We start from the raw sequence: 71,071 nt of genomic DNA, 5'->3' as shown, positions 1-71,071 counted from the left end.
AGATAGATAGATAGATAGATAGATAGATAGATAGATAGATAGATAGAGGGCACAGGGTGAGTTGAAGATGAAGGAGTCATAACTGGAAAATAAAATTAAGGGGTGAGAGAAGATTATACCAGGAGAAGGAGAAAGGGAGAGGTAGAATGGGGTAAATTATCTCACAAAAAAATAGAAAAGAAAAGGCTCTTACAGTGGAGGGGAAACGGGGGAAGGTGAGAGGGAATGAGTGAATCTTATTCTCATAGGATTTGACTCAAAGAGGGAATAACATACACACTCAATTGGGTATGGAAATCTGTCTTACCCTACAGGAAAATAGAGGGTGAAGGGGACAAGAGAGTAGGGGGATGATAGAGAGGAGGGCAGACTGGGAAAGGGGGTAATCAGAAGCAAATACTTCTGAGGAGGGACAGGGTCAAAAGAAAGAATAGAATAAATGGGGGGGCAGGATAGGATTAAGGGAAATAGGGTTGGTTTTGCACAGCATGTCTAATATGGAAGTGTTTTGCATAACTGCACATGTATAACCTGTATTGAGTTGCTTGCCTTTTCAATGAGGGCGGGTGAGGAGGGAGGAAGGCAGAAAATTTGGAACCCAAAGTTTTTAAAAAACACATGTTTTAAAAAATGTTTTTACATGCAACTGGGAAATAAGAAATGCAGGAAACGGGGTACAGAAATCTATCCTGCCCTACAGGAAAATAGAAGGGGAAGGGCATAAGGGGGGGGAGAGATAGAAGGGAAGGCAGACTAGGGGAAGGGGTATTCAGAATGCATGCCATTTTGGGGTGGGGGAGGGGTGAGATGGGGAAGTAAAAAACTAAAATTAAATAAATTTATTAATAGAAAAAAGAGGAAACCATTTCATAAATTTCCATTGATTAGACCTGGAAGGAACACAGAGATTATCAAACCCAAACCCCTTACTTTTATTAATTGATGAGGAAAAATAGAATGTTCTTTTTAATGCAACATTTTGTATCCAGTTGATCAACATTCCTATTTCAGACAGGATGTCCACCAGTCATAAATACTCCCTTGAGTCAGATTAACCCTTACTATGGACTGTTCTCTGTCCAGCCCCAGACCAGAAACTACAGTCATTCCAGTCCATCTGTCCCTGGGACTGATCTAGGCTCTAAAGGGAAGGTGAAGGGTATTACCTCCTGATCTCCTTAAATTGTCCTTGTTTGAGTGGCGTATGTGAGGATGCTTACCTTTCCTTCTACATCTACCCCTCCTCCAACTTCCCTATTACTATTGAGGGCACCTTTCCCTTCTAATCAGTCACCAAATGTGTTGATTCTCTCTCCTCAACATCTCTTGCATCTTTCTCTCTCCCTCCTAGCACCACAACTACTATAATTCAGGCTCCCTCATCACCCTTCATCTGTGATTATTGCAATAACTTTATTTCAACATAATTATTTTCTTTTGTAATGCTATGTTTTTAATTTTCTGCATTTAAAATCATTATTCTGAGGTGTCCACTGGCTTCACTGGTCTGCCAAGGGGGTCCACAACAAAGGTGCTAGGGATTCCCTACCCCCATCCCCTTTTTACAGAAGAACTGAAAGCAGTCACAGTTGAAAACAAGAATGGTTTTCTCAGACCAGTCAACTAACTGAATAGCACTATATTGTACAGGTAAAGGAAAGGCCAGCTGCTGGAGAGATGGAAGGCAACCTCCAGGGTCAGAGGGAAAGAACAGAGGGAATGTAAGAAAGAGATCTCCATGCAGAAAATTACAGGGAAAGGACAATTAATTGCCCCTTTCTAAAAGGCACTGTGGTGTGATCATCTATTGCCTTCTTAGAACCCTGAAGGGGAAGGTTACTGAAGAAGATTGGGGGGTGGGGTAGAGGATGGAGCGGGCTTGAGTAGGAACAAGCCCCAGGCAGATTTCCTCTTCTTCCTCTTTCTCAAGTCTTCAAAATAACAAGAATAAATCTTTACACCCCCTCTGCCAGGGTGTACAACAATCCCAGCAGTATGCCCTACATTCCAGAGTTTTAAAACATTTTCATGATATTGATTAAAAACAAGGCATCCCATATTTCACATACCTTACACAGACTCCGGAGTTTCCAATTTTTATCACTTACTAGTTGCTATGTGCTATTATATCACTATAAAACTTAATCAAATTCCCTACCAAAACTAGGATCTGAACTTAAATTTTTAATAGAGGTTTATAATGGAAATGCTGACACAACCTTAATTATAGGAGAGCAAGCGACTGGCTATAATTCAATTGAGCTTTATCACTTATTGTCCCTTCTGGGGCCTGAGGGAAGAGAGGATACAAAGCCCAGCCCTACAAGTGTACTGTCCAGTTTCTACCTGCAGAGGATCAAGGGAGCTCCCACAGCCTTGCATGGAGTGCTTGCTCTTTTCCTGCTTTGTATTGATTGACAGCATTGTCCAAACATCTGAATCCCAGTCTGTCAGACCTTTAGACTCAAGTTGCTATTCCTAGGCAAAGCACACAGATTTGCTGAACCCCTTGGGCCATGCTGATTCCCAATGGACTGAGGGTACTGTTATAATCTCCACAGTGCATTTGTCACACCAAATACACTAATATTCATTGAACACTTACCACCTTCTAGTCCTTATAGAAACACAAATAAGTACAAAATCATCAGGGTTCCTACCCCCGGGGAGTTTATGATCTAGTTGGGAAGATGGGTCACTCAGCCTTTGAGTGGAGTTGGATGACTACTTAGCAGGAATGTTGTAGAGGCAATTTTTTTATCTGGCCTAGACTTGATATCTTCTGAGATTCCTTCTAGCTCTGAAAAATTCATGCTAAATTTTAAGAAGAACAACTATTGGAGAAACTAAGTTGGTGGTGGGAGAGATGGGAGAATGACTGTCCGAGTCAAGCCGTAGATGGCAGTAGGGATGGGTCAGATCTAAATCCCTTCTTATCCACAGAAAATGAAGAGAATTGCTAAGTAGCTTTTTGGTATTGATGTGCCCCCCAAAAAAGTGTCTTAAAAGTTACTGAAATAATATTTCTTCCACCTCCACTAAATCAGAGGAGGTATTTACATTTACATTTTGCTCACATCAATTAATCAATCAAATTCAGCAAGACTTTATTAAGTGCCTACTTTTGCCTCAGTTTCCTCATCTATAAAATGAACTGGAGAAGGAAATGGCAAACCTCTCCAGTGTCTTTGCCAAGAAAACCTCAAATGGGATCATGAAGAGTCAGATACAACTGAACAACAACAACAACAACAACAACAACAAAATATGCCAAGCACTGTGCTAGGCACCAAAGATCCAAAAGAAATAATCATTGCATCCAAGGAAGAAATACAAGTACACAGATAAGTAAATACTATGTAAGTACACACACACACATACACACATACACATACACAGAAACACCACAAAGGGAACACAAAATAATTTGAAGAGTGTTACTAAGTATTGCCAACTAGGGGATCTGAAAAGGACTGAGCTAGAAGATGGCACCTGAGCTGTGCCTTGAAAGAAGCAAGGGATTTAAAGAGTCAAAGATGAGGGGAGGTACATTCTAGGCCTTGGAGACAGCTTATGCAAAGGTAAGGAATCAAAAGACAGACCATAGGTAACAACAAGAATGCCAGTTTGACTAGAGAGTGGAGTGTGTAAGAGGGAGTAGTATGAAATCAGTAGAGAAACAGAGGCTAAACAACATTGTGCAATGATTAACCATGATAAACTTAGCTCTTCTCAGCAGTACAATGATCCAAGACAAGTACAAAAGACTTGTGATGGAAAATGATAACCATATCTAGAGAAAGATCTATGGAGTCTGAATGCACATCAAAGCATACTGTTTCCACTTTTTTTTGTTTTTTGTTTTTTCTTTCTCATGGTTTTTCCCTTTTGTTCTGATTCTTCTTTCACAATATGACTAATGTGGAAATATGTTTAATATGATTGTATGTGTATGGATGATATCAGATTGCATGCTGTATTGGGGAGTGGAGGAAAAAAGAAAGAAGAAAAATTTGGAACTCAAAATTTAAAAAAATGAATGTTGAAAACTATCTTGACATGTAATTGGAAAAAAAAACTATTAAGGAAATACTATTAAGGAAAAAAGAGAGGCTAGAGTCAGATCATAAAGACTTTAAATGTTAAAGGTTTGATCCTTGAGGTAATGGGGGATTAGCTTCTTGAGCAGAGGGGTTACGTGGTCCAAACCATGTTTTAGTAATATCTCTTTAGTGGCTGTGCAGAAGATAGACAAAAAATAGAAAAATGAGAAGCAGGGTGAAGGCAACTGAAGAGAATGGTTCTGTAGTTATGAACATGGGTCATGCTGAAAAGATGGTAGAACCCTTAAGAGAAATGGGAAAAATAGGAAGAGGGGGTGGATTTCAATTGTAAAATAAGTACTAATTCAATCGTATTGAGATGAAGATGTGTAGGGACATCCAAGGAATATGTCCAATGGAAAGATATATTACTATATAAGGTACTGCCTTTTTCTGATGTGGATATTTTATTTACTGAAAGGTGATAAAAGGGACATTTGTGTAAGGCACACTAACACAAGAAAACTGAGGAGAAACACAAAAAGTTCTGAGAGAACCTGAGAGAAAAGCAGCCCAGACCTTTTCTAAGGCAAAAGTACTGAGTGATAGATAGTGTGTTGTTTCTCAGAAGCTACCTTATAGGGACTTTGAAGTTTACTGCTGAGAAATCCTGAATTAAAGAACTGTTTGAAAACTGTGGGGAAACTGTATATTGACTATTTTTGTCATTTCTCATAGAAATGTAGATTTGGGGAATTTTAACCTAAGATAGAAGTAAGTCACTACACATGAACAAACTCTTATTTGAGCCAAGAGAGTCAAGTGAGAAGCCATATGAGAAGCTAGGGAATTAGAAGGGAGAATACAACGAGAGATTCTGTGTATAGAAGCTTAAACATCAAAATCCAGAGCACAGAAAAAAGAGGACCAAGGGAGCTAACAGGAGACTAGCCCACTGATTAGAGACAGACAGGTTCTGTGATTGGTGATGGAGCTGATCTGACTGTGTGAAAGCTCTGGAGCTGGGAGTTGATTGGGAAAGCAGAATCTTCTGCTGTTTGAAGATCTGACTAGCTCTACAAATGGGTACCTTATTGTCTATTTTCATCTATAATCTGAGAGAGGGGAAAATCCTCAGAGAATTGTCTACATTGCCCTTTACTTCCTTCTTTTTTATTTTCACATTAGTCATATTATAAATAAGAATTAGAACCAATGGGAGAAACCATGAGAAAGAAGAAACAAACAAACAAAAAAGAGAGAGAGCACATAGTATGCTTCCATCTGCATTCAGACTCCATAGTTCTTTTTCTGGATGTGGATAGCATTTTCTATCATGAGTCTTTTAGAGTTATCTTAGATCCTTCCATTGCTAAGAAGAGATAAGTCTATCAAAGTTAGTCATTGCACAATGTTGCTATTACTGTGTGCAATGTTCTCCTGGTTCTGCTCATTTCACTCAGCATCAGTTCATGTAAGTCTTTCCAGGTTTTTCTGAAATCCACCTGCTCATCATTTCTTATAGAACAATAGTATTCTATTACATTCATGTATCACAACTGGGTCAGCCATTCCACAATTGATAGACATCCCCTCAATTTCCAGTTCTTAGCCACCACAAAAAGAGCTGTTATAAATATTTTTGTACCTTTTACTTCCTTCTAAGGTTCAAGAGTGAGAAACCCAACACAGATTAGAGAAAAGACCTAATTAGCTTTTTAGATCCCAGGTTTAAGGGAAAGACTTTTGGGGAAAAAAACAGGACATGGATGAAATTATAGCAAAGAAAAGTGAGAAGGATTTGGTCAGTAAATACTGAAAAAATACAATGCTGCCTCTGCAATCAGTCAAGGGAAGTTCTTCAGATCTAAGGCTTGAGGCCACTATTTGCTAAAAGAGCTTAATAGTACTTCAGTGGCCCAAGAGTAGCACAGAAGTGATTTTGTCCATCAAGAGATCAGAGAGGCCCAGAAGAGTAGAAGTACCACCCAACAGATGACACAAAGTAGAAACCCTCCTCCCCCACCCTGCTTTTTTAATATGGTGTTTTCCTGTCTTGCCCAGTCTGGAAATGCAAAAGTCATTGACATCACTAGAGACTAGCATAGGATCTTTGACCTGCTGTTTCCAACTTATGCTGTTTCACTCCTCCTTAGCCACTCTGGGGGCCCCCTGCTCTCAGGGACTCACCACATTGGTTACTAGACTTAGTATGGATACCTTATCAGCTTGGCTCTACCACAGCTCAGAATTCCTGAGCTCAAGCTATCCACCAGTCTTACTCTCCCCAGAAGCAAGTATTATAAGGATACACTGCCACATACAACTCTGTAGCCTATGTCCTCAAGAGACTAAGGACCACAAGGTCTGCAGTCTGGAATTGTGAATTGTCTCAGGCACATGGGTTTCCCTACTCATGTGCCTCAATGCTAAGTTTCTGTAAGTCTGTGCCCTGTCTCCCACATATACACAGTGTACATTGGTGGGAGAGTGTGACCTAGGTTTATGGGTAAACTCCTATGTTATGATTACTAATGGTTTGCCTTTTATTATTTAATGTTTCATGATTTAAAAGTTAATGGTGTCATATCAGCAAATTTGTTTAAATGGGAACCATACTGTTAGGCCTCAGTAGTTACAGTAATGGGTAGCAAATAAATGTCTCCTCCCCCACCAGAGTTACCCCTAGAACCCTTAAGGTGACTTGTAGTCATGTGACCACCTCTATCTAGGGAAGCACCCTACCCTACTAATGTAGGTGCAGATGGGGTGAACAAGTCATCCCCAACCCAAGAAGAGAGAAGAATTAGAATATTTTTTACGCATGCTACAGCTATAACTCAGGTGAGGAATTAGGACTGTAGACGAAGATCTGAGAATCATCTGTATAGAAATGATAATTTAATCCAATGGGAATTGACAAAATCAGAGACCAAAACAGATAAAGAAAGTATTTTTGAGAGAAGAGAAAAGGATGTAAAACAGAGGCCTAAGGTGCACTCGTGCATAAGGGATGGGGCATGGAAGGTAGTACAGCAAAAAAAAAAGTTAAAAGGATTAGTCAGTTAGATATGAGGCAAGCCAGGAGAGAGCAGATTCCCAAAAATCCAGATAGGAAAAAAATTCAGGAGGAAGGAATGGTCAACAGTTTTAAAACTATAGAAAGGTAAAGAAGGAAGGGCCTAAGAAAATGCCAATGGATATTGAGTACCTACTATGTGCAAAGTTTGTTTTAGGTTTTGAGATAAGTATAAAGATTGGGAGAGGTGGTAGAAATGGTACACAGCGTGGTTTAGTGGATAAAGGGTAGGCTTTGAGTCAGGAAGATCTGGATTCCAGTTCTGTCTCTGATATATCCTGGATATGTGACAACAGGCAAATCACCTAACCTTTCAATAGCCTAGGCAAATCTCTAAGATCATAAGTTCAACTTATTCCAGAAGAAGAAGAACTAGAAGAAGAAGATGATGATGATGGGCCCTAACCTGTGCTTTAATTTGAGTGGGAAATTCCCAGTGTGGAAGTCCCCTCCACCCATGCAGATAAGCCACTCATTTAAAAGAACCACAAAATTTTAGAGTGGGGAGGGAGCTCAGTGATCACTCTTACCATCAAAAGAATATTGTCATCAAGATTAGCAATAGTAATCATCATTGTCATCATCATTATTATCATCTAGATCTGACAAATGATGATGATGATGACAACCACAGTATTTTTAGGGAGTACAGGTTGAACTATATGACCCCCGAGTTCCCTTCCAACTCTAAAGTTTTGTGATTCATTTAATAATCAATGAGTTGCTAATCTTCATTGGTGAAGGGAATTTCCATACTGTCATTTCCTCACTCAGTTTAAATGACAATATAAATTAATACCAACACCACCACCACCATCAATCATCATCATTATCATCATCATCATCATCATAGGAGGTGCCCAAAAGAAATGAAATCTGATAAGAATTCAAAGGAGGGAAAAATCATATCTAATTGAGGAAAGCAGAAAACACTTCATGGAGGAGATGGCATATGAGCTTAACTTTAAAAGATGATTGAATTTTGACAAATGAAAAAGAGGGTCATGGGAATGGAATAAGGGCAACAATGGGAAGAGGGGAAAGGGAGCATTCAAGGTAGAGGGGAATGTCAAGAACAAGGGTAATCATACAGTAAAAGACAGTCCTTTGAGAGAATGCCAAGCAGAAGGACTCACATTGGAGATAATTGAAAAAAGTTGCTAAGAATAGTTCTTTACAAGACTCCTTGGCAGTTTGGTTTGGTTTGGTTCTGTTTTTCATTTCTGTAGGAAGAGATGACATTAAAATATTTGGCAGGGGTGGGGGTGGTTTACTGTCCATTTTGATCTCTTGCTATTGATAAGAACAGCTGATACCAAAGCAAAGAGCCACAGGACATCTCCTCTTGGGACAAGGAGATTTGTGTCTTGCTAAAGGCTACTGACAGTAATAAATGGCATTAATTATCATTTTTGAGCAGTCTTTTACTGTACCTAGCACTCAGATACCTAAATGCCATTGGATTAGCCTCTTACTTCATGCCCAAGAATCCTGACCTTGCCAACAGAAGAATATTCAGGAAGGGAAACATCCTCACATAATGGAAATATGACTTGAGCAGAAGAAGCTATAAATTATGACAAATAACACACAGAGAGAAACACACATACACACACACATATCCTCAGTTTTGCCAATGAATGTTGTAACTCTATCAGTAATTAAAGGTAAAAATATACTTATACCAGTTTAGCAGTTAAAAACCATGTTAATTGAAAAATCTACCTTCGCAATTGCAAATGGAGAGATTACCTGAAATAGTAGCAACAGACTCATTTCCTAATAAGATGAACAATATAGTTGATGACTGAAGCATCTGTATACAGTTACATACACCATTTCTGTGCTGCAGGTTGCCAATTTATTTCAGCAGCGAAAAGCCTGATTTATTGTTTGTAGCATTACCATCTGTTGTAGTTATTACAGAAATTATATATAAACCAGTTAGTAAACACTTTGCCCCATTGTCTGTTGTTTTGATAATCACCCATAATAACATCTAGCATCAATATGGTCTTTAAACCCGATTTGGGAGTTAATGGAATAAGAGGAGGCAGTCAGTATATGCACCGGGGTAATGTCATTAGGAATGTTTGTGAAGAACAAATTAAATCAGCTGTAAATTGTGCTCTCAAGTCAGCCAGAAAACCAGTCTTGTTCAGGAAAAGGGATTTATATTTTAACCTCGTGCAGAAAATGCACTTAAGCAGATTAAAATAAAATAGGGACTTCGTCAATGGATGTAAATGGTAATTGCTGCAGCTCTAATGGCTTCCTGTTGGCTGTGTCATGCAGTGGGCACAGCTATTTTAAAAGTTAACCAGTGCTTGAGGTCATACTTTTACAGATTCAGTCATTAAACTAGGCTAGACATGTCACTAAATGGCTGATTATTAAAATGATGAGCCTGCTCAGAGGTGATCCTTGTCATATTTTGGACATGGTGATTTTCAGGTACAGTTGTCATAAAATAAAGATGAAATGAATTCAAGTATAAGTCAATGGCAGCACCAGTTTGGGGTCTTGCCTGTTTTAGATAGTGGATTAAAACCCTGGGCCCCATCCTCAAACAGGCTGGGCTAAATCTCATCTCTTGTGATTCTTAACAAGCTTAGAGTGACCCTTCCTCTCTTATCATGAGCCATGAATGTGAGGTTGTGAGTGTGTTTGTGTGTGTAAGCACTTAGCATAGTGCCTGGAAGATAGTAGGTGCTTAATAAATGATTAGAATGTTTTTTATATATGTTAATAAGTGCTTATTGATCGACTGAAAGAAGTACCATAAGAAGAAATGGGGCTTGAGAACTTATAGATATACTCTATAGATACCTCTAAGTTAAGCTGTAAAAAATATAGTGCTTACCCATTCACATTGTACAGATGAGGAAACTGAGGCTGAGAGAGGTCAAGTGAATTAAACAAAGTACCAAATCTAATTGGAAGAGGTGAAAGAAGGGGGGGTTTGAACCCAGGTCTCTCCTGACTCCAAGTTCAGCCCTGTATTTCCCCTCCAATCATAAAGACTATAACCAAGTAGGGGAGATGATATGTATACAAATTACTATTATGTAAGGGAGTTCTACGGCCTTCCTGCTGACTGTGTCTAGCAATGGGTACAATTTTTCATAAGAGAGGAAGTATGGGTGGCTGTGTTACTTCACCCCTGAGTGACCCAGGTACCTCACTAATACAGACTACAGATACAGGCAATTTGTCTATCTGTATTGCTAAAGGTATCTCCACACTGGGAATAGCAGTGAAATAGCAAGTTCAGACTACACATATATATATATGTGTGTGTGTGTATATATATATATATATACACACACACACACACACACACACATACATATATATATAATGTGTGTGTGTGTACACAGACATGCATGGATGTATATGTACATATGTGTATGCATACACATGCATGTGTGTATGTATACATATTTTCCATTTATATCATATGTGCATACATATATGTATATATACATTCATAGAGACATAAAAGGGTCATCTAGCTAGTTGGCATGGAAGAAGCAACACACACTAGTGGTATGACTCAATGTCATATGTTCACTGAGAAAATTGCCCAGAGAGATAATAATTCTTGGATATAGGTGGATAGGAAGAGAAGAAAACTCTCTAGCCATCAGCATTCTTTGTGGCTCCCATCTGAAATAACTTCCTGTTTACATGTAAAGCTGTAGCCAGAGTTACTACACCCACACCAAATGGAATTGCACAGGGAAGGAAAGAATGAGCATGTGAGGCATGTCTTTCTACATAAAAGGGTATTGGGAGGAAGAAAATGATGTCCTTCACAATCTGACTTCAGTTCACTTTTTAGGCTTACCGGAACATTACTCTCCTTAACACATTACATTCTGTCCAAACTGACCTATTAGCTGTTCCACAAACACAATATTGTGCCTCCCATCTCCTTGCCTTTGAAAAAGCTGTATTCAATGACTGGAATTCACACCTTCCTCACATCCACCTCTTAAATTCCTTCACTTCCTCCAAGGTTCAGGTCAACTGCCACCTCATAGGATTGTAGCTTTTAGCTAGAAGGGACTTTAGAGGTCATCCAGTCCAATTCTCATTTTACAGAAGAGAAAACTGAAGCTCATAGAACATGGTCATTAGCTCATCCTATGACCATTACATCACACTACCTCTCCTCCATGACATCTATCTTGATCTCCCCAGCTATTTATCACTCCTCCTTAGAAATTACTTTGTATGTATTTTTGTATTTGCTTATCCACATTGGGCTTCCTTTCAATATAATGTAAGTCCCCTGAGGTCAGCAACTCTTTTGGTTTGCCTTTGCATCCCTAATACCTAATATAGTGCATAGCATATAGTAGGTACTTAATAGATGCTTGATGAATGAAATAAATGAAAGAGCTAAGCATTTCCCACCCCAGTCAGCATTAAATCAACTCTCAGCCTATTATTTACTTCCAAGAAGTAGGTTGTTTACAATTAGATTATAAGCTGTTTGAAGGCAGGTACTGTGTCTTGTCCATCTTTGTGTCTCCAATAGCCCATGGCATAGTGTCTTATACACTGTAGATTCAACAAAGAATTGCTAAACAAATGGCCCAACATATAAAATATCCAAACTCCATGTGAAAATGCTCTGTTCTCCATGGTCACCCAATAAAGGCCCATGGATTGCTATGAAATATAAACACTTAATAAAGATCAATAATGATGCTTCAGACCCTATACTTTACCCAAAAGGATGAGGTCCATTTTCTGCCTTTTCTCCACAGGGGGCAAGTTCATTGTTGATGTTTGTATGCGTAGGTGTGTAAGAACTCTATGGAGTCTTTCTCTATCATTTAAATATATCTTCATAGTCTGAAAGGTTTAACACAGTCTTCGGTACATTTCTGTGTTTGGATCATCTGTGTATTCTTCAGATTGGAAAGATATTCTTTCAATGTAGTAAATTAAGTGAAAAAAATCACTTTTACTTTTGCTGCTTAATGAGTTAGCAAAATAGTCTTTTGCTGAATGGGAATCAAGCTCAAGCTAGAAATGGACCTTAGACATCATTAGTCCAAGCCCTCACTTCACACATAAGGCACCCAAGGACCCACAATGGTGAAGTGGAATGTCAAGGTCACACAGATAAGAAAAAATGGATCCTCAATTTGAAGGCAGGACTTTTGATTCTAGACCCACCACTCTTAACACTACACTGTACAATCCCTTGCCTCTTGTTAGTTCTGGAAGACACTTCCTCTTTCTTTAACTTCTTCACCTTCCACTTCTGCAGGAAGAGAAGTACAGAGGTCTACCACTGATTCATTCATTCAACAAATATTGGTTGAGGGCCTACTATGTATGAGTGGCTGTACTCAACCTTCCTTGACAAGAGTGAAAAAACATTAAAAGGAAAAATTATTTTTAAAAAATCCAGGGACATTCAGTAACATGTCACTCCCAAATATCAAAAAATATATAGTAAAAAAAGACATGGATCTCAATTTGCAATAAGTCTTTTTTTTCCCTTTGGAAGTAGCATTAGGCATGGGGGATGACTACCGAGAAAAATGCACACCCAAGTGACTATACTAAAGGAGAGAATGTTTAGACTTCGGGCCTAAAAAAATTCTTAGGTGTTTGATATTTTTCACAAACTAATATAATTATTTTAATTAAGAGTCTTTAAAATATTAATGGGGGGCGTCTAGAGCAGAGTTAATTATAGCCATTCAACTCACCCAGATGTACTTAAGGATCTGTCAGCATCCCCATTAGGAAATGCTGTTTTTCAGGGGGTTATAACTCAACCATATAAATTGGCCACAGGCTGAGGTTTGACATCCAAGTTTGCAGTTTGGGAATTCATTTTTAATTGATTTGAATATTTTTTGAGGTATAGACATGGGGGAAAATGGATTTGGCAATTTCAGATTTGTGCAGGCCTGAGTACACAGGCCTTTTTTGCAGAGAACTGGTCATCAGTAATCTGTAATAAACTATTCCTTTCTGCCATCTCTGACCCTCTCTAGAAATGTGGTGGGGGAATTTTTTTCAATATAAGGATTTTATACCAAAGGGTTCCAAGTCCCTTACTTATCTCTAATATCTGTTTCTAAGTTTCCCATAAAATAAGTATGATTAATCTCTTAAAGGATGAGGGTTTTTTTCTATTCATGTTAACATGTTTTAAAATACTCCCTTCTCATTATGGGTGGCTTGCGTACCCCTGGCAGATAGCAGCTTTGCTCTCCCTTGCCTGAAACCTGATCATTAAACCAACTTCACTATTATGAGATATCTCGCTTCAAAATGCATTTTATTCCCTAAGAATATGCCATATTAGTGAGAAAATTACTCCAAATGGGAACGAAACTGACAACTGTTGCTTGCAGACTAATGGTCTACTGTATATATTGTACCCAAAAAGCATGTCATCACCTGCCTGTTTAGTATATCACCAGTCTGAGGATTCTGGTTGACTGAAATGGTATATTAAGGTTGCAGTAAAGATTGGGGGAGGGAGGGTTGAGACAGAGGATTTGGATTTTTTTCTTTTTTGTTCTCTTTCTTTTTTGCTTAAAACCAACATACTGAGGAGCACTGTAACTCAAAATCTATGTAAGCCCAATACAGCTACTTTGTAAAGAGAGCTGTCAGCAGGTAGAAATACATCCTATTCTTGCCTCTATATAGAATTCTTCTGTAGCCATTTAATGTAAAATCACATTATGTAAGTAGGGATACATTTTCTCACCTACTGGGTAGTTGTTCAACTCAACCTACTTAGGGATTTGGGGGCCACCACAGATACACACAGACAACACAAGATGTCGTCTCAATGACTTCCTTTCAAAAGAGAAAAAAAATTTATCACTGTATTATCCAGAGAGAGCAGTCAGTGGGAAGGGGGGAAGGAGAGGGGGGAGAGGAATGGACCCTAAGAAGTCCACAAGATCAAAATATGAATGCTATAATGAGGACAAATTACGTTTGTTTCATTTCCAATCCTTGTTACTATCTTCCTCATGATAATAGATTCAGATTTTGTGCCATTTTCTGTTCTTATTAAGGGGAAAGTGGTATCAATTTTAATGCCTCATCTGTAAAGTAAAAAGCACACCCGCTAATAGAATGCATTTTCCATCCACTGACCAAACATTGGGAAAGTCTTTCAGCTGACTGGCAGCGCATTGGAATAAAGGGCCCTCCTCTCCCTGCCTGTATCCTAATGGAGGCTTTGGAAAGGTTGGTGCCCAAACAATACCAACCACTAGAACTTTATTCCTTTTTTAACTTCTTCAGATCTACTAATTCAGACATAATTTCCTACCATTTTTTATTATAGCATAATTCATTTACTTAGGTATTTTTTTTTAATAAAGTCATTTGGATTAGTATCTCTCTAGCTCCGGACACACAGCAAAGAGCATAGATATTTGGCTCCACGATGCATATTAACCTAAAGGATACAGGCTCACAAGCCTTTGTAATCTGAAACAGCTACACATTAAATTAAAAAGACAGCTAAGTAAGCAGGGCATAAAGGTTACTGAGTACATGATTAAGCCCCCTCAGATTGGAAGCAGAGGGAAGAAGACAGCTGAACCAGCTACAAAACCCAAGCCTTTACATAGCTCCAAAAAATCCCAGATCATCCTTTGCTTCCACGAACACAGCATTTCTCCTGCTGTCTTCACCCTCAGAGAACTCCTGCTGCCAGCACCAGGCATCCTAACAACCCAACTCAGAAATCAGATCCTGGAAATGTCATCTCAGTTCCTTCCCCTCCAGCCATGGAAGAGAAATATTTTTCTCCTTTCTATTTTTTGAGCCTAGATTTCCAGATAACATCTTAAGGGAGCCCATATGAATCTGCATGGCCAACGGCAAGATGGAGGAGCAGTCCAAATAATCGCTGTAGGACTCTTGGAATACTACCAATCTGCTGTTTACTTAAGTGTCAATTAGCTAATATTTATGAAGCACCTGTTTGCTGTGCACCCAGCCCTCTTCTAGGCGCTGCAAGAGATAACAAGATGGATAAGATGAGGTTCTTGCCTTTAAGGAATTTTCAAACTAGTTGTAGAGACAAGCACACGAAAAGATAATTACCGATAGAAGGCAGTACAGTATTTCAGGCATCTCTGACATGTTCTAGCTAAGAGGGACCTTAAAGACAAAATTCAAAATAATTCAAATTCAAACATTCACTTTACATATGAGGCAAGTGGGGTGCTCAAAGAGCCTCTGGGAGCAAATACAAAGTCAGTGGGCCATTTAAAGGCCTTCCATGAAGGAATTCGGACCTACAGATCCAGATTTAGTTCCCATTATTCTACTTCACGCACTCTGTATTCCAGCCAAAACAGATGACCAGCAATTCTCTGACTATCTTGTCTCCTGCCTTCGTTCATCTGTACAAGTTGGTCCCCCCCATCTGCAATGCACCTTCTCTTTAATGATGTCTCTAATAATCCAATAATCTAATTATAAGCTACTTCTTTCTGAAGCTTTCCCTGATTTTTCCCAGCCTCCATTGACTCTATCCCTCCTCAAATTACTTTGTATTTGCTTAGTATCACAGAAGGAGACCCCAAAGGGACCTTAGAAGCCATGTAGTTCAACCCTTGCATTTTACAGATGAGGAAATTCTGGCCCAGAGATGTCAAGTGATTTTCTCAAGGTCACACAGCAAATGGCAGAGCCCGGATTTCAACCGAAGTTCACAGACTTCAAATTATACATTCTTTGCATTGTACACACTAATCTGTGCACATGTTATAAACACCACCCCTCCCAGCAAAAGATAGTTCTTTGTCTTTAGTACAGTACCTTTCACTTAGCAAATGGTTATTGAATTGAATTGAGTGCCCTCTGAAAGACACTCATCCGATTCATGACAGAAAAAGGACTAGAGTTCAGGTCTTCCTAACTCTCCCTCCTGTGCAGAGTCAGGCATAAGGTACTAGACTTGGGGTCTAGAAGATCTAGGTTCAAATCTTGTCTAAGGCACTCACTGATCACCTGATCCTGAGCAAATCACTCCTCTTCACTGGGACTCAGTTTCTTCATCTGTAAAATGAAGGTGCTGGACTTAATGGGTCCCTCCCACTGTCAATCTGTCACTCTATGACTTTCTATCATGATTCGCCAGCTATCATGTAATGGGGAGCTGTTGAGTGGGCATTAGCAAGTTTGGCTGATTCCGTCCCTACTGTGTACAAGAGGAATGACAGTGTGTAATTATGGAAGGACCTCACAGAGATGTGAAGCATGTGTAGGCATTTTGTCACTGGTTCCAATCTGCTGGCCCTGCGAGGAGGAGAAGCCTGTCTACATGGCTGCAGAACTGGGGTGAATTCAAAAGGCCCAAGTCAGCCAGAGCCATTCCTTTGGGTACTCTATGCGTGTGGCACCTAACTGTCTACGTTAGGGTAGGAGAAAAGAACGCTGTGAAGGGAGAAACCTCTGGTCCTCTCTACCCAACACCCACACAAATATGGGCCTCGGTTTTTGCACTGATATTCATGCTTTCCTATTTAAGGTGAAAGATATTTGAAATGGCTTTGACCTTGTAAGCAATGAAAGGTCAAGAGATTGAGCCACCAGAAGGTCTAGAAACAGAACCCATACCCGTGGTTTTTAAGCCAGCCGGTCGCACATTGAAGCTCTGAGGAAAGAGAGAGGGAGGAAGTAACTGCCAGGCACTATGCTAAGCACTTTACAAAGACTATCTCATTTAATCTTCACAACAACTGTATGTGGGGGGTGAGGGTAGATGCTATTATCATCCCCATTTTACAGAGGAGGAAACTGAGGCAAACAGAAGTTAAGTGACTTGCCCAGAGTCACACAGCTAGCAATATTTAAGGCTGGATCTGAACTCTGGTTTTTCTAACTCCTGGCTCAGTGCTTTATCCACTTCACCTCTTGGCTTCCTCTAAAAGTTGCCAAGAAGGAACAGCCTTAGTGATTTAATCCAGCTATAGCTGATGAGCCTTGGAGTCATCCAGAAGGTATGCTACATTTGGACAAGAATCTGTTGAAACCAATGATATGTAGAAATTATGTTAAGTCTAAGTCACTTGGCCCCAGAAATCAAAGGAGTATAGGGGAGAATGTGCCCCCCAGGTATTGGGGGCTTAATGTTTGCAGTTCTATCCTTGCATGTCTATGAAGTAAATATCTCTGTGTAAAATTTAACAAGAAACTCTTCTTAAATTTTCATTGAAATTGAACTTGGAATCAGGAAGGGCTGGGTTCAAATTCCACCTCTGATTACAGATAAGCTCTGTAATTATGGACAAATCATTTGTCCTCAGTTTCCTCATCCATATAACCAGGGGATTGGACCAGATGGGCTCAGAGGTCCCTCCCAGCTCTATATCTCTGATTTTATAAAAAGCAATTTTGCCAACCAAAATGGAAATGAAGGGTCTTGCGCTTATCCCTAACAAATAAAGAAAACGAGCAGTGAATGATACAAGCTTAATAGCATGTCTTTGAGCTATTGTTGGGAGAGGTGTGTGCTTATTAAGACTCTGATATTTTAGAGAAATAACACTGTAACAATATAGGGGCAGAGCCTACAGGAGGGTAAAATAGAAGATATTTTAAAATAATAATTTTTTCGAATGCATCATTTTTAATCCCATAAAATTACAGTCTCCATGGTCTACAGGTTTTTATTCTTTCAAAAAAATTGAATGCTTCACAAATTTGCATGGCATCTTTGCACAGGGGCCATGCTAATCTTCTCTGTATCATTCCAATTTTAGTATTTGTGCATCTGAAGTGAGCATCACTGGTTTTTATTCTGTGATAAGTCCTACATGTTCCAGGGAAGGCTCAAAGTCTCCAGTAGTGCACAGAAAGGACCATTTTCAAACTTTACAGTGGATACATAAATGTCTTGACCAAGATCTGCAGTCAGAGTTCAAGAACCAGCATCAAAGATCGTATGTATAAACAGCATCAAACCAATCATGATATGATCAATTCTAAAGGATTACTGAACCCATACCGTAAAATACTATTTTGCCACAATGGATAAGAAAAGAGATGTTCTTGTGAATTTCATATTCTAGTGAATTTAATATATCTAATCATTAAACTCCATGGATAATGAAAGGGTAAAGCACAGGGAACAGGAAACTTGTTAGGGAATAATCAGAGAGGAGGAGTCATGGAGGAGAGGCTCAGGAAATGAAAAATAGATGATAAAAATAAGGGAGTCCCAGAGAGATGAAGGACTTACTAAGAAGGGAAAAACAAAAACAAAACATACAATTAAATAGCAAAAAGCATCAGGCTTTTATAAAATGTTATAGTTCTTTGATTTGTTGGTCCCCAGAAAGGAGTAATTCTTTGAATTTGACACAAGGCACATCAGAAAGATTGAGGTTGATAAGTCCCAGACCATTAAGCTTGGAGTCATTTGCATGATTGTGTCCACCCATCCGTCATGCTTTAGAGATTACAAGTGAGAGAGATACCTTACCGGTTATCCTTTAGATCAAAAACTTGAGCCAATGACTATTTTATTTATAACAATATCACCTTTCTCCTCTCTTAGGTCATAGGGCAAGGTTACTGCCCTGGGGAGGGGAAGGGGGATGGGGTGCAAATCACCTTCAACCAACAAGAAAGCATGTGATGCTTTTACTCTCTCCAAACTCTTACCCATCAGGTAATCAATCAATCAATCACAGACTTCAATGTAATGCTTGAATTCCACCTATTTGGGAATCTATATGGGAAAAAAAAGGCTACAGTCGGTTTAGGAAAAAAATGAGAAAACATTATGGAAATGCCCATCATTTAATTGCTATGGGTTCTCAGGCACAATCCAGTTTTAAATCTGCACTCTGTAATTCGTGTTTCCAACTATTTATGCCCGTGTCCAAATAAACCCTAAAATCCATCATCAAGGATGCCATTGTGCTGAGTCATCACCTCCGCCTACGCTAGCACTGAACTCTTGAACTGCACAGTGTATTGATTAGTGCTTACAATTGGGTAATTGTATTTACCAACAGAGCCCACAGTGACATCATTATTCTCCCGATTTGTTTCAGATCATTTTGCTTAAAAAATATTATCGTAGCCGTAATTACAGCAAACCAGAGTGCATTTCAGTTTGTAAGGGAGAATAGCTCAGCCTAGCAGAACTAGGCTCTCCATGGGAAAGTTTTCATCTGTAATCCACAGTATGCCAACCAGACTTAGGTCTTTCATTGAGCACTGTCAAGGCTGTCCTTATGGGCAAGCCAAGCAAATGACTCCCTGTTCAATGTATTTTACAGAGCAAGGGGAAAGGACATATTTACCAGGAATATACATGCATACATACATACACATATATCTGGTAAATATATACACTGTTAAGTAGGAGGGGGCAACCCTTATTATAAGAACTTGTCTTTATATAGGGTGTTGACAGTTATAAATTACTACACACACACACATATCTAGATCTAAATATCATCTCATTTGATCCTCACTACAACCCTCATCTGGGCAAGGAAAAGGGGGAAGGGTGCTAAGGGAAGAGCCCAGAGGTGGGAAAACACCAATGTAGGGAACTCCCAGATTGCAAATTCCCTTTACTAGCTAATGCAGATAGGCTGTGAGGCTATAATTGTTACAGTCTTAGACAGATGGCTGGGACATTAAGAAGTTAAGTGACTTACTCATCATTGTGTAGACTCAGGTCTTCCCGACTCTTGTCTTTCCAATCTCTTGTCAAGATTCACCTCTCCCTGGCTACTGATCCCCTGTACATATGTATTATCTCCCACTGTTTGAAGATAAACTCCATAAGGCCTAGGATTGGTGCATATCTGTATTTATATCCTCAGCACTCAGAACTGTGCATGGCACATTGCAAGCACTTAATAAATGTTTCAATCACTTATTCATCACCCCTCCAACATCCTCCTTGAGGAAATGGGGTATGTGGCAGACAAGTTTCAATGACTTACCAATGTTGTTGAGATGAATTGATGAAACAGTTGGTGGGGGAAAGATGGAAGCAAGAAAAGTAGGTCAGGAGCATGGGAAACTGTGAAGTTCCATAGTAGGGGAAGTCTGGGACAATGGAGAACAACATGGAGTCACTGATCAACCCAGAGGGTAACATATGGGAAAAGGGAGCACCCCCAAAAGGGGGGAGCACCAAAATACATTTCACCTACTTCACAATTTTGCCTAGGGCCGACTCTGAGTACTCAAAATTACATTGTTAGCTAGTCCTTAAAGCTTATTAGGTCATTTCAAAACATTCAGACAACTGGGGAAAAAGAAGAAATGCTTAAAGCCATCTTCCATTAAATCTAAATTATCATTGCCCTAAAAAACAGGGAGTGCAGGTGGATTGTAAGGCATTAGTGCTACTGAGGGATCGGCCCTGGTTAAATTCTCATTGCCCAGCACAAACTTGCTCTGAGTGTGAAAATCAGATTTCCACTGCCATAGCCTAGATAAATTCAGCAGGCTTGGGGGGAAGAAAGGTCTTCCTGTGATATTGCTCATGATGGGTGCTATAGCAATTGGGGGCAGTTCATGCTTCAGGCTACAGAGCAGGGTAAAACCTATACAATATGGCTTTCATTGAAGTGGCAATTAGTGGAAATTATAGAACGGGACATTGTGAAATTGTCATCATGAAAAGGATTTCCCCAAGCCAGATGCAGTCCAGTTCTCCTTAAGCCAGCCAAGAGCTAAAGAAATCTCTTTTTAAAAAATTGAATCAGCCCCTGGTCTATAGTCCCAGTTATAACAACATTGGGGAATTTGTCTACTCCCCTCCACTGGCTCATGTCCAGCTGCATTTAGGGAGGCTGTGGGGATCTACTCTGACTGTTATATCTTTGATTGACAAAACTATTCAAAAGAAAATTGCTGGTGTGACTTTATTCATGACTAAGACAATGAAAGAACTGAACTCCTCACAGATCTTTAGTCTGTTGTAAATAGTCACTCTGGTTTTAATTTTATTTGAAATAGGACATTAGAGCATTGTGTCCAGTGTGAGTCCCTAAGGAATGGGAGGGGAGAGGACCCAGAAAAAAATAATCAAAATGGTTAAAGGATTAGAAAATAGAACTCATGAAAAAAGATTAAAGATGCTAGGCTTAATTTGGGGGGAATGGAAAAACCTAGTAGTTATTTCCAAGTATTTCAAAGTATATAATAAGAAGGGTGCTGCTGACAGCACATTCTCCAACTACGTGAAGGACAAAATTCTGAGAAATGAACTTAAATTGCATCAAAAAAGAATCAGGCGAGACATAAAGAAGAACTTCCTAGCAATATGAAGAACTAAAGCATTGAATAGACTACTAAGGAAAATGGTAGAATCTCAAAATGAGCAGAGCTTTAAGAAAATATTTCTACAATATTTTTAGATGGCTTAGAAGGAGCCTGAACAATCAGTCAATAAGCATCTAATAGGTGTCTACTATGCATTAGGCACCATGTTAAGTGTTAGTGATACAAAGAAAGACATAAAACAATGTGGTACAATAGAGACATTTCTGGATTTGGAGGAAGAAGGTCTAGGTTCAAATCCTGATTCTATCACTATCTGTATGTCTTTGGATAAGTCATTTGTCATGTCAGTTTCCTCATCTAAAAATAGGAGGATGCAGCCCTGAAAGTGCTATTGCTGGGTCAAAGGGTATGCGCATTTTTATAGCCCAGTTCCAAATTGCTCTCCAGAATGGTTGGATCAGTTCACAACTCCATCATTAATGCATTGTTGTGGAGTCGTGAACTGATCCAACCATTTTGGAGAGCAATTTGGAACTATGCCCAAAGAGCTATAAAACTGTGCATACTTTGACCCAGCAATACTACTTCTAGGGCTGTATCCCAAAGAGATCATAAAAAAAGGGAAAAGGACCCACACGTACAAAAATATTTATAGCAGCTCTTTTTGTGGTAGCAAAGAATTGGAAATTGAGGGGATGCCCATCAATTGGGGAATGGCTGAACAAGTTGTGGTATATGAATATAATGGGATACTATTGTGCTAAAAGAAATGATGAGCAGGCAGGTTTCAGAAAAACCTGGAAAGAGTTACATGAACTGATGCAGAATGAAGTGAGCAGAACCAAGAAAACATTATACACAGTAATCGCACATTGTGCATGTGTGATGTGTGTGATGACTGACTTTGATAGACTTGGCTCTTCTCAGCAATGCAAGGATCTAAGACATTTCCAAAAGTCTCCTGTTGGAAAATGCCATCCACATCCAGAGAAAGAACTATGAAGTTTGAATGCATATCAAAGCATGCCTTTTGCTCTTTTTTTCTTCTGTTTTGTTTTGTTTTGTTTCTTCTTTCTTGTGGTTCCTCCTATAGCTTCTAATTCTTGTTTACAATATGACTAATGTGAAAAGATGTTTAATAATGTAAAGCCTATATCATATTGCATGCCATCTTGGGGAGGGAGGTTGGAAGGGAAGGGGAGAAAATTTAAAACTCAAAAACTTATGGAAGTGATTATTGAAAAATAAATTAATTTTAAAAATAAAAAAAAATTTTAAATGATGACAACAACAAAAAAAGAAAATTGAAGGTAAAAGGTCCTCTGTCATCTGGTCAACTCACTTTTGGAATTTTTGGAATGTCAAACAACTCCCAATGCAACCTGAGCCTGATTAAAATGTAATCAGAAAATATTTGACAAAATAAATAATAATAATAACAATAATACTATAAAACACAGATAACATTAAAAAATAAAATACAAATGAGGGAAGTAGATAACCTTTGTGGTCTCTTCCAACTGTAATCTACAATTCTATGATCCTATAAGTAGTATTTCTTAGAGGCAAATAGCTGGATTAGATAAGCTTTTAGGATCCCATCTACCCCAAAATTAAATCAATCTTTGTACTTCTAACACTAAAAATTTACTTTAAACATCTATTATGAGGAGGAATTTTATGTAAAATCTCAGATAATATTTTATATTGATGGTTTATACTGGTTGTATCACATTCCAAATCTGTGAAACTGACTGACAGTTATGACTGTTTAAATCCATTTGATCTAAATTCTGGGATCTAAAGTTCATCATTGGTTTACTCTCCATGAAACTGATTGACCTGTTTTGACCAAATTAATCTATTAGCATTGGAGTTCACAATGTTTATATGCTGAGGAGGTCTTGCAAAGTTTACATTCAACAAAGCATGTCAATATAATTCTCCACCTTGAAGGTTAAAGTCACACTCTCAAGAACCAGAAGAAATGATGATGAAGATGACAATAATAATAAATAAACTCCTCAAAGCCCAATGCATCTTCCATGTCATGGGAAGGGGTCCAGAGAGAGAGACAATTAAAGTAATACTACCCAGAATAACATAGAGCATGAATTCTTTGTGCCCTGAGAGTCCTACAGTATTTGTGAAGGTTTGAATGGAACCTTGGAAAGCTGGCCACTTGAGCTCTGGTAATATCAATGACGGGGTTAGCATGCTGGCCAGTGTGATATATCTAGTCCTATAAGTCTAAGAAATGGATGGGGCAGCATAGGGTTGAAAGCCTACCTACTCAGAACTACTGTGATGATCAGCTTAACAGAGGAAAGCAGAATGAGTGGCACTTTCCCATATTTTGATATAATAATAAGGCAAGATACACAGGTAGAAATCAGAATATCAAAACCTCACCTGCCTGGAAATGCTTCAGTGTGGATAGTACTGACCACTAAAATAGGTGAACTACAAGTACACATGAAATAGATTGAAGGTATGAATACTTTTACTATACACTAGAGCTACATCACAACAAAATTGGAAACATCTTATAAGTTATAGGCAAGGGATATTTGGAATACTGTTTTTTGTCTATAAGATCCTCAATTCCCACTTATACACCAAAGCATTTCGATCAATGCAATCATAAAAAATTCACCCCCAAACCTAGATTAGATGAAATAAGAAGGGAAAATGAGGATTTACTTAAATCCAAAGGAAAAAAAAGTCAAAGAATTTTAAAGCACTGAAAAACTACACTTAGTGAAAACTCGAGAAATGCTACCAAATAATGAAATAGATGGCAATAGCAAAGTAATGCCAGTGCCTTGAATAATTTTGAAAAGGAGATGGGCATACTCAGAATGGAATTAAAAAAACACTTTTGGAGTTTGACAATACAAATTCAACTAACAGACAAAAGATACCAAAACAAAATAATTCCTTGAAAAAGCTAATATCTGTTACAGCCATAAGGAACAAATGCTTTCTCCCACAGAATTTGACCGAGAGCAAAAAAAATTTCAGGACCTCCCCACAATTGTATATGCTGGGGTCATTGCTATAGTAAGGACCATAGGCACAAACAGGGAGCTATGTAGGAATACTCCTAAGAATAGGTATCAAATTCCATCATGATAGAACCACCCAGAGAAAACTATTGAATACCTGTGGAAAGGTATTAGATGATTACACCAATAATGTAATCTGATGTGCATAGTAGACAATTGGAATACCAAAAAGATGAATTAAAGACAACACCAAAAAAAGAAATGTACTGTTAATTCATAAGTGAAGACCAGAATGTTACACAACCAAAGGAGTTAAAGCAAGACAAGAACAAAATAAAAAATTCAACAGCAACATTATTTAAATAGATACAGATCAAGAGAGAGATAGAGACAGACAGATGGATATCTAGGTATATTCATATATTGATATGACCCCCAGTCCCAAAGCCCATTGGTATAAGACTCTCTCCTCATCTGTGTAGAAAAATGTCCTGCCCTGTATGAGGAGCGGGGGGGGGGGGGGGGGGGAATTGATAAGAGCAGGAGAGCTCACGTCTCTTCAGTTCTTCTGGAAACAGTCTTCAAGTCCTCCTCAAGCTACAAGTTGCTTCAGGACCTGCAGTCTCTCTGGGCACTTCTGGCTTCTAGCTACAAGAGGGAAGATGGACAAGGCCAGCCCTGTTTCAGGTTGATGAAAGAAAAGAATCTGGGAAGATATGAAAGGAACTGGCAGTCTCCACCCTGTCCCTATCCCCAGTTTGCTAACCTAGAGACTTCAGGGAATTTCCCCTTGGGTGAGACCTGGGACTCTCTCTCGGACGAGCTGAATTACTTCATGCTATTTTGTCCAGTATACATTCTCATACATACCTATATATGTGTGTGTGTATGTGTATGTGTGTGTATGTATATGTACATGTGTGTATATGTATATATGTGTGTATGTATGTACTTCCTCTGATTTCTGTTTTCTACCAGTTTGAATAAATGGGTTTCTTGGTTCATTGTGAAACTGGTATTTGGAGGGAAAGAGGTCAAGCCTCAGATGTAGAGTTTGAAGTCTTCCTTCCTTCCCAATATTGAAACTGTGATCAGAAATTAGCTTGAACCTAAAACTCATATCCCCTAGACTAATTATATTTAAGGAAACAGATAGACATAATTCTAGTCCAGTACCCCCTCACTCTGCTGAGTAGTAGCTTCTGACCCCTGCCCTTCTACTTTCCCTCTTGACAGGAAATAAAAACTCCTCTGGAAGAGTAGAGGGGAAAAGGGGCCAGAGATGGCTATTCTGCCTCTCCTCGAATCACACAGTAATACCCCCATGCCATATGTTGGAGGGAGGGTGTCCCTCACAACACATGTGGTCTTGCTTCATTATAAATATATAAACAAATGGACATGTAATATGCAATATATGTTTTATATATATGTATGTACATATATGTGCATTATATATGTGTACGTATACATACGCTATAGAGGATAGAGAAACAAAGAAATTAGGGTAGAGGGGGAAACCCCAAAGTAGGAGGACATGGAAAATTTCTGATTGTCTTCCACATAGTTGAAAGAAGTCTATTCAATGAAAATATAAACTGGATCAAACACAAAATATAAAATTTATATACCGTTTTTTTTAATGAATCATAGATGTTAGAGCCAGATCTAATCTTTGAAAGTCCATTGTTAGATTTTCAGTGTGAACTTTTATACCACAGGAATGGCAGTAACTACAAATGAGGGCTTGATTTATTGTTTTGTTAATTGTCTAGACTTAGAAAGTGAGAATAATATAGATTAAACTTAAAATTGTTTCTGCATACTTTTTGGGGGGAAAGGGTGAGTTCAGTTGATAAATATTTATCAACAGACCCCTGTATTGCTCTAAGAACATGGCTTGAGTATAATAGAAGGCTCAGAGAATAAAGTCATCACCAGACTGGAGGCCTGGTGACTCTAAAATAATCACAGCCACAACTACAACAATAACAATAGCAGCAGCAGCAGCAACAATGACAACTGGCATTGATATAGCACATCAAAGTTTACAAAGTGTTTTATGCCCATTATGTCTTTTGAGCCTCATGATGTCCTTGCAGGTACATCAAGGAAAATAACTATAATTCTAATTTCTTCCTGAAACTTGAAAACAGTAGGTCCAAATAAGACTCACAATTAGAGGCCACAACTCTTTGCAATGGTGCATAAATTGCTAGGAAAATATCAGTAATTTGCCAGCTTCCTCTATTGTAGATGCCTAATTCCATCTTTTTAAACAGAAGGAATCACATGCTTATTGCCAAAAGATGAGAATATTGGCCAATTATGTTTTGTCCAATGTTACAAAGCATTCACAGATTATGTCGTTCAAAAAAATCTATAAATACATGCATAAAATATATTTTCTGAAAGCGGGAGGGAGGGAAGGGAATAAGCATTTATATAGAATCTACTATGTGCTAGGTAGTGTGGTAAGCACTCTACAAATATCTCGTTTGATCCTCATGACAACCTTGTCAGGTAGGTGCCATTATTACCCCCATTTTACAGTTGAAGAAATTGAAGCAAAAATAAGTTCACTTTCTCAGGGTTACACAGCTAGTAAATGTCTGAAGCCTGATTTGAGCTCAAGTCTTCTTACTTCATACCCATAGCTCTAACCACTGTGGAACCTTAGCTGCCTCTAAAAAGAACAAAAAGCAAACACCAAAAAATCTCAAGGCATAAAAAGAACAATTCATTATTGATTCAGTGATTATTGAATTAGTCACCTAAAGCACCATAACATTCACACGCCCTTTATTATCACAAAGCTTTGACTTGGTCATGCAATCACCTCTTACTTATGTAGTACTGGTATACCTACTTCAACAGCCTCTCCCAGAGACTATGGATGATATAACTGTATCTTGAAGAGACATGGGAACATTGTAGAGTGATATTTGAGATGTCTAGTGAAGGTTTAGGAGACTGAAAGTGTAACTATCATTTTGGAATCTTTCAAATGTGATGGCTAGGAAAATACTGAGTAAACTATAGAAAGAATGAAGAGAATTTTTTTTTTCTGAGAGGCAGAGTTTAATCTTGTGAAGATATCTTATGAAGGGAGTCCTTAAGAGATTTTAGCCGCTTATCCTGAGATTGCTGAATGGTGGGACGATTTCCATAATTAAGAAGTCAATGGAAGCTTTGATGGCTAGAGATGACTCTGCATGGATCGTTCTCAAAGCTAATATATTGTAAATAATTATATATATCTTTGTTTTATAATTTATTACACTGGTAATAAATTTTATATCCAATAGTCTTAATATTTACTTAAGCCTAGGAGAAATCAAGTTACATGGCTCCTTGAAAAGCACATTAAACATCAAACTTGTGTAAATTTTCTCCAATAATATCAAAATACCACTTGGACCCAACATGTAAAATTCTTAATATATGCCAAGACAGAACAAATGCTAAAGGTTTTGAACTTGAATTTTGAGATGAAATTGAAACAATAGATGAAGGTGAAACATACAAATATCTTGGCTTCTCTGGGCAAGACACATTGAACATAAGGTAAAACTGAAGTTGAGTATGTTACAAGGCCAATTGGCAACCTGAAGTCAAAGCTTAATTATACATATACATATATATATATATATTATATATATATATATACACATATATAATACATGACATGGGTAAAGACCAGAAGCTAGATATTGTGCATAATAAGAGAAAACTACTACAAAATAAATTATGTCTCAAGTTTGCAAATTTATTTTTGAGATAATCTATTTTAAATAAGAAGTCTTCCTCCAAATTATTTACTGAGCTAGTTCATGCTATGAAATGCAAGAATTTTTTTTTTGGTCTAGGCAATGGGGTTAAGTGACTTGCCCAGGGTCACACGGCTAGCAAGTGTTATGTGTCTGAGGCCAGATTTGAACTCAGGTCCTCCTGAATCTAGGGCCAGTGCTCTATCCACTGTGCCACCTAGCTGCCCTGAAATGCAAGAATTTTGAAATTCTTACTTTTTTGGAATGCAAACCCAGAATTTGTTTCTAATGCACAGTGAAATATAAATTCCTTGAGGTCAGAAATTTTGGGTTTGCATTTGTATGCACACACCTAGCACTGTGCCTGGCACATAGTAGGGCTTATTAAATGCTTGTTGATTGATTGATAATCAAAGTAAAAGCTCCTGATCAAACAATAAGGAAATTTGTCTGGGAAACAATAATAATGGCACAATAGCACTCAGTTTTATTTTTTGCAAGAAAAACTGGTTGAATTGAATTATAAGTGTTTCTTATCTAATATTTCATACAATCATAGAACGCTAGTGCTGGAAGATTGTATTAGTGAAATTAGAGATTATATTAGTGAAATGGAGCTTTGTGTCCTCAGATTTCTTATAATATTTTTTCTGGCTCTCCTGTGTCATCACATATGGTTATTTATACAAATATCATATTCCCCCTATTAGACTATAACCTCTCTGAGGGCAAGGATTACGTCAGTTTCCTTCTTTGTATCCTCAGAGCCTACCACAGTGCCCTAGCGTAGTAAACACCCAGTAAATATTGAATTGAATATTACACCACTCCATTCCAACATTTTCCAGGGAGAAAAACTAAGCTGGAGCTTAAGTGACCTTCACAAGATCCAACAATTAGTGAATGTTGGAGTTGAAAATAAATTCCCTTCCCCCACACCCATATCATAATTTGAATCCCATGCACTTTCCAATGTACCATACTGCTCTTCTCACATCATGCCTGCATACTGTGGTGGTTCTAAAGTTGTGTCTGTACAATAATGACAGATCAGATATGGCGTCAAAACCTTATAATGCCCAGATTCCCTGATCATCTCATAAAGAATTGGAGGTAGTTGGGAAGAATGGGTCAGTTCCTATGGGGAGAAGCAGCTGCTTTCAAGAAGGGCTTAAATATATCCCAGTAAGGGATATGGAACCATTGTGGGTACAGCTTTAAAGATTATTTAAAATTTGTCTATGTGAAAGTATGTCTCAAAAAATCCAAATTTTTTTTCTCTTTAGCCTTTTAAGCTTTTTTCCTACAATAAACAAAGTTGTTTTTAAACAGTGCTCCCCCCTCAAAAAAAGTAGTTTCATCACACAATCATTCCTAGCATGCTTCAAATCACACCACGAGGGCAACTGCCATGACTTACAACATTAGAACTCCATTCAGGTCAATATTTTGGGCCATCTCCATTCTCCACTATCACCTTTTTTTCCTCAAAGTCCCTGGTCCAAGGGACTAAGCACTATATGGAACATCCCTCTTCCCCCAAATGCCCAGACCTGGGGTTTAGGTGGAAGCCATCCCCCTTTGAACCCAACTATTTCTTTACCATTAAGTGGATTTTAAAAAAAAAAAAAGAAGGGAATGAAGAGAGCCAAAAAAGAAAAAAATGTAGGAAAGAGAAGGAAGCAAAAATAAACCTTTTTTAAGAGACAGCCAGATATAATAGAGAAAAGTATTCAGCCGAGAGAAAACCTAGGCTGTAGTAGATTCATCTCTGTTATTATTTTTCTGCAAGATGGACAAGTCATTTCACCACTATGGACCTCAGTTTTTCCATCTATAAAATGAAGGGTTTGGGTTAGATGATCTCAGGTCCCTTCTAGCACTAACATTCTGGGGTTTTACATTCTAATACTCTATGTTCCAATGTTTCTTTCAGGTCTAAGACTGTGTGATTCTACAGGATAGAACAAACCAAAAAAAGCTCATTTGGGACCAGGGAAATCTAATATGTCCTTTGTGTCCTGATGCATTTGCAATGGATCTATAACACGGGGCAAGGAAGCAAATCTCTGACTTGTAGATTAACTGTTCATAATATAGTATGACTATTCATGAATGCTGATTTTTTATGAAAATAATAAAGATGATTTCCTATTTTCAAAATACTGACAAAATAGCTTTTTATCTCCATAGACAAAAAACTAAGTGAAGACTATTTAAATCAAGATTGTGTACAACATGCAGCCTAATTACTACATGATTACTTAGCTAAAAAGTAGATATTGGTGAAAGATTCTTTCTGCTGGCAGTCAACCCCAAATTAATAGCATACAATGCTGATTGAAATCCCAGATAAAATTAAATTAATGTGCATCTTAGCCAACTAGGCTTACAACCAAAACCCAAATACAAAGGGAACAGTAAACTTTTTAAAATGTAAAAATATGCCATTTTCCACCATCCAGTACTAATTATCAACTTTAATTAAACCCCAAAAAACACTCACCAAGCACGGAAAAGAATACAGTTAGAATATTTTACCCTTTGGCATGAGTGAAATAAGTATGCAATACCCAGCCTAGAAAATGACTAGATAATATAGTGGAAAGGACACTGGATTTGGAATCAGAGAAGGTTCAAGTTCCAGCTCTGATGCTTAATTAAGACAAGTCACTTTACCTTGTCTAAGCTTCAGTTTCCTTTTTGGGGAGAAAACCACCAACCTCATAAGATTGTAAAAGTCAAATGAAATATACTTCCATATTATGCTTTGGTAGATCTAGGGAACACTCTGGGTATACCCTCCCCTCACTGCAGATTGCAACTTATCTGGTAGCTTTCATCTGGTGTAACTCTCACCCATCTCTATTATACATATAAATCCTATATAGAAGATCAACACAATACATTGAAGGCCTTCTAGTTCTTAACATATCATGGGATACCAGTGTTAAGATCTGAATGGTTTATATTTTGTTCTCACTATCAAACTGGTATGCTTCCTTTTCTGACCATACGTGTTCTTGATCACATCTCATATAGCACTTCCTGTGCTCACGTCATTATTAGTAACGTGCTGCAAGCTACCATGTATCTTTGCATTGTCCTTTGGATCACCCAGTTTTGATCCTTCAGAAATCATGACTTGTAGCCACTTGGCATCACTAGTAGAATGTTGACGTTAAAACGATGGATTTTTTATAAAGTAGAAGTTTCAAAATTATTAAAAGCATTTCCCAATATTGAAAATGCAATCCAGCCTGTTTTCTTCTTTCTATTTAGTTTTGGACCCAGCTCAGTGACGATCCAGGACACATGTACTGATTAACTCAATAGTCTGCCCAACCTTTCCACAACTTGGTAAATATACATTCTTTACCCACTTGGTTTTTATTGTGTGGATTACTAAACCAATCTTTTTTTTGTTTTTGTTTTATTAATTTATTTTGATTTATCAACAATCACTTCCATAAGCTTTTGAGTTTTAAATTTTTCTCCTTCTCCCTCTCTCCCTCCCCCGCTCCCTCCCCAAGACAGCTCATAATCTGATAGAGGCTATACATACATATATATATGTATATATATACATATATATGTATATATATACATATATATGCATATAAATTCTTTTAAATATACATTCACATCAGTAATGTTGTAAGAAAGAATTAGATCCAATAGGAGGAACTATCAGAAAGAGGAAACAAAACAAAAGAAAAAAACAGCAAATAATGTGCTTCAATCTGCATTCAAACTCCTTAGTTCTTTCTTTAGATGTGGATAGCATTTTTCATCATGAGACCTTTGGAGATGTCTTAGATCCTTGCATTGCTGAGAAGGGCTAAGTCTATCAACATTAATCATTGCACAATGTGGCTGTTACAGTGTACAATGTTCTCCTGGTTCTGCTCACTTCCCTCAACATCAATCCATTACAAGTCTTTCCAGGTTTTTCTGAAGTCTGCCTGCTCATCATTTCTTATACCACAATAGTATTCCATTACATTCATATACCACAACTTGTTCAACCATTCCCCAATTGATGGGCATTCCTTCAATTTCCAATTCTTTGCCACCACAAAAAGAGCTACTATAAATATTTTTGTGCACGTGGGTTCTTTTCCCATTTGTATGATTTCTTTGGGATATAGCCCTAGAAGAGCTATTGCTGGGTCAAAGGGTATGCACATTTTTATAGCCCTTTGGGCATAGTTCCAAATTGCTCTCCAAAATGGTTGGATCATTTCACAACTCCACCAACAATGCATTAGTGTTCCAATTTTCCGACCTCTTCTCCAACACTTACCATTTTCCTGTTTTGTCATGTTGGTCAATCTGATAGGTGTGATATGGTACCTCAGAGTTGTTTTGATTTGCATTTCTCTAATCAATAGTGAGTTAGAGCATTTTTTCATATGACTATAGATGGCTTTAATTTCTTCATCTGAGAACTGCCTGTTTATATCCTTTGACCATTTATCAATTGGGGAATGACTTGCATTCTTATAAATTTGACCTAGAGAAATTCCATTTAAAGTTATTGTAGACATTATAGAATATTTAGGAGTCTACCTACTGAAACAAACCCAGGAACTATATGAACACAATTACAAAACACTTTCCACACAAATAAAGTCAGATCTAAATAACTGGAAAAAACATCAGTTGCTCATGGGTAGGCCAAGCTAATATAATAAAAATGACAATTCTACCTAAACTAATTTACTTATTCAGTGCCATACCAATCAAACTACCAAAAAATTATTTTATAGAGCTAGAAAAAATAACAAGATTCATTTGAAAAACAAAAGGTCCAGAATATCAAGGGAACTAATAAAAAGAAATGCAGGGGAAGGTGGCCTAGTTGTTCCAGATTTTAAATTGTATTATAAAGTAGCAATCATCAAAACTACTTGGTACTGGCTAAGAAACAGAGTGGTAGGTCAGTGGAATAGGTTAGGTATGCAAGACATAGTAGTCAATGACTATAGTAATCTACTGTTTGATAAACCTAAAGACCTCAACTTCTGGGATAAGAACTCACTATTTGACAAAAACTGTTGGGAAAACTGGAAAAGAGTATGGCAGAAACTAGGCATAGACCAAAATCTCACACCATATACCAAAATAAAGTTGAAATGCGTTCATGGTTTAGATATAAAGGCTGATACTATAAGCAAACTGGGAAAGTAAGGAATAGTTCACCTATCAAATTTATGGAGAATGGAAGAGTTTATGACCAAACAGGAGATAGAGAACATTACAAAATGCAAAATGGATAATTTTGATTACATTACACTAAAAAGGTTTTGCACAAACAAAGCCAATGCAACCAAGATTAGAAGGAAAGTAGAAAATTGGGAAAGAATTTTTACAACCAGTGTCTCTGATAAGGGCCTCATCCCTAAAATATATAGAGAATTAGGTCAAATTTATAAATCAGTCTTTTTAAGGATACTCATTGAGGAGTGTCTGTTGTATTCTAGGACCACATGGTCTTCCCTCTTCTTGCTATAGGTCAGTTCATGACAGAGTTTAGGAAAAACAGCAATACAATTCATGCCTATAATCGAGCCATTCACTATAGGAAATTAATCAATCAGCAAGCATTTATTAAATACTTGCTATGTGTCAGATACTGTGCTAGCTATTGGGAATACAAAGACAAGAAAATTAAGTGATGTCCTGTTCTCAAGGAACTCATATTCTATCCTGGGAGACAAGTACATATATAAGTATATATAGAACAAATATATGCAGAATAAATACAAGGTTGTTAAATGCAGTGTAGTTGGAGAGAGAGGATACAGTTGGGGGAATCAGGAAAGGCTTCAGGTAGAAGGTGGCTTTTTAAACTGTGTATCAATGGAAAGGAGGAAGAAGTATGGAGGGAGGGTATCCTGCATATGGTGGATGGCTAGCACAAAGATAAGGAGATGGGAGATGGAGTATTGTGTGAGGAAAGCATCAAGAAGGTTAGTGTGACTCGGCAGAGTACAGAAAGGGGAATAATATATAATGAAGTTGGAAAGATAAGTTGAGTCGAAGTTATGAAGGTCTTTAAAAGATAAACAAAAGAGTTCATTATATTTTATCCTAGAAGCAATAAAATGCCTCTGGAGTTTATTAAATACATCATATGAATCTTATTACAAATAGATAGATCTAACATAGAAAGGGAGAATTGGTTCTATGGATGTTGCAATTGTTTTCTGAAAGATGACTCTCAAACATTGTTTTTGGAAAGATATGGGATCTACTGGATCCAGAGATTAAGAGGTTCTGAGACAAACATGGCTTCTTTTGCACTGAAGCTAATAGCACATGCTTAAAATGGGCATGAGGTTTACTTTAATTGTCTGTACTTGAATTTAGCATGTGCTAGATTTCATGATATTATGAGCCTTTTGTTGATTATGTGTTCCCTTCAGCAGAAGCTCACCAGACTGTTAGGCTGGAATAAAAAGTAAAATTTAGCAGAATTTTTGAAAGTCTTTTACTTGGAAATAATGTAACTTCTGGAGAGAAAGTAAAATCAATCCTGATCAATTCCAAATTACCTCTAGATATGCTGGGCTCTCACTGTAATGACAAAGATGGTCATTCAGGAAAAAAAAGATAAATTTGCTGATTCATTGTATGTTTTATATAAATCTCTTGGGAAAGAACCAATTTCATCTCCATTGTCCTATCTCTTATCCTCCCTCCAAAAAAAATTACTTTTTTTTCAAGTGTTATAATTTTTCCTTCTACAAGTCCTCCACTCTAATGAATTCACTTAAATCCCTGCCATGATAGTGTGAATTGCTGTACTAATAACAAGATACTAAAGCCCTACTATACTCAGGCTATGCTATTTTTTCCTTGAAAGGTACTGACACTATCCTCAATATTTAATTGGCTCAGGGAAGTAAGATTTGAATCACTGACATAGTTTGCTCATGGCCTAAGCATATCCAGGGAATTAAGAATTCCTCAAGCTTCTGACCAGTGGACCAGAATGGCCAACACAGAAGCAGGGAAGCTGTGCCCAACCAAATAAATTCTATGTCTTTGCTGAATATCCTTGCCCTGATATGGCCAAATAAATCTTCTAGCAAATGAAGGCAGAAGATCAGACCCAAAATTCAAGTGAATCCTTTCCAGCATAATATGAGTGAGGCCTTTGAAATACTTAGAATAGCAATTTTTGAGAAACCAAATCCCAGAATCATGATTTAAGACTCACTCATTTAGGAGAACCTTTGCATGGCCTGCAGGATCGATAAGCAAGAAGGTAAGCTAATCATCAAGGAATTCTGAGAGGACTCCAGTATCTTGTATATAGTGAAGGACTATAAAATCATGTAAGTTTAAAAATCCAATTTCAAACAGAAGGTGTGGAGCGGGGTGGAGGTGCAGACTTGTGCCTAGAATTTTTCTTTGGGTTTTAAATGACTTAAAGACCAAAGGAATGAAATCACCATTAATACATAGAAATGACTGATCAACTTTTATTATAAATGAAAACAGAAGATTTTCAGGAGGCACAGTCTATTATTTCAAACAAGTGATCAGTGATAAACATCTCATCTTTCCTGAGTTACAAAAGAAAGCTGAAAATGAGGTCCAGGATGAAGGGAGTATTTAAAGTACTGTAATAACAAAACAAATGAATGAAGGCTTTAAACACATGGAAAAGCTGTTTAAAATATATTTGCAAGTATATTATAAGCTTTATTTTTACTTCCATTGACAAGCACAGGTATTAAATGGTATGAACACAAGCTTAAGTCAACAAATATTTATTGAGCGCTTACTATGTGTCAGACACTAGGAATACAAATAGATGCAAAAATAAAGACAATTCCTGGCTTCATGGAGCTTACATTCTAATGGGGAAAGACAACATATAAAATGAAACTGAAAGGTGTAGATGGGGGGCAAGGGAGGAGAGAGGAAAGGACAGAGAGAGAGAGAGAAAGAGAGAGAGAGAGACAACCATCTGATGGTGAAGTCCGGAGAATCAGGAGTGACACCCTAAGAGGAATGAGAGGAATGAATGAGTGAACAGGATTGATCTGGGCACTTTCCTTAAAATGGAGGTTCTAGGAGGGGACAGAGGGATCTTCTGGTGGGGCACAGAGGAGAAAGAAGTCTTGAAAACCAGAAGCACAACTAAAGGGAAAAACAAAAGAAAAGGAGCATGAACACTGGAGAGAGAGAAGTATAAGCAAAGAAAAATGAGCATGTAAGCTGAAATCGACATAGCAAAAAACCTTGGGATGATAAATTATTGTACACGCATCTGTAGCTTTTGTTCTTTATTAATCTTTAACCTCTCTCCCTAAAGATTTATATATTGATATGTACCTGTGCCTCTGTCCAGGTTTTCACCCAGGTCTGGATAGACTCCTTACTTACCTCTCTGTCTCAGAATACTAACTATTCAGGAACACTGATTCTGAAGCCTGTATAGCCAGCAGGTTTTTCAGGGGGTGGGGGTGGGGGGGAAGAGAATAAGAATTGACTTTGGAGAGAAAAAGTAAGCTGTGTATTTTCTCCTTTTACTATACTTCTCAACACTCCTCCCAGACAAGTTTTATTCTGAAAGTTATTTTAAAAATTGAAATATTCATGGTCATCGCATGACAACAAGAGAGGAATATATATGATAGACAAGTAAATTTCTTTCTTTGAAAGGAAAACTACAAGTAATTAAGAGCATAAGCACAGATTTTTTGCCCCAAGCTAGCTGACCAGTGGAACATGCAGGGAGGGAAAAAGCACATTTTGAGCACAGCTGAAAAGAACAAAAAGGAGAATTGGATACTAGAAATGCCGTCCAACAGTAAGACATAGCAACCATTATAATAAAGTCCTTTACTCCAGATGTGTCAGAAGGGTCTTTTTTTAATCCAGAATTATAGTATGGGGGCAGCTAGGTGGCACAGCGGATAGAGCACTGGCCCTGGAGTCAGGAGGACGTGAGTTCAAATCCAGCCTCAGATACTTGATACTTACTAGTGTGTAACCCTGGCCAAGTCACTTAACCCCATTGCCTACCAAAAACAAAACAAAACAAAACAGAATCATAGTATGGTGGATGGGAGTGAGGAAGGGACAAAGTGGGCTATATTTGTAAATGAATGCTATTTTAAAAAGACATAAATTTGAAATGAAAAAATGCATTAAAAGTCCAGAATCAATCATACAGGAAAAGTTCATTATAAAATTTAAATCAAAAATTGGAAACACATTTTTAAAAATTATCTCCCAAACTGATCAAGGGAGGCATAAAACAGGATGAATATGTCCCAAAGTTGTTGTCGATTACCACAGAAGATGCCCAGGACATAAAAATTGAAGAAGGATTGCCCATAAATGGTAAGGTCCTCCAGATGCTCCTGTTTGCAGACGGCATCTTTCTAATTATATCAAGTCCCATAATATCACAGAAGCTAAATGAAATCCAAAACAACTTAAATGATTTTGGCCTAACTATCCACACTAAAAATATCAAGTGGATAAAAGATGTCTATTGTCCAATCAAATGAATGCCACCTTCCAAAAGCACAGTGAAATGAGCAGAGAAAATAAACATATAAGTAATGATCTCCCTTACCGTGAATCTTCCTGCACTGACTCCCTGCCCCTGATACTTTTGTCTTTTCAGTTACTCCCCACTTGTGGGGGGAGGGGCTTCCTTGCCTCCATTCTTCCTCTACAATATTTCTCCTATTTGTCTTCTCTCTATTCTCATAGTTACTGCCCTAGCTCAAGCTCCTATAACTCTTGCCTGGCAATAACCTCCTAAATGATCTCTCTGTTTCAAATATCTCCCCTCCACATAGATGCCAAAGTGATTTTCCTAAAGCATAGTTATGACCATGTCACTTGCCTCCTCAGTAAACTCTAGTAGCTCCCTATTCCTCTAGGATAAAATGTAAACTCTGTTGGGCATACAAAGCCCTTCACAACCTCAGCTTCAACCTATTTTTCCAGCTGTGTTATACATTCTTCACCTTTGCATACTCTATGATCCAGTTAAACTGGTCTTTTTATTGGTCCTCACACACAACACACTCCATCTCCCATCCCCATGTCTTTGTAGTGGGTGTTTCTTACACTTGGAGTGCACTCCTTCATCAACTCCACCTTTTAGACTTCCTAGATGCCTTCAAATCTCAGCTTAGTCATCCCCTTCTATGTAGAGATTTTCCTGGCCCACACCTCACTGCCAGTGCTAAAAAGAATTATTGTGTATTTATCGTATATGTACATTGTTGAGTTCCTCAAACTAATATAACTATCTTGAGACCAGAGACTGCTTCATTTTTGTCTCTGTATCCTTGGCACATAGAAAGCCCTTAATAAATTGTTACTTGATTGATTGATTGATTGATTGCTTCCTCCTTCAGTAGTGACTGTCTTTCTTGTGCTCAGTTAGAATGTTTGTGTTCATAAGCAACTTTGCCGATTGTACAAACCCTGCTTTTAAAAGACAACAACTCTAGAAACCAGGGAGGAGAGGAAGAGAAAGGTATTGGTGATGATGATGGTATAGGTAGTTGAACTGTTCAAGCTTACACTGTTAGCAGACTGATAAAAGGAAGGCAACTCTTAGATCCTAGTCTCTGTGAGAGGCAAAATGATTTGTTTCAAAGAAGGTCACATAAGTCCTTCCATACTCATTGCCATGGTCTATTCAACACACACACACACCAACTAGGCTATGCTGTCATGCAATTGTTAGATGTAAGTGTATTCACCTGACTCAGTCTGGAGTTGTCTCACTTCCTTACCTAATTTGGATTGCTCAAAACTATAGATTAGGAGTAGAATAAAAATAGAAGTCAAATGTGAGCATTATACATTTTATTATCAATGAAAATACATTCCTCTGAACCTGTCAATGTACTACAACTAAACCTCGTACTGCATTCCTCTCTGCAATTTTTTTAAGAAGTTAATTCAGTGAAAAGAATAAATCAAATCCCTTTTTTTCCCTCTGATGTTAATAAAAACTGGCTGAGTGACTGAATTTTCACTTCTCATTCATTTATTTAATCATTCATTTAACAGACATTTGGGAAATGCTTCCTGCATACATAGCATTATGTAAGACTCCAGAGAAGATGAAAGGATAATTAAAACATAGTCTTTCCCTCATGGAGTTCACAATCTAACAGTGGGAATATAACACAAGCATAAATATACAATTAAAGATAGATAGGTGGCATAGAGTGCCTGGCCTGGAGTTCCAATCTGGCCTCAGACACTTATTAGCTATGTGACCCTAGGCAAGTCACCCTGTTTGCCTCAGTTTCCTCATATGTAAAATGAACTGGACAAGGAAATGGCAAACTACTCCAATATCTTTGCCAAAAAAAACCCAAATGGGGTCATAGTCAGACATGACTGAAACAACTGAACAACAACAACAAATATACAATAACCATCCCATAATTGTAAGGCAAAATAGACTATAACAAAAACATAAGACAGATACAAGGTACTCCATGCAGCTTAAATAAAGATCATATCCAATGAAGGTAGATCAGGAAAAACTTAATGGAGGAGCTATCATCAGAGATGAGTCTTCAAGGGTAGATAGGATATCAATAGACAGAAAAGGGTTTCAAACAGTTATGTTGGCACAATAAAGGCACGAGCCCTGTTAGTCTGTGTCAATATCACCTCTCAAAATCTTACCCAATCAACACCCAGAGAACTTCCCTGTGATTGGTCTCTTTCTTAAACACAAAGCCTGGAACATGGTGCCATGTACCAAAATACTATAAGTATTCATTGGTGCCAATAATGATGGCAGTAATAATGAAAGAGATGGCTACCTCTCTTATTCATTGTGTGACTTTGGCTACTTCAATTCACCTCTTTAAAACGAGGACAAAACATTGAGTTAATCTTCATCAAGTACAGCTGTGTTCTACCAACCATACTTCGCTAATAGTACATGCCTCTCTAATAATAAGCAATGTTAATTATCATTCTTACTAAGAATAAACAGTACATCAAACTAAGATTAGGCAACCATAAAAAACTAAGAACCATTTGGTGTTAACATTGTTATATGGGCTTCTTTCTTGCCTTGAGAGTCCAGAGGAAGAAGAACTAGTGTGCGGCAAGACTGAGGCATAAGAGGAAAAAATGAGTCAGAGGTCTCAGTAGTCTCAGTTTGCTGACCCAGAGTCCCGAGGAGCAGTGATATGGTTTTCAAGTCTTCCAATCATAATTGGTTAGATGCAGATAGCATCTTCTTCATATATCCTTTATACTATCATCTTTTATTACACTATGTTATGTAAATGCTTGTTTTATTCCATAAATTAAAAAAATAAATGTAATTTAAAAATTGATTTAAGCCTTTGGTCAGGACCTCATTTGATCCAGGACTGTACCATTTCTCCAACCTGATCTAACACTCACCTCTACCATGGGAGTCAAAACTTTCGTAATCTTTTATTGTTTGAATCCTCTTATCTGCTAATGTAAGGCCCACCTGGCTGAGACCACTACTCAATTCACTTCTATTTGTGTGCCATTGGACATCTTGGCCGATGGACTGATTCTGTTAGGACTGATTTAGGACTGATTCTGTTTTCTTTGTGGCTGAATGTAAACATGTAAAATTAATCCTTGTGTCTCTTTCCAACTTGAAAAAAAACACAGAATCAAATGATTTCTAAGTAGGGTTCTTCCTACTTAGATGGGAAGAAAGAGAGCTATACAATGTTAGCAGTGGGACAGTAGTTTAAGTAATACTCTCTACCATTTGGTATCAATCAGATATCCTACACCAAAAGCAATGTGTTAGGATTTGAGTGGCACACAGGGCCATGGGGTTTTGCTGAGTATTGTCATAATAACTCACATTTCTGTAGGGCATTGAGGTTTATGTAATACTTTGCTCATAACAACTCCGTGAAATAGGTAGCAAAAGCATTATTATTCCCATCTTATAGTAACAGAGAATTGAAAGGCAACTTCGAGGCCACTCAGTCCAGCCCCTTCAATTTAAAGAGAAGAAAACTGTGACCCAAAGAGGTTAGATATTTGGCCCAAGGTCACAAGATAGGAATTGTCAGAAGTAAGAGAAAAATATGGGCCTTTGTCTTCTCACAATTCTATGAAACAGGTAATGTAATTGTTATTATTCCCCTTCTCCAGATGAGGAAATTAAGAAGTAAAATGGCCTGCTTTTTGCTCACATAGTCACTAAATGTGGGAACCAGGACATGAACACAGGTCTTCTGACTGAGTCTAATGTTCCCTCCAAAACAGCTCACTGTCTCTCATTTAATGTTCATTTTAACCTTATTTTACCTGAATAAAAATGTTGGAAGTTTGAGGAATGAGAACAAACATAGTGTTGTTTGAAATATGGAAAGCAAGGGGCAGAAGGGCAGTAGCTAACTAAATAGGACACCCTTTAAGCAAAGAGGCAACCTATCTCAGCATCGACTGAAAAAAAATCAGAACTGAGCCTTTGGTAGCTTTGAGAAGAGGATAAAAAGTGTTGTTTTTTATTAAACTTATGTATAAACTCTGTTGACCTCTGGGAATTTTTATTGTAAGATGCCTTGAGGCAAGCCCATGAAAAGACCCTTTAAATTCCAATGTGGCTAAGCTCTTGATACTCAAATATCTATTGCTATTTAGAAAAGTATTACAGTATGCCAGAAAAAAACACCTTCCTCTGTACTACCTAACAGTCAGGGGTGGGGCACCTGCAGCTTTGAGGACACACGTGGCCCTCTGGTCCTTCAGTGAAGCCCTTTGACTGAATCCAAACTGCGAAGATCTGTATTTCAAGGTGCTTACAGTAGATACCTCAAGCTTGTGTCCAATATTGAATTCATCATATTCCCCCCAAAAAAAACTTCTCTTTCTAATTCCCCTCCTTCTATTGACAGCACCATCATCCTCCTGATCATTCAGACTTACAATCTTTGAAACAGGTCTAATTCTTCCCTCCCCCCCCATCCCTCACATTCCTTAGGCTGCTAAATTCTCTCAATTTGACCTTGACAACATCTCTTATATCTGTCTCTTCCTCTTCGCTCATACTAGCACCACTTTAGTTCAGGTCCTCATTAGTTATTTTCCTGAAATGTTGGAATAACCTCCTAGTTAATCACCCTGTCTCCAGTCTTTTCCCTTTATCATGTCCTTTTTTCCTTTTCTCTTCAAAAATCCAATGGATCCATGATCTCATCATTGTGGGTATTCCCTCTAACAATTAAAATTTCAACCCATCTATGCATATCCATCTTGTGCACCTCTCATGGCCATCAATATGCTGGGGCCTTTTCTCACTTTCTCTTCATATTTCAAGAATGCCGATGGAGCACATGGACTCTCCATTAGATAGATACCTCTCACTCCTGATCTATGACCAGCCCATCTTCTTTTTCAGCCACTCATGTCTTTGATGACATCCTTGAGGGTGCTTCTCCCACAAAAGCTTTTTTCATGCAATGTCCTGTGGCCTAGTCACACTGTCTTTAGGCTTCTCCATTGTCTTATGAATGATCATCAATTTCAGTTCTTCAAAGGATTCCAGAACGTGCCACACAATATCACTGGAAAGTGCTGGGGTTAAAAAAATAGACCTGTGTTTTAGGAGAAGCTTAATTTTGTTTTAAAAAATCATTGTAATCTAGCTTACTCTGCTCTTCTTATTCAATCCTGGGCCCAGCTCATCCATTTAAGTGCCTAACTAAGATATACATACCAATAGATGTTCTCTATAGGCAGCCCCTCTAATTGCATATCCAAGCCTGCACAACAGGCTTTAATCATCCACTTGATAGTTCCTCTGTGGATAGTCAGAAAAAACTCTTTTGCATGATTATAAATGTGCTGCAAAAATAATGTTAATGCAGAAGACTGGACACATCATTTACCTGCTCAGACTCTTTTATTGGTCCTAATTGCCTTCAGAATAAAACCCTTTCTAACCGTGTGACCTTAGATAGGACATTTAACATCTCTGAGCTTGGAAATAATAACACTTGTACTCCCAACCTTACAAGATTTTTGTGTGTTAGTCAACAGTCAGTCATCAAGCATTTGTTAAGCCCTTAGTATCTGCTAAGCATTATTCTTGGTGCTGGGAATACAAAGAAAGGCAAAAAATAAATCCCTGCTCTTAAAGATCTTACATTCTAATAGGAGAAATATCAGGCAAACAACTTATTTTTACCAAGTCATTTGTCAGAGACTAGAGGAAAGGAGGATTATTTCTTTCAGCTCTGTTATACCCACAGCATAGATTTCTTCTGTGCATATTTGATCTGGCATTCCTCTTGACTTCAGTTCAGGGAATTAGGAGTTACAGTGGATGGTATTTTAAAGTCAACCAGGATATCAAAGCAACTATATCACTAAGAACAGAGCATGTCACATTATAAATGCCAGTAGAATATGATACCATATTCCTATTACCTCTAGAATCAAATATAAAATCCTCTGTTTAATGTTCAAAGCCCTTCATAACCTAGCCCCTCTCCCATTTCTAATCTTCCTACACCTTATGTCCCACTACATACTCTTTTATCCATGGACACTAGCCTTCCTACTATTCCATGAATAAGATATTCCATCTCTCAGCTACAGACATTCTCTCTGACTGTCCCCCATGCCTGGAATGTTCTTCTTCTTCTTCTGACTCTTGATTACCCTGGCTTTCCTTTAAAACCCATTTTCTATAGGAAGCCTTTCTCATCCCCTCTTAATTCAAACACCTTCTTTCTTTTAATTATTTCCTATTCATCCTGTATATAGTTTGCTTGAACTCAATTGTTTGCCTACTGTTTCCCCTTTAGATTGTGAGCTCCTTGAAGGCAGGGACTGTCTTTGCCTCTTTTGGCATCTCCAGAGTTTAGCACAGTGCCAGGAACATTGCTGTTGTTGTTGTTCAGTCACTTAGTGACCTCCATGGACTACAGCATACCAGGCTCTTCTATTCTCCACTAACTCTTGAAGTTTGTCCAAGTTCGTGTGCATTGTTTCCATGACACTACCTACCCATCTCATCCTCTGCCATTCCACTTTACTTTTGGCTTCAATCTTTCCCAACATCAGGGTCTTTTCCAATGAGTACCTTCTTTTAATTATGTGGCCAAAGCATTTAAGCTTTAGTATTTGACCTTCCAGTGAATAGCCTGAATTAATTCTTTGAGTATTGACTGAATTGATTTCTTTGCTGTCCAAGAGACTCTCAAAAGTCTTCTCCAGTACGACAATTTGAAAGCATCAATTCTGCAGTGTTCAGCTTTCCTTATGGTCCTACTCTCACAGCCACACATTGCTACTGGAAAAACCATAGCTTTGACTATATGGGCCTTTGTCGGCAAGGTGATACCTATGCTTTTTATGAGGCACTCAGTAAATATTTGTTGACTGATTGACTCTTCACTATTTCTACTAGGATAAAATGCAAACTCTTCAGCATGGCAATTAAAGTCCTTTGCCGTCTAACTCCAGCCTACCTTTCCATGACCATTTTGCTTTACTCACTCTATTTACTCACCATTCTTTAGTCTAGCCAAACCAAGTTACTTGCTGTCCCTTGAATTCAGTACTTGATCTCCTCCATTTGCCTCCACGCCTCTGCACAGGCTGCCTCCATGTCTGGAATGTTCTCCTTCCTCATCTCTGCCTCTAAGTAGACCTGCCTTCCTTCAAGGTTTAGCTCTGGTGCCCTTTCCTGCGCAAAGTTTTTCCTGATTCCTTATTTGTAAATAATCACTGCTTCTTCTCCGGATTAAATTTGCATGTTGTATCTTGCAAGCTTCTTAAAAGTGAAAAGTATATGTCACGTTTGAAATCTATCTTCCCTAATGTATCTGTCTTATAAGTTTGTGTTCTATGTATTGTTTACTTAAATCTTACATATGTATACACATATAACAGACATTTCACTGATTTAAACTAAGATGGGAATTGAAACTCCTATCCAGAGCCCACCCTCAGAGACCATAATCTCAGTGTTTGCTTAAGGAGACTGTGCTAATTCATGCCTTTAGGTTTGCCTTCTGCATAAACTGCACATCCTCTCTCTGCTTTTGCACGTGAAACACTGAAGACTCAGTGAGCAAATTCATCTCTAGGGATACCTAGAGATAGGATACAATCTCAGGAACATGGAGTAAGTGTAGATCAGAGTGAGACAACCCCTAGGAGAGAACTTCTTTGATTTCCTTCAGCTGCTGGTCCCCCCCCCCCACATAAAAATCACCTTATATTTAGTTTGTTTATGTTTCGTACTTGTTTTATAAATACCGACATGTGTACATGTTGTCTTTCAAGACAAAATGTAAGCTCCTTGAGGGCAGAAACTCTCACGTTTGTTTTTGTATCCCTAACACCTAACACCTAACAGAAGGCACTTAATACATGTTGGTTGATCGATTGGGTGTCTTTTATCTATGTAGAGCGCACATCAAAGCCCATTTGCAAAAAACGCTCCTCATGGGTGGAGACTGATTATACAATGCTTAATGCCTGTATATGCAGCAGAGTTGGCAAGAGCTTGGAAGAAGAGAAATCTAGCTTCGCTCTTTGAGAGGGAAAACACATGGTTCTAGACTTCAGGTTCCAGCAGGGAAAGAAAGATTCTAGGAAGAAGCTGGCATGTAGAGGGACCAGAACTTCAATAATATTCCTATCCATAGTTTACTACACTAGAGATTAAGGAAGTTCCTCCCAGGGGAGATCCTCTTTCTCTCTCTCAGTTGAGCTAAGATATCTTGCTCCCAATAGAATAACTCATTTACTCCACAAACTATCTTATTTATACTTTCATCTGTATACTTTCTCTGATTTCTGTTTTCTTCTGTCTTGGATTTGTTTGCTATTTATGACATGTGTAACTGGCATTTGGTGGAAAGGAGTTGAGCCTTGGATATATAGCTTGGAGTACTCCTTCCCCATTAAAGGATAGTGATCAAGAGTTCAGCTTTGAACTAAAAATTACTTCCCCTGGACTGACAATATTTATGGGGCAGATAGATATAATTCTAGCCCAGTATCCCCTCTCTCTGAGGAGAAAAGAGTGGCTAGACTCTGGCACCAATCTCCTTCTTCCCCTCCTGGTAGAAATCAAAGTTTCCCTTGGAGAAGGATAGATGGAGGGTATTTTAGAGGTATCTATTCACACCCCCCATGAGCCGAAATAGATAGACCTATGCAGATAACATATATTGGCAACACCAATTACATACCCCCCTTACATCTAGAACCAAATAGATCATGAGGAACATCTCCCCATTCTTATCGGTGTCATCCAGGCTTTAAGGACAGCCAACCTGTCTACAATTCTCTAGCCTAGGGGTAGGCCTTGAGGCCACAGTTTCCCCACCCCTGTTCTAATCTATGAGAAAGGGGGATAAAACTGGAAAATCTGTTCTTCAGGGTTCCACAGGTCAATATTCTAATTTGCTGAATGACAGCTTTCAACAAACAAAACATAAACCTTTTCAATTTTTATAACCATTACCTCTGTGACAAGCTAGGTCATTGTGCAGACTTCCTGGGCAATTTGTCCAGGCTTAGACTATTTCCCCAAGCACAATGAGAAATCAACATTATTTTACATGTTCTATAGGTTCACCAACAGCATGAACGAAAGATATTCCAGGTTTAAAAAAACTGGAATAAATAACAGACATATTATTAATATCTGGCAAGGACCAATACATATCCACCATTGGCAAAATTAGCATTCAATCATCTTTCAGGCAGAACTTGCTTGCATTTGTTTTTTGTTGTTATTTGGGATTTTTCTCTTCTTTTCTTGTTCCCCATCATTTTCCTGAAAATGACTTATCCAGTCATCTCTTGCCCACAGGATCAGGGCCCACATTTTGGGTTGGGAGACATGATGAAAAGCTGACACTTAAAAGACCTAAAGTCATTTTGACAGAGGCAAAGCCCAGCAGAAGCCTGATCATTTACATTTTTGAGAAAGTGCCTGTGAAAGCCAACTTTTCACGAGATACTGCTGATTGAAAACTGGAGCCCAAGTGGCTTGACGAACACAAGCGAGAAGCTTTCAGATACATACTTAAAAATGCCTGCACCTCCCCCACTTCGGGTCAGCCTTCCCTCTCCCAATCATCCTCTACAAACAACTTGAAGAACAAACTTAACTTTTCTAAACAAAAATAATTTCATCATTTTGTGTGGCATTAACACCCTGCTACTTCGATATGTTATCTATATTTTTCTTGTTGACATTCAACCAATTCAGAGCTAAAAATCCATCCTCCAGTTTTTCTGTGGGTCGTAAATCATGAAAAGGTTATATTTTATGAAAGCTGAAGCTGAGAAGTAAACAGCATATTTATATCCAAAGAGTTTCATCTATTAAGCAGCAATGACAGGGCCCTCTGGGCCAAAATCTAGTTTTCTTACTTAAAAAGCTTAGTTCTTTTGTAGACTCCTGCAGGGACCTATAACAGTTGGAATTGGGTTTTTTATGCCTTTGAGGCCTCCGAATGAATGTTACAGTTTTCCATTATTTTCTTTTTTTCTTTTGAGAACACTAGGCTACCTGCTTATTGCCTAAAACCTACACCCCATGACTGTTTGGTTGTAAAATCTGTCTTCCACCCTTTCTTCTCACATCTTACCAACAGCCCCAATCTTGGTTTAGATGCAGCCACATGCCGGCTTATTTGACATTCCATGTGACCTAGAGGACTAGATTCTGGGCTCCCCAGAACTAATTTTGCCTTCTGTCACTCATCGCATAGGAAGAAGTCTTCTGCCAAGAGGAAGAGACTGTGCTCGACCTGCTCTGCCTTGCAAAAATCATTACACCTACTCCTCCATCTTCCAGCCTCCTCTCTCTGGGAGAACAGTTTGAAATCTAGAGCATTCTATAATATAGCAAAAGAAAAAGGGACAAGTTTGAAGCTTGCATTTCACATCCACAGTCTGCTATTAAAATGTTAGTATTCCTGCACCTTAGGCTATTAAAAGATGATGGAACTGTCCCTCTGTGAATGGTGTAATTTGTGGTCATGAATATATATTCATCCATATATCTCATATCCTGATTACATCACACAAGGACAGGTTCAGAGTCAGCAAATTGATCACCCCCTAAACTAGCCAAATAATCACTAACAATTAAGAAAATGAAATATCTGAGTCACAGTAATCTTTTTAGCCACTTCGAACATATATTTGTTCTTTTGATGTCCTGTGTGAATAGGGGTGCTTTATCTGACTGATGATGGGCTAAACAATGGTTCAGAGTTGTAATATAGAACTCAATTTGCTGGAACTATCATCTGAAAGGCCTGGACAATTTATTGAACACTGCAGATGAAAGAAAGAGGGGGAAAAAATTTAAAAACTTACCACTTCTAAAATGAAGAAAATAGAGCAGTAAAGGGTATTGTAATATACTTTAATCTTCCTTAATGTAGAAAAATATGAAATGCCATTAAATCTTCCTTTGAAATGGATGTGGCTGCATTGCTCAGGCACCAAAATCTAGTTAATGAATCTATTGTGAAGGCAAATAAACAGGAAAGCCGTGGAGAAGGAGTGATCTCTGCATTATACTGACTAACTCAGAAGATGAAAGGGGGAAAAATTAAACTTAAATTTATATAAATATTAGAGCTAAAAAAAAAAGTAAAGACTGGATTTCCATTTGGTCAGGAGTGAGGAACAAGCAGGTACTTTCTCTGGAAGAGCAAAGTCAGTAGAGATGAAAGTGTTTTGAGGGGCCTAATAATTAACATTTTAAAAGGTTTTTAGTAATAAAAATGATTCAACAATAACAGCAATTTAATAATTTTATTTGAAAAATTAAATTGATCGCAAGCATTCATTTGGGAGGAAGTGACATTTACAGAATTTGGATGAAGTTACCAAATCAGGTTTCCATTTTAATCGCTTTAAATGTATTCAATATGCAAAAAGAAAAATGAATATGGGGATGATTCAAAGCACAATAACTTGAGAAATATTAATAGTATTTCACAAGACCTGGCAGAGCTAGTCTATTTGGTGCAGTAAAATCACTAATGTAATTCAAATAAATGGGCTTAAAATGTAGTTGGCACTAAGGTCCTTTTTATTGTGCAGCATTCCCAATACTCATCTGCCATATTTTTTTTTTAATTTGGTAGAGTAAGGGAAGAGGATCAGAACCTGGGATTTCGTAAGCATTATGAATGCTTCCCAGTGTGGAAACTCTCTCTACTCATGCAGATCAGTAACTGATCTTCAATTTAAAGTTTGGGAGTATTGCCAGAGATACTCAGATTAAGTAAATCGCCCTTTGTTCAAATAGCTTGTATGTGTCAGAGACAGAACCTGAAAACAGGTCCCCTTGATTCCAAGGCTGGCACTCTATCCACTTTGATACAGTCTCACATGTGTAATATTCTATAATAAACAGCACCTGATGCTGTAGGGCACATTTTCTTTGGCACAAATGACACTACTTTCATGTTAACCTAGAACATAATTTTGATATTGACTTTAAATTAGATAAAATGCAAAGTCTTAGCATCTACTAGAATAGTAATTTTGTTCCTTAACATCATTTATTAACCAAAGCAGAGTTTCAGATATATCAAAAGATTTTAGTCACTTTATAAATATATTGTACTGTCCTCCTTGCCGCCCCCTAGTTTTTCCCCTTTTTAAAGGAACTAATCCACCATCCAAAACATTAAGTGCCTACGATGTGCCAGACACTATGCTAAGCACTAAGAATATAAAGAAAGGCAAGATAGTCCTTGGTCTCAAGAAGCTCATAGTCTAATAGGAAAGACAAAAACAGATATGCACAAATAAGACATATACAAGATTTAATTGGAGATAATTGACAGAGGAAAAGCATTAGCATTAAGGGGGATTGGGAAAAGACCAAGTCACAAGGATTGCTTAGAGGTTTGTCAATTTAGGCAAGAGGGAAGCCAAAGTAAACCAATGCTCTTTGTTCTGACTAGCCCAGAGAGCAGGAATAGGAACAAAGAAACACATTTGGGTTGAAGTAAGGAAAAGCGTCCTAACAATTACAGCTGTGAAAAAGTAGAATGAACTACCTAGGGAAGTAGTGAGTAAAGACCTTTTCAAAGACTGTCAAGCGAAGACTGGATGACCATTTGCTAGGTATGATGAAGAGGGGATTTTTTTCCAGGTATAGGATAAACTAAATGGCAACCAAGGTCCTTTCCAACTCTGAGATTCAGTGATTATTCTATTATTGTCCTATTGGATCTGCATGACTTGGCAGGTGGCTACCTCCATGGCCATAACTATGGTCATAACAAACCACACTCATCCTTCCCCAACTCCCACCAAAACAAAATCACCATATTTCAGAATAAAAAATCAATCAACCCACAAGTAACAATTGAAGACCTACTATGTGCCCAGCACCATTACTCTTAAGCATCTACTTAGAAAAGTATAGAAATAGTTTAACTACAGCTAGTACCAACATTGTTATATGATTGTTCTCATCTATGTCATGGGTCCTTCTTATAGGTGAGGTTGTCTTAGAATGAATGAATGGAGTCCTTTGCATATTTTATTACCTAAACTTCCTTAGATGAAGTCTCAGATGCCCCTACTTTATATTCAATTCTATTTCTTTAGAGAATAGTTTTCTAACTTATTGTCAACCAGAGACCTTTGCTCTCCTCATCAAACTCAGATGGGTACGGAAGTAAGAAGACTTTTTCTCTGTCCACCTACTGGATTCTATAAGGCAGTGGGACTTGGGTCCATTGGATCCAGAAGGATAGCTCCATTATGGACAGGCTATGTCATATGTTTAACCTAAGAGAAGCCTTTTTAATCCATGACCTGCTATCGAGTGAAGTACAAAGAAAAGTCTTGTGGATTAGAAAATGGGGAACTTGAACTTTTGAGATACAAAAATCAATCTTCTGTTTTGAAAAATCTAAGTTAGAAAATCATAGCTCACACTCCTTCCAGTAATATTTCCTGGGTTCCCTCAGTACTGTTAGTCATGTCAATAAGGCAGTGTAGTATAATGGAACAGCTCTGGATTTGGTTAAAGGACCAGGTTCTGAATGCTGGCTGTGCCTCTACCTGTATGACCTTTGCAAATCACTTCCCCTCTGTGTACCTCATATTTTTTTCAGCTGTCAAATAAAAGCATTGAACTAAGATGACTTCTAAGGTCACTTCCAGCTCTAAACCTATGATCCTATGTTTTATACAAAATTTGGAGGACTGTGGATGCCCATGAAATATTCTCATCCAGTCTTATAAAAGAAAATTCCCTTTAACAGAGATAACTCAAGAAACGCAAAATGATAGGTCTACCACCATTTCAGTAACCTTACAAAAGTCACTTGGTCTCTCTAGTCCTCAATTTCCTCATCTAGAAAAGAGGATATTATACTAAAAGTGCTAGCCCCTACTTTCTATGACCTTCTAGGAACAAACACTAACTGTGTAGTCATCGTAAAGTCACTTAAACTCTCATTGCCCTTAGAAACTCTAAGGAAGTGGTTCTTAATTGGTTTGTTGTATGTCATGGACCCCGTTGGTGGTGAAGCCCAGGGACCCCTTCTCAGAATATTTTTAAATGCATAAAATGAAATACATAAGATTATAATGGAAAATAACTATATTGAAATAGTTATTAAAATTTATTTTTAAATAACAAGTTAATGGACCCCAGAATAAAAACCTCTGCCTTAATACTTTCTTAATAGATTTAAGCCGTGTCTTAGTATCTTATTTCTAAGAATCCACACAGAAATTCCATATAGTCATATTAAGATGTCCTTTTATGTTAAGTGACCAAAAAGTCTTATACTCTGGCAAAGGAGGTGCTATTTCCCATACTCAAATGGCATAGCTGGGGGCAGTGAAGTAGCGTAGTAGATAGATCACTGGCCTTGGAATCACGAGGACCTGAGTTCAAATCCACCCTCAGACCAGACACTTGACCCTTACTACCTGTGTGACCCTGGGCAAGTCATTTAACCCCAATTGCCCCACCAAAAAAAAAATGGAACAGCTGCCCCGGAATCGGCCTGCCTCAAAACAAAGATGTTGGTACCATAGTCATAATTAGGAGTAGGCAAGGTAGGTAACCACCTGGAGGATCACATACAAGAGAGTACACTGAAGAATGCTTTTAATTTGGGGGGTGAATTGGATCTGTGAGTTAATCCACCTAAGGGACTCTCAGTGAGTAAAATCCCTCCACCAGTGCAGATGGCACTTGCCCTGAAACCTCCATCTAATCTTAAAAAGTTTGCTTTGTGCATGGAAAGGTTAAAGGATACTCTCATGGTCATACAACCTATATGATGTCATAGATAGGATTTGAACTCAGGTCTTCCTGACTCTTAGGCTGACTCTCTATTCACAATGCCAGATGTGCTAATTCTAACGTATAATATTATTGTTTGTAATAATAATGGTTTATATTATATATGCTATTTTATATTACAAGTATACTATTTTATGTTATATATTATATTGTTAGATATATTATATATATAATAATTTTACAAATACACATATTTTTAAAAGTGGAAAATTCCTCTCTCCATGATATATAAGTTTTTTATTTTGTGACTAAATAATGTCCTCATGTGTTATAATGAAGGCTCAAAGCCTAAATTGGACAGTCATAAACAGGGGAAGCAGCTTCCAAATGTTGCCAAGGGCACACCAGTACTTCATCTCACCTCAGTGGTCTAAGTGTCCTTTCTATTCAAAGAAACAGAGCCCTTCACATGGGGTCCATTCCATAATAGTCACTATGCAGATAAATGCAGTTGGGGCCCAAACTATTCTGGGCAAGCTTGAGCCTTCTCTGTCACATTTCAGTGCCTAAAATCTGTTCATAATGTTATCTTTGTCCCAAGACCAAACCATGTCACTTCTCCTTTTTAGAACTGCTCTCATTTTAGTCTTTGAATCTCCAACTAATGGCATATCCTAACACATAGTAGGTGCTTCATAAACATCTATTGAATTGCCTGTTAATCCCAAACCCCTACAAAGGGGAGGAACCTTTATCCAATTTCCACCTGCCTGACTTGCCCTGTTTCTCACCCTCGGCCAGACCTTGAGTGCTCCTAAGTGCCATTTCCTAATCAAGTTCTTACCAGATGAACCACTTGCTTCATTTTTTTAAGAAGGAAAAAAGAGCTGGTTGGTTTCCTAATCTTCCTCCTTCTCTCATTCATTTGTAAAATACAATTACCCTCCAAAACTGCACAAGCAAGAAATGCACCTGACACAAGCTTAGGAGGTAAAACATCTGCCACTGTAGATGGTAAACCTGAGGGCAGTTTCAATATCTGAAGCCACTATGTTTTCTGGGGACCCTAACACTGGGCCAGACTAGGAAGATGTTTTTCAAAGACAACGGTTGCTTATTGCTCCTTAGAAGTGATTTTCATATGCTAGTCCCATCTACGTTGTAATGTAGGGATCGTGGATTTTTATTTTTTGGTAACTGGGGATGACTGCTGGGGATTGTGCTGTTAGCACAATTGTGGCACCAAGGTGGGACCCAGGGAAATTCAACACACATCAAAACCTCAGCCCAGGAGGAGGAGAGCTGGCCTCACCATCTGCGGCAGCTCCACCAAAACAAGGAGAGCCATTAACACACACTCAGTGCATCTGGAGCGGGTCTTTTTAAATAAAATTGCAAGATTAGGAGCACAGCATCACCTAAAACAAAAGCCTTAGCGATCTCTGGAAGACTACTTTGGTAAAAAGTATAGCTCATTTCAGAAAATCAAAGCAAAGAAAAATATTGAATCCAATTCGAAGGCATAATGCATTATTATGGCTTTATATGGATTTTATGTATAAATTCATGTAAAGTTAAGAGGTTGAAGTGATCTCTTACATTCAGCTGTATTATCAGTATAGCACCAAACAATTTTCTACATCTTATTATGTTCACAGTTGACATACTATTAGAGAAATGTGCAGCTGTCTTACTCTGCTATTCATTTCCTCATTACTATTTTATAAATATATGATTAACAGTTATTGCAGCTGCCTAATTCACATTTATTGCAAATGCAACCCCACAAATGAATGCTCAAAGCAAAGAGATGTGGTTTTAGAGTAATTTAAATTTTACAGTTCCATTTACCCTGCTTTTTAATTTACTGTATAATGACCCTATTAGAATAAAACACATCTGGAAGTTCTTTGGGGAACATTTAATTTTCTGTGGCTTCAGTACTAACAGAACTTGTACCATAAAGGCCACAGATGCTTTGAACACTGTACAAATTTTCACATTTTATGCCAAGATGCTAGTTAATTGTACAGATGAGACAATTAGAGCAAAGCATGAGATAGAGTTTCCTGGTGCTGGCAAATGGAGAGGCAGGCCTCTGACCCAAGAGCATCAATATTTGCAAAGTTTTCACATCAAAACTCAGAATTACTCTTAGTGCTTTTTGATCTCCATTTGCCCTGCTTCTCTTTCCAATAAGACAATATGCCAGGTTGTGTATTCCAAAGAGATTCCTGCCTATTTCTTTGTTGTCACACTATTCCTAGGCTTCAGGGCAGCTTCCTGAACTCCATCTTTTTTTTTTCTCAGTAACTGAAAGCAAGGAGATTAGTAGTGTTCTGGAAGACAATGAGTGGTCCATTATCTATAGATGTCCTATTCATAATCAGTGAAGAGGATCCAGACGCTCAGATTCTAGCCTGCCATATTAACAGAATCATCCTGAGGATTTGAAATTGATTTGAATATTAAATACAGATCACTGCTGCAGAGCTCTCAGAGATGAGAAATACCGTGAATCCATTGACATTGATTAGTTAATTTATGTCCTACAACTAATCGAAACACAAATCTCATTAGCCACAGGTCACTAGATGTGGAAAGAAAAAGAAAATCATTTTGGTAGCCTAGTTGGCTGTAAAGACACAATTATAGGGCAACCTGTTTTCCAAGCCTTTGTGTTGATCAGCCTATGTCCTACTTGGATTCACAAGATGGAGAAAAGCATAGCATCCCTACTGTACTTGAACCAAATAAAAATGGGTTTAATATTCCGTCAACCAGAGTTGTCTCTTCTTTTAATACCATAATAAACCCAGCTTTATTACCTCTCCATGTACACAGAGCCCATAAGATGTTTAGAGCAGCAGTAAGAAGAAGGAATACAATGTTAATTGTTACCTTTTCCATATTTAGCAGTATTAGAAAAATTTCGTCTTGGGCATGGGTTCCCCCACCCCTTCCCCAGGGCTTTTGAGATTCTGACATTACTTGCATTTTTTATAGCCCTGGCTCTAAAACTCAATTAAAGCATTCATTAACAAACCTAGCTTCCAAATAGAAACCAACATGATTTTAGGATTGCCAATTAGGGTTTAAGTCCTGGAACCCTACTCCAGTTTTGCTCTAGAATTTAACAAAACTTTAAAGAGATAAGAGGATAAGGACAGAAGAAATAATCTTTGATCTATGGCTCTGTGTGTAAGTGTTCCTCTGTGTGTGTGTGTGTGTGTGTGTGTGTGTGTGTGTGTTAGCCAATACGCATTTACTTATAACCAAGTGCCAGGCACTGTGCTAAATGCTGAAGATGCAAAAAAAAAAAAAAAAAAAAAAGGCAGTCCCAGTTTTCAAGGAGCTCACAGTCTGATGGAGGAAAGAAACAACATGTATAACTAATAAGGTGCAGACAGGATAAATTGGAAATAATGAACAGAGGGAAGGCGTGTGTGTGTGTGTGTGTGTGTGTGTGTGTGTGTGTGTGTAGGGGGCAGGAAGACTGAAGCTCTTTAATTTTCCCTTTACACTTCCTTAAAAAATAATAATAATAATCTTTCCCACTCAATTCAACTCAGTTTTCACAAAGTCAAGATTTGGAGCAACAAGGATCCTTAAAGCTTTAACTTCCTGAAAGCGTTGACAGGATAGAGTGTAAGAAGTAAGCCGGATTAACACTGGAGGCAGGAGCATCAGATCAAGTAGAAAACCAGAATGTGTATTTTCCTTTCTGCTAATTCACTAATTGTGACATCTTCAGCAAGACACTTGACCTCCATGCTGTTCTTAAACCAAACAAAAAAAACAAAACAAAACAGATTATGAGGCTTGTTGAAAAGTCAGTGAGGGTCAGTAGGAGGCAGGGAATGGGAAAAGCTGAGCTTAAGTTTGCCTGTAAACAAACAAGAAAAACAAACACCAGAAAGAGAGCAAGGCACAGTTCAAAACATTTTCAGTGACCCATTATTTACAGATCATTGAAAAAAGCTATAAAGGATCTATAAAAGGCATTACTGTCTGTCATATCAGTGCATGGTGAGGGAGTGTTAATCCACTTACTATTGAAACAATAGACTATAAACATTCCCTAGAATCCATTATGCCTGAGAGAATTTGTGCATGTTTTTTAATGCACTATATAATTCCAGTAGGAGAGGACATACACTTCATATAAGTGTGTTTGTATAGATAACAGTGGGAAACACATTAGGGGATAAAGGAATCACCTAAAATCTCTACTTTGAGTATTTATTCTATTCTGTGTGTTTAGGTAGGACCCGACTGAATATCCTCCCTGCAGACTTGAAACTGATCCATAAAATGGCCCATGTTTTGTTTTTATCCTACTGACTTGGGAATATTTTTCATTTACAAAGATTCTCATTTTCACCCTCTGGATATCTATGCTATCTGTGTTGTAAGACTGATTCTGCATAATAATTAGAAAATAGAGTCTTCCTAGTTATTATTTGCTAAGGCAGATTTTTAAAAATTATAACCTGGTAAATTGCCCTGGGAAGTGATTGATTTGCGGGACTTTCTACTTTCTTGTCAGCTTTCCAAAGTTTCCCAGTTACATTTCACCACAGAGGGAGGAAGACAGTAATATAATTAGTATGGGGCAATGGGCTTTGCCCTGGGGCATCAAATTTAAAAGATAATTACATCATTTTCAGCCCTTCAGTAATGTAGAAACAATAAATATGAGGACCCAACTAGCACAGTCAGCTAGTTAAGATAGAAGTCTACCAGACAACTAATTGGGTTGAGCTTCTCACCTGTCTGTCCTGTTCTGCTTCCTCACCTTGATCTTTTCTAGCAGCCACCCTATACTAACATCTCAAGATCTTTATCTATTCCCCTATTGGGTGGTGGATTACCATCCCTAACCTGGGAGAAACTGTTTGTACAATTTATTAAGATGGTTGGCCCAAGCACAAAAATTCCTAATTATGACTCTGAAACAGGACAACCAAGTTCAGGAACCCCAGATTCACAGAACCCTTCCCTGTCCACTTTTCTGTCCACATTCTCCTCCTCAAATTAATTAGTCCACCTACCAATTCGCTTCCCAGAATGTTTTTCATTTTATCTTTTGTCAGAAAGACCTGGATGCAAATTCATTGTAGACACTGAGTGATCCTAGTCAAGTCATTTAAATCTCTCTGTGCCTCAGTTTCCTCATCTGTAAAAGGAAGCAATTGGCCTTGACAGCCTCCAGGGTCCCTTCCAGTTATAAATCTATGATCCTCAGCACCTAGCACAATGTCTTAGACCTAGAAGATGTTTCATAATTGACTGCTGAATTGAATTTGATTGAGCATTGTGTCTGAGAAACAGAGCCCTATGTAGCTGCCATAGATTTCTGGTGCCCCAGATAAAAGTAGAGAATTATTGACAGCTGGTTTTGTTGGTCTGGATCTTTATATTTGGGTTTCCCAGTGCTGAATCTGTTTCCTTGAATTATGTGCCTTTTATATGCATTCTTTCCCTGGAATGTATTATCATCTTTGCTGAATATATTTTTTAAAATTTTTTTTCCTCTAACTGTGAAACACTTTCTGCTTGTGCTTTGGGGGAAATGGAAGGGGAGAGCAGAAAACATTCCACAAAATTTCTGTGTATTCACTTCCTCTCCTATAGCCTTGCCAAGCAACCAGAGAAAATGCCATACAGCAGACCTGCACAGTGCTTCTCCAAATGAAAACAGCTGATAACCCCCATGCATATAATAAACCTGACTGACATGGTTGATTCATTGGCGTTAATTATGTGGTCGAGTATAAACATATTTTATGGACAAAAGTAATGATGGACAGATTCTTAATACAAAAGATTTCAGCTCATTTGAGATTTAACCATTTTTTAATTTAATAATAAAAAAGCTACAATTGCAAAGGTCAAATTTAATTCCACAGCAGCATTATGAGCTGCCAAACACTGCGTTCCAGACCCCCGCCTGGTGGAGGATGACTCAGTCAGTCCCTAGGGAAGAATGTCAGCTGCATTTGGAAGGGCCGGATTGGAGTTTGAATGAGTGTCCCTCCATGAGATACACTATATCAATTAGGGAAATTCTCATTTCCCGACCTGTTCTAATAGCAAATGTCTAATTTATTTTTCCAGTTTAACAATGGTGATTTTCGCTTCAGTGTTGATTTACGGGCTCTGTTTTCTCCAACAGCTGAATTTCACCGAGCCCTTGTCTGTTTATTTTTAAACAACATTATGAGACCTAATGCTACATTTCAAATTGTCAATCAAAAATAAAGGAACTGTTTCCAGAATACCTTACATACTTTAGTCATTTCTTTACAATAAAGGGAAGGTTTTCTGTGAACCCCCCAGAGAATATGATGTTATCTGTACTGGCATTTAAGTGGTTGGGGGCAAATTACTACTGCTTATTGGCCCCCTATGAAAAAAATTAGCATCAGTCAAAAGCAAGAAAGGAGACTAACTCACCACCAAAGAATATGTCTGAAAGCAGACTTCACAATGTATGGTTTTGTCATTGTAGTGACAGGGCCTCCTGTCTGTCACAGTGCTCTTGTAGTGGAAAGAGAACTGGCATTGGTGTCAGAAGACCCTGGTTCTAAATGTAGCTCTGCTATGTATCCTTGGACAAGTCACTTGACTTATCCAGCCTCAGTTCGTTCATCTGTAAAATTAGGAATATGGAGTTGATGATTTTCTATTAGATTGTAAGATCCTTAAGAGCAAAGACAGTTTTCTCCTTGATATACCCAGTGCTCAGAATGGTGGCTGGCACGTAGAAGGTGCTTAATAAGTGCTTGCTGACTTGACTTTAAAAGTCATTCCTCACCCCACAGCTCTAAATCCTGTGATGCTAGAAAAGCCCTTGATACAGTCAGTAGCTCCACAGCATATCTCTGAATCCAGTCATCTGTCAGTAAAGAAAAACCCTGGGCAACACAAAAAACCAAAAGGCATATTTCCAACCACTCATGCTGCCCACCCCCAAAACGTCTCCATTTTATGGAAATTTAAAGCAGTGATTTTTATTGCATGGAATATTCAATTCTCTGCTCAACATAGCAAGTCAAATGGGGCCTTCACAAATAATTGCAAAGTTGTGCATTTTAAGGATGATACTCTGTAGTTGTTGATCAGTTGTTCAGTTGTGTCCAACTCTTTGTGACTTCATGGACCATAACACACCAGGTCGTTCTATCCTCCATTACCTCTTGAAGTATGTCCAAGTTCCTGCTCGTTGTTTCCATGACACTACCTATCCATCTCATCTTCTGTGGTGACATTTTCCTTTTGCCTTCAATCTTTCCCAACATCAAGGTCTTTCCCAATGAGTCCCCACTTCTTATTATGTGGACAAAGATTTTAAGCTTCAGATTCAGTATTTGACCTTCCAGTGAACAGCCTGAATTAATTTTTTTAAGTATTGACTGAGTTGATCTCCTTGCTATCCAAGGGACTCTCAAAAGTCTTCTCTAGCACCACAATTTGAAAGCATCAATTCTGCAGTGGTCAGCTTTCCTTAGAGTCCAACTCTCACAGCCATACATTGCTACTGGAAGAACCATTGCTTTGACTATGTGAACCTTTGTTGGCTAGGTGATGTCTCTACTTTTTAGTATGCTGTTCAGATTTGCCATAGCTTTTCTTCCAAGGAGCATCTTAATTTCATGGCTGTAGTTGCCATCTGCAGTGATCTTTGAGCCCACAAATATAAAATGACACTGCTTCCATTTCTTCTCCGTTTATTTGCCAGGAAGTAATGGGACCAGTTGTCAAGATCTTAAGTTCTTTATGTTAAGTTTCAAGCCAGATTTTTGGTTAAAATGTACAAAAATCAACCACAATCAAATGAAACACATCTCAATATGATCAAATCAATGACCATTACTGGAGCCATTTTTCAAAATAAGTTTCTTGATAAATGGCACTTTTATTAGAAAAGATCCCTAAACAATACTTAGTGGTTGAGAACAATGAGAAAGAATGATTTACTCTAAACCATGAAGTAGAAATTATTGGAGAAGTCCTATCATAAATAGTATGGATAAGAATATTTCATTAATTCATTCATTTTTCATCCAATGTTTATTAAGCACCTAACAAATACAGCAGGATTGTGCTAAGTACTAGAGAAGATATACACTTTAGCCAAGAATGGCCTCATGAAACTTAAAATCTAATGGGAGAAGAAGACAAAAACAGGCAACTCTACATAATCCTGGTTTCAAGACTAGAACATTTGCATAAGATTCTCTTCATTGGTGAAGAGAATGATTACTCAGCACTATGTGCCTGTGAGGGGTGAAGTTGGCACCAGAGCTTGGAAGAAAAGACATTTTCTTCTTCTTTCTTGCTTTGAGAGAGGACACATGTGGTTCTGAACCAGGGGTGAGGAACCTGTGTCCACAAGGCCACATGTCACTTTCTAGGCCCTTGGGTGCAGCCTTTCGACTGAGTCCAAGTTTTACAGAACAAATCTTTTTATTAAGGGGATTTGTTCTGTGAAGTTTGGATTCAGTCAACAGGCTGTACTTGAAAACCTAAAGGGTCACATGTGACCTCGAGGCCACAGGTTCCCCACCCCTGTTCTAAAACTTCATTAGAGTAAAATCAAAGGAGAGAGAGAAAAGACTTTGGGAAGCAATAGATGTGTAGAAAAGCCAACACCCCAACATGTTCTTGACTTCCAAACTGCATCTTAAAAGGCTCTGGGGAATTTCCCCTTGGGTGAGATCAGAGAATCTCTTAGCTGAATTCATGCAAGGAGAAATTGCCCAATCTCACCCAAGGAAAAATTTCCCAGGGTTTCTAGAGTTCCTACATACCTAACTCTTCCCAAAGTCTTTTCTCTATCTCCAGTTTCTCCCCAAAGAGAATCTGGATCCATGTATGTCCTCTGCCAAAGCAGGAAAGAAAACAGTGTCTCTCCCAAGTTCTGGTACCAACTTCACCCCTCACACAGGCCCACAGCTTTAAGTAATCTTTCTCTCTACCACTGAGGAGAGTCACATGAAAATGCTCCAGGCTTGATCCCAGGGTTACATATAAAAGACAATATGACATAATAAGTACATTAGAGAGATGCAAAACAAAATGCTTTGTGAAGTCTAAGGAGAGAAGATTGTTATCAATCAAAAAGATGGTGCTAGAGAAGTAGATGTCTCTTTTCTTCCAAACTCTTACTAGCACTTGAGGTGGACTTTAAAAGATGTATATAGTTCAAACTATGAAGTAGGGAAGAGAAAACATTCATTGGGAATAGTATGGTATGGAGATGTAAAAACATAGGTTGGGTTCAGAGAGCAAGTAATAGTTTAGTCAGGTTGGAACATAAGTTACATGGATGGCTGAAACAAGCAATAAGACCAGAAAGGTAGTATGGTAGCAGATTGTGGATGACCTTAAATTCCTGGAAAAGAAGTTTTAATTGTATTCCATCAGTAATATGGAGACATTGAACATTTTTTGAGCAGAGGAGAGACATGGCCAGACATATGCATTAGAAAGATTATTCTGCTCAACAATATAAAAGATTGAGATGAAAAAGTGGAGAAGAGAAAACTAGGAAGCTGCTGAAAAAGCCCAATTAAGTAACATCTATATTAGGAATGGTACCCATAGGAATAGAGGAGGAAAAAGATGGATCAAAGAGAACAAAGAGGTGAATTCACTCTGATATAGTAGAATCATTGGATTAATAGTCATCAAAACATAGGATTATAGATTTAGAGCTAGAAGAGATTTTAAATGTTATTCTAGTCTCATCCAATCATTTTGCAGATGAGAAAACTAGGGTCCATTCAGAACTTACTTGCCTAAGATTACACTGGCAATGAATGGCAGAGCCAGGATTCTAACCAAGATTCTCTGATCCCAAATCTCGGGGTTTTTTTCCTTTTACACCATAGTGCCTTAATTTCATCTAATGCCTTAAATCTAAATTCTGGGCTCCACACGCCAAAAAAAATTCTTTTCCAATTTCAAACACTTGAAAGATTATCATGTGGTAAGTAAATTAGATTTACTCTAATTGGCCCTAGAGGGAAGAACCAAGGAGCAAGTGGGCATAGAAAGGCATGCTTTAATTTATTGTAAGTATATTGGGCATAATAGTAGGTCTCTCTGGTCTTCTCTGGTTAGAACACACCCTATGGAGTACCTAGCCTGTGCCCTGGGAAAATATGTGCTCAGCTCTGAAGGAGTTGGCACTTTGGGATGACACAACCAACCCTGAGTGTTCACTTATTCCCAATCACCTGTGACTGTGGTGAGAGAAAAAGCTACATCAATTTAAAATGAAGAGACAGCTTTCACTTCTCTCTCTTCCTTTGGCTCAACATATGAAAAATAACTATTTCTCCTTGGGCTTCCTGTTAGGGATGGGAGAAGGGCCATTCTTTCCCCCTCTTAACAGAAAAGATTAACTGCTCACATTATGTGCTTTTTCTTCAATTTAAGTCCTATTCCTAATGTCTGCATTCCAAATGTCTACGGACTAGCTTTACTAAATTTCTGAAGGCCTGTCACAAGAATATTGACCAACAGATGGTGAACTCTTTGACCACAACAGCTCATAATACCATCTACTAATGCAAGAGGAGATCATAGTCTACACGGAGGAAATACTCACAATGACAAAATAAGGGATTTTTGAACCATGAAAGCATGCATGTATTGTACACATTGATATTCCCATCAATTCAAAGTTTGTAGCTGAAGAATTGATTCATATTAGAACCTTAGAATTGGAAGAGACTTTACCAACCACTGCTTGAAGAATAAATCCCCTTTAGAATTGTCAAGATATTAGGAGACATCCCGTTTTCCAGAGCTAAGGGCCAGCAGGCAAGCTGTGTCCTGAGCTTGGCATAACAACAATCCTTTGTGCTCACCCTCTGGTTGATCCCAGCCCCAGCAAAATCCCAGAATTGTTTCACACAAGCATCAGGTGGTCACTGAGCTTGGATACCTGTGATACCTGTGGTACCATGTTCCAGTCATGGAGTCTTGCTATGAATCAAACTTGTCTTTTGCTGTTACCTCTCATTGTCAGGCTACAGTTCACTGCTCAACCATTAGTATAAGTCCTGAGATATCCCCACACTAAAACGCTGTCCCCACTAGAGGAGGGAGTCTGGCATATGTGTCCTTGTTTGCAAGCCATTTCCCTCACTTTGAAATTAAACTTCTGTTTGATTCCTAACTCTCCTGTTTCTGTCCTGCTTTGTTTGGTTCTAGCCACCCACTAGTAAGAGACCAGTTCCGGTCCAGGTGACAGAACATACTCACCAAGTGATTATCCAATCTCTGTTTGAACAGGTTCATTAATGGAGAATTTATCACCTCCTGAAGCAGTCCAATCCATTTTTGGACAACTCAAATGATTAGAAATAACTTCCTGATACCACAATAAAAACTGCTTCCGGGCTCAGGGGTACCAGGCTTTTCCTCTCTCCCTCTCAGGGCTAACCCTTGTCCAATCATGAATGCACAGTTCTAGAATTAATCATCAGCCCTTATCTCTGCCACAAGTGGTCCTCGAAGTTGTCCTTCTTTGTATGCCTGTAGCTCCCCTATGTTCATCCTTGGTGTGACTCTCCACTCCCACTGCAGCCATTTCCACTGCCACTGACCTCTAATGGTCTGGTACTGCTACTGTCTCCATTAGACATTGATCTCAACTCCACAGCAGTCACTTCACAGGCCTTCAGATCATTTGGATCTCACCATTTTACTCTCCAGGCAATTGTATCTCAGAATATTTGTTCACCTAAAATCATGGAAAACACACACACACACACACACAGAGTCATGTGATGCCATATGGAAGATAGAGGATCTAGCCTTCCCCTTATTCTCATTTGAGAAGTAGCTCAAAGTAATCCTGCCTCCGTACAGCCATGAAGGACAAAGAACTTCAGAGAGATGACCTTTCCATATCGTTTACACACCATGTTCTGGCTGAGTAATCCCTGAACCATCAGTTCTACTGGCCCCACAGCCAGTTAGAATACTTTTCTTCATGTAGAAGCTCCTCAGTCCTTTGAAACCACCTCCCTTTAAGTTTCTACGTGGGCACTTAGACTAGAACTAAGCAGGAATTATGTGACATGCTTACACATAAAAAATGTATAATAAAACACTACCTTATGTGAATTATTCAAATAAAGTGCTAGAAGAAAATTTGAGGAAGGAGAACCCCTTAAAATTATGCCAAGAAGTAGTAAACAACACAAAAGAGCCATTAATATAGCATACTTTTTAAATTTTATTATTCTTGGATTTTTTAGGGTCTGCATTTTCTTTTGCAACATGGCTAATATGGAAATATTTTACATGACTGCAACATGTATGTAGTTGTTCAGTTGATTCACTCATGTCCTACTCTTCATGACCCTGTGGGCCATACAGGTCATGGGGTTTTCTTGGCAAAGATACTGAAGTGATTTGCCACTTCATTCTCCAGTAGATTAAGGTAAGCAGAGGTTAAGTGATTTGCTCAGGATCATATAACTAGCAAATGTATGAGACCAGATTTGAACTCGGGTCTTCCTGACTCCAGGACCAGTGCTCTATCCACTGAGCCACCTAGCTGCCTCAGTATAATCTATATCAAATTGTTTGCCTTCTCAAGGAGAAGGAAGGGGAAAGGGAATGTGGGAAGAAGAGAATTTGGAACTCAAAATTTTAAAAACAAATGTTAAAATTTTTTGTTTACATGTAAATGAGAAGAAATTAAATCCAAAATAAAAACTAGATATCTTTAATGTATTTTTAGAATGAGATTTGGGAGTACCAGATTTATTTGCTTATATAATGACAGTGAACTAGCTATGGAGGGGCCAGTCCTTAGAACATACACAGATATTCCCTATTTGGTTCCAATCCAAGTGACCATGTGGCAAAGACTATGTCATTTTTCATCTTTATATCCCTGTCATCTAACACAGTGCTCACATATAGTAGGCACTTACTGTTACTGTTGACGTTGGGTAAGTGCTACTCTCCAAGCCTTTGTTTCTTCATCTATAAAATTTGGGGTTGGACTAAATGATCTCTAAGGTTCTTTCTAATGTTAATGTTCTATGGTTCATACTTACCAGTGGTTGAAAACACACACACACACACACACACACACACACACACACTATTTTTCAGCCAGTTCTTTAGTCATGCACAACACACTCCAAAAAAGTTATGTCATTAAACATCCAAGTTATTTATTCTCAATCCTGTTTCCCAAGGATTAATCTTAAGCAGATGCCTGGTCATTTTGTCACCAGTAAATGTTGCAGAAAATGTGAAGGGCTGCCTGTATCTTTTACATTAACATGGAAAGCAGTCAGGTTCCACTGGAATCCAAGAATGACCACAAAATGTAATTATGATTGTAATGAGAATGAGTTCAGCTTAAACTATTTCTCATTTTCATTGCAGTCACTGCCACAAGATAGAGGAGAGATTAATGCCAGGTCATTTCCTGTACTTGTTACCCTCTATGTCATTAGAATCAAACATCATAATTTGAACATCTCATGTATACCATGACTTATAATGGTGAAAGGTGTGCAATGCTGACATTTCCAAACTTTCCAAGCTCCAGTTTATAAGTTTGCTTTTAGCTGTCTGGAAAGGAATTTAGAAGTGTTTAGAGCTCAAAGCCATCCTTTCCTTTTCTAATTGTCAGAAGATAGAGAAAATAAGTATATTCTGATGGGGGTAGTTATGCTTCTAAGTGAATAACTGGGTTATCCTGGAACAAATAGTTACTGTGTGGAGGTGTGTGTGTGGGAGAGATGTATATACATAGATATGGAAGAGAGTTAGTTAATAGGGAAGGGAAGGGAAGGAAAGAACGGAATGAGGGAATAAGTATTTCTATAGCACTTACTTTGTGCCATGCACTGTACAAATATTATTTTATTTGGTTCTCCCAATAATCCTGAGAGGGAGGTACTGTTATCATCCCAATTTTATGGTTGAGGAAACTGGGCAAACAGAGGTTAAGTGACTTGTCCAGGGTCACACAACTAGTAAGCTGGCTGGGGTTGAAACCAGATTTGAACTCAAGTCTTCCTAACTCCAAGCCCAATACTCTACCCACTGAGCCACCTAGCTGCCTTGTTATTATAGAAAGCCACCCGATGTCTAACTTCCTTTACCTTCTCACCAACTGCAGTTCCATCCTATATTAGGTCTTCCCTGGCCTGGCATTGCCATGGTCCTCCAATCTTTTTATCCAGCATTGGTCATCCCAGCATCAGTCTCAGTGTCCCAGGTGTGCCCAAAGGTGTTCGTATCCCAGTTTGTGGTATATTTTGTGTCACTTTCCCCAGGCACAATTTGGAGTGCTCCAAAGAACAAAAAAATTTTAGTTATAGCTCTACATGTTGAAGAAGTCCATATTCTTGCTGCTGGTGTTACACGGTAAAAGAGGTAAACTAAGTCCCTTCCCTGTGGTGATTGTCTACATCTCTGCCTGAGTCTCTTAGGGTTAAGAGGCTAATTACCAAGTCCATCAATTCTATCCCTCCACACAGCCCTACCAATGGTTAGGGGTAGGTATTAGAGGTAATCTCCAGGAACCTCCCTTCCCAGAAAAATATGCATTTGACCCATGAAATCCATGTCCTATTTGTTAGTAGATGGTCCAAGAACTGCTGTTCAGCACTGAAGAGGTGGCTCAGAAAAGCTTAATGTCATTGAGTGGATATGTGGGCAGGAGAGAGCACAGGGGAATCTTGGGTCTCACAGAAGAGTAGTGATAATTCCATGCTTTGAAAAAAAAGCTGTCATAGGAAGGGAGCATGAAAATGACCTGTACAGATTAGGCTTCTCTTAATGTCTGAAAGCTCAATCTCCTCTATTTGTTTTCCTTTCTAAATTTCTTCTCATTTCTGAGAATTTCTGGCTTTCCTTTTAAGCTTGACATGATACCTGACATTTTGTATGGCAGAAGCTTGTTTTCTTTTCATTACAGAAATATCTCACTTTAGGGCTACTAACTATATTCAGAAGTAGATTATATTTGAACCAATATCAGGACAATTAACATAAAATCTTCCCCTTAGAATTGTGAACAATGGAAAGACCACTAAATCAGGAAGGTACAGTGAGAGAGAGACAGGAGGCAGTATATCCCAGGAAAATCAAACCACCACTACCATCTTGACTACCTTCTCCCTTCTGATTCTAATAGAGACATTCCAGGACCCTGAACTCAAGAGCTTCAGAATATCAATGTCTTCTAAACCACCAGATCTTCTCCCATCCCAGCTCCCACAGCCACATTGATGGGAGAAATCATTGTGGAGAGGGGGGCTCACCTTCCTCATCACTACCAAACAAAAACTGCTAAACAACTACTACCAATAAGCAGATAAGCCCAGAAGTCCTATGAGAGCTTGCTCCCTCAAGACTACCCACATCCCCTATACCCAGGCCAGCCTCACAGCTATCATCTGGGGAAGCAACTCCTTCATACAAATGGCCAGCATTCCCAACAACTGCCACCCACAGGGCAGGCAAGGCAGCCTACCTGAAGCATCAAGACACCATGAAAGAATCCAGCCTCAGACCAGACCCTTGACACTTACTAGCTGTGTGACCCTGGGCAAGTCACTTAACCCCCCAAAAAAAGCCTAAAAAAAAAAGACACTCTGACAGAGAGAGCCAGGAAGTAGCATGTGCCAGGCAAGTACAACCACCATCATTACCTTGATCATCATCTCCCCTCAGACCCTGAGGGAGACATCCCAGGACTCTGAACCTAGGAGCCTTGAATCCTTGGAGCCTAGGAGCCCTTAGCCATCATCCTGGGATGCCAGCCTTGTGCAAATGAAGCCTGGTAACTGTTCCTGCATGTGCTACCGTCACATCTATCAAAGACCCACAAATGAAAGTTCTTCTCACCAAAGTCCTTAGCTCTGTGAAATGGTTCAGCATCAAAAACTGATATTTTATCAGTAGGAATGACACCAACAAAGCATTGCCATATGCACCAGCACCACACTCTAAGGGCCATGGACCTATGTATTTAACTTGTAGCTAAAACCGTCAACAGGTGCTATCTCCTCCATTAGAACGTGAACTCCTTGAGAGCAGGGACTGTCTTTCTTTTCTATATGCAGCTCTAGTTCTCAGCATAGTGCTTTGTACATAATAAGTGCTTAATAAATGCTTTATTCATTCATTCCTTCACTAAGTCTAGATTCAAATTCTGTCTCTGAAGCTTACTGTGATCTTAGTCAAGTCACTTAAGTTCTCCAGGGTCCCCTCCAACTCTAGATCTATAATGTTGTAATCATAGATGGTATCAAAAAAATAAGCTGTCAAGAACCTACTCTGCTAGTCTGAAGCTTATTTTACCCCCTTTCTCCATCCAACATGGCCTTATTTTCAGCTTCAGTCATCTATCTATAGGAACCTTACCGCCTGACTAACCAATATCAATCAATAAACATTTATTAAGTACTTACTATGTGCAAGGCACTATGCTAAGCTTTGGGGACACAAAAAGAGGCAAAATGTCCAACGCTCTACATTTGAATCAAACTGGAATCTAATAAACTCATCCACCTCTACACATGCCCTATACTTTCCTACCTTTGTATCTTGGTTCACATCCATCCCTCATCTCCATATCAATCTGTTAAAATGTTAATGTGTAACAGAAGCTTATTTACTTCTAGGAAAAACAAAAAGCAAGAAACAAAAATTTTCCCAAATAGGACAGTGTTTTCTCACTGTGGTAATTTGGTATAGTTATTTTTCATATTGTGATGCATCTTTCAAGATCCACCTCCATGAAAAGGTCTATGCTTCCTCTATGAAACCTTTACTGATCCACACAATTCAAAGTGATACCTTAAGAACTCCTTCATACCTTTCTAAAAGTATTTGTTACATTTATTCACTTGTATTTCTGTCATCCACACTACTGCATTGCTAATTCCTTTAGGGAAGGGACTTGCCTTTATTTATCTTTGTACTTCTCACAGCATCCAGCACAAGGCTTCACAAATGCCCAATAAATATTTATTGAAATGAAACAGCATTTAGGATACAGAAGCATCTCTGGGTAAATCACATACAAAAGTAGTAGAAAAAGAAGGCTATCATGGTTTAGTAAAAAGCACTTAATCTGGAATAAGAATCTTGGGTTTGAATTCTGCTTCCATTAGTTAGTGCCTTGCTAAGATGAAATATTATGGAGTGAAATGTGAAGTGCTATACTTGGATTCAAAAAATCGGTTTCATAAATACAACATAAATAAAGACACAGCTCAATAATAGTTCATCTGAAAACAATCTGAGTTTTAATAGACTGCCAGCTTAACATGAGTCAATAGTATACCATTATACTCAAAGAAAGTAACATAATCTTAAGACTGCCTTAAGAGAGGCATACTGGTCACGTTTGATATAAGGAAAAACTTAGTAAGTTATCCCAAGCTGTAATTGGCTGACTCATTAGGTGGAAGATGCAAATAAACCAAAATATTCATAGCAAAGCTTTTTTGTAGTAGCAAAAACAAACAAACAAATCTGGAAACAAGATAGGTGCCCATCAATTAGGAAATGGTCAAACAAGTAATGGTATACTAAATAAGAAATGACAAACGTATGAGAAATCCAGAAAAACATAGCAAGACTTAATGAACTGATGCACAGTGAACAAAACAGTACCAGAACAATACATATACTGACCATAATAATATTAATGAAAATAAAATTAAAATATAGGAGAATTGATTAAATGTAATTAATTAGCTAATTAATTCAATCGCCCTCTCAGAGAGCTGATGATGAAATCTACCTCTCTTCTCTCAGCAGCAAGGTGGGAAACTAGAGATATAAAAATGCAGTATAATATACTATCTGTATCTAGATCTAGGAAACTGCAATCATATATGTTGGACATGGTTGAAGCATCAGCTGGTTTTCCTTAAATGTTTTTTATTTGTTTCAATGGAAAATGCAAAAGATGGGGTTATAAGGGGAAATGATTACAGGCATACCTCAGAGATAATGTAGGTTAGGTTGTAGACCACTACAATAAAGTGAATATTGCAATAAAGCAAGTCAAAAAAAATTTTTTGTTCCCCAGTGCATATAAAAGATTTGTTTACACTATACCATAGTCTATTAACTGTGTAATAGTATTATGTGTAAAAATGTACATATCTTAATTTTTAAAAAATACTTTATTGCTAAAAAATTCTATCATCTGAGCCTATAGTAAGTCGTAATCTTTTTACTGGTGGAGGGTCTTGCTTCACAATTGATGGCTACTGACTGATCAGAGTGGTGGTTGCTGAAGATTGGGGGATCTGTGGCAATTTCTTAAAATAAGACAACATTGAAGTTTTCTGCATCAATTGACCTTTCATGAAAGATTTCTCTGTAGTATATTATGCTGTTTGATAGCATTTTACCCACAGCAGAACTTCTTTCAAAATTGGAGTCAATCCTCTCAAACCCTGCCCTTGCTTTATCAACTAAGTTTATGTAATATTCTTCTTCAATATCATTGTGTCTCAGGGAATAAGGAGGCCCAAGAAGAAGGAGAGAGTCAGGGGAACAGCCAGTCAGTGGAGCAGTCAGAACACACACAT

General features: G+C 38.2%; 1 non-coding gene across 1 annotated transcript; it reads right to left on the bottom strand.

Annotated features, from left to right (window-relative positions):
* Positions 1-17,814: 17,814 nt before the first annotated feature.
* Positions 17,815-17,919, bottom strand: LOC114026241. Its single transcript, XR_003567108.1, has one exon. It is a non-coding gene; the product is annotated as a U6 spliceosomal RNA (small nuclear RNA).
* Between the last annotated feature and the right edge of the window lie 53,152 nt (positions 17,920-71,071).

This window comes from Vombatus ursinus, unplaced genomic scaffold (genome assembly GCF_900497805.2).
Source record: "Vombatus ursinus unplaced genomic scaffold, bare-nosed wombat genome assembly UNPS02014833.1, whole genome shotgun sequence".
Classification (NCBI taxonomy): Eukaryota; Metazoa; Chordata; class Mammalia; order Diprotodontia; family Vombatidae; genus Vombatus; species Vombatus ursinus.
Note: the sequence above shows the minus strand (reverse complement) of the source record. Positions and strands in the feature narration are given on the sequence as shown.